We start from the raw sequence: 72089 nt of genomic DNA on the forward strand, positions 1-72089 counted from the left end.
GGGTGGGTTACGCAAGCCGGGGATCGGTCAGGTCCCCCTCTGCGTGCTACCGATCCTACTGCCGTAACCTTCAATTCGGTCCAACCTTAGATTGGGAATGAACTCCGTATTCCTAAGCCAACCGACGAAACGATCGGGCGGGCGGGCACTACTTCGGCCAGAGAGACGGGATGCGCAAGCCGTGGGTCGATAGGGTGAAAGGTGGGTTTAGGCACATCTTCATATTTTTGCTTGCCAATGCCATTTTTATGGCTTGTAAATTCATACAATGGTCCCTTAAGCCTTCACATGAAGTTTGATGGCAAGATGACCCGTTTTCTATTTTTCAAGATTTTCAAAACTTTTTGAGGTTCAGGATTTTTTAAAATTTTTTTGGAAGGAGTTTTGGCCCCAAACGTAGTGGACATGATCCTTGTATGTTTGTTGGCATGCAAAAAAAAAATTCAGCTAAAAAATTGAAGTGTACAAGATTTTGTGACTATTTGAAAAAAGTGTCCGCATTTTAGACACTTTAATGGCTACTGGCAGCAAACCTGTAAAATCTCAAATGCTCTTTAAGGGGGTGTGAGTTCTCAAGGTTTGATGAGGGATAGGGGGCCAATATAAGGGCCAAGTACTAGCACCCAATGCACATCATGCGCACACAACCCCCCCGGCCCCCCCGATCGTCGGAACCCCAATACCGACGGTCAGGTTCTTCGACGATGCTCCGACGATGGTACCTCGACGAAGAAAAATGTGACACCAGCACATGCTCGAGCCCAGCATGTGCTGCCACAACCCTCGGTCTGGTTTGATCTTAGACTGGGAATGAACTCCATATGATTAGACTGGGAATGATCTCCGTATGCCTAAGTCGACCCAGAAAACGAGCGTACGGGCGCTCTGTCGGTCAGAGGGGCGAGATACGCACGCCGGGGATCGGTCGGGTCCCCCTCTGCGTGCTGTCGATCCTGCTACTGCAACCCTCGGTCCAATCCAATGTTAGACTAGGAATCAACTCCGTACGCCTAAGCCAACCGACGAAACGAGCAGGTGGGCGGACGGGCGGGCACTACGTCGGCCAGAGAGACGGGATAAGCAAGCCGGGGATCGATAGGGTGGTAGGTGGGTTTAGGGACATCTTCATATTTTTGCATGCCAATGCCATTTTTATGACTTGTAAATTCATATAATGGTCCCTTAAGCCTTCACGTGAAGTTTCATGGCAAGACGACTCATTTTCTATTATTCACGATCTTCAAAACTTTTTACGGTTTTAGATTTTTTAAAATTTTTTTGGAACGAGTTTTGGCCCCAAACTTGGTAGATGTGATCCTTGTATTTTTTTTGGCTTGCACAAAAAAATTTAGCTAAAAACTCGATGTGTACAAGATTTTGTGGCCATTTGAAAAAAGTGTCCCCATTTCAGACATTTTAATGGCTACTGGCAGCAAACCTGTAAAATCTCAAATGCTCTTTAAGGGGGTATGAGTTCTCAAGGTTTGATGAGGGATAGGGGCCAATATAAGGGCCAAGTACTAGTACCCATCGCACATCATGTGCGCACACCCCCCCGGCCCCCCCGATCGTTCTCTGGCGATGCCCTGGCGATGGTGCCCCGACGAAGAAAATGGGGCACCAGTACATGCCCGAGCCCAGCATGTGCTGCTGCATTCTGCGGTTTGGTCTAATCTTAGACTGGGATTGAACTCCATATGCTTAGACTGGGAATGAACCCCGTATGCCTAAGTCAACCCACGAAACGAGCATGCGGGCACTCGACCGGCCAGAGGGGCGGAATGCGATAGCCGGGAATCGGCCAGGTCCCCCTCCGCATGCTGTCGATCCTGTTGCCACAACCCTCAGTTTGATCTAATCTTAGACTAGGAATGAACTCCGTAAGCCTAAGCCAACCGACGAAATAGCGGGCAGGCGGGCATTACGTCAGCCAGAGAGACGAGATGTGCAAGCCATGGATCGATAGGGTGGTAGGTGGGTTTAGGCACATCTTCATATTTCTGCATGCCAATGCCATTTTTATGGCTTGTAAATTCATATAATGGTCCCTTAAGCCTTCACGTGAAGTTTCAAGGCAAGACGATTCGTTTTCTATTTTTCACGATTTTCCAAACTTTTTACGGTTCGGGATTTTTTGAAATTTTTTTGGAAGGAGTTTTGATCCCAACCTTGGTAGACGTGATCCTTTTATTTTTTTGGGCATGCACAAAAAAATTCAGCCAAAAACTCGAAGTGTACAAGATTTTGTGACCTTTTGAAAAAAGTGTCCCCATTTTAGACACTTTAATGGCTACTGGCAGCAAACATGTAAAATCTCAAATGCTCTTTAAGGGGGTGTGAGTTCTCGAGGTTTGATGAGGGATAGGGGGCCAATATAAGGGCCAAGTACCAGCACCCATCGCACATCATGTGCACACACCCCTCCTGCAGCCCCCTCGATCTCCAGAACCCTAATGCTGTCTGTCAGGTTCTCCGGCGATGCTCCGACGATGGTGCCCCGACAAAGAAAAATGTGACACCAGCACATGCCCGAGCCCAGCATGTGCTGTCGCAACCCTCGGTCTGGTCCGATCTTAGACTGGGAATGAACTCTGTATGCTTAGACTGGGAATGAACTCCATATGCCTAAGTTAACCCACGAAATGAGCGTGCGGGCGCTCAGCCGGCCAGAGGGGCGGGATGCGCAAGCTGGGGATCGGTCGGGTCCCCCTCTACGTGCTACCAATCCTGCTACCACAACCCTCGGTCCTGTCTGATCTTAGACTGGGAATGAACTTCGTATGCCTAAGCCTACCGACGAAACGAGCGGGCGGACGGGCACTACTCCGACCAGAGAGACGAGATGCGCAAGTCGTGGATCGATAGGGTGGTAGGTGGGTTTAGGCACATCTTCATATTTCTGTGTGCCAATGCCATTTTTATGGCTTGTAAATTCATAAAATGGTCCCTTAAGCCTTCACGTGAAGTTTCATGGCAAGACGACTCGTTTTTTATTTTCCACAATTTTTGAAACTTTTTATGTTTCAAAATTTTTTAAAATTTTTTCAGAAGAATTTTTGGCCCCAAATTGGTAGAGGTGATCCTTGTATTTTTGTTGGCACGCACAAAAAAATTCAGCTAAAAACTCGAAGTGTACAAGATTTTGTGACCATTTGAAAAAAGTGTCCCCATTTTAGACACTTTAATGGCTATTGGTAGCAAACATGTAAAATCTCAAATGCTCTTTAAGGGGGTGTGAGTTCTAGAGGTTTGATGAGGGATAGGGGGCCAATATAAGGGCCAAGTACCAGCACCCATCACACATCATGTGCGCACACCCCCTTCCCGACCCCCTCGATCGTTAGAACCCCAATGCCGTCGGTCAGGTTCTCCGACGATGCTTTGGTGATGGTGCCCCAATGAAGAAAAATACGGCACCAGCAGATGCCGGAGCCCAGCATGTGCTACCCCAACCCTCGGTCTGGTTTGATCTTAGACTGGGAATGAACTCTGTAGGTTTAGACTGGGAATGAACTCCGTATGCCTAAGTCAACCCACGAAACAAGCGTGCGGGTGCTCAGTCGGCCAGAGGGTAGGGATATGCAAGCCAGGGATCAGTTGGGTCCCCCTCTGTGTGCTACCGATCCTGCTACCACAACCCTCGGTCTGATCCAATCTTAGACTGGGAATGAACTCCGTATGCCTAACCCAACCGATGAAACGAGCGTGCGGGCGGGCACTACGCTGACCAGAGAGACGGGATGCGTAAGCCATTGATCGATAGGGTGGTAGGTGGGTTTAGGCACATCTTCATATTTCTGCATGATAATGCCATTTTTATGGCTTGTAAATTCATACAATGGTCCCTTAAGCCTTCACGTGAAGTTTCATGGCCAGACGTCTCGCTTTCTGTTTTTCACAAATTTCGAAACTTTTTAAGGTTCGAGATTTTTAAAAATTTTTTTGGAAGGAGTTTTGGCCCCAAACTTTGTAGACATGATCCTTGTATTTTTCTTGGCATGTACAAAAAAATCAGCTGAAAACTCGAAGTGTACAATATTTTGTGACCATTTGAAAAAAGGGTCCCCATTTCAGACACTTTAATGGCTACTGGCAGCAAACCTGTAAAATCTCAAATGCTCTTTAAGGGGGTGTCAGTTCTTGAGGTTTGATGAGAAATAGGGGGCCAATATAAGGGCCAAGTACCAGCACCCATCACACATTATGTGCGCACACCGCCCGGCCGCCCCGATCGTCGGAACCCCAATGCCGTCGGTCAGGTTCTCCGGCGACGCTCCGACGATGGTGCCCCAGCGAAGAAAAATGTGGCACCAGCACATGCCCGAGCCCAGCATCTGCTGCTGCAACCCTCGTCTGGCTTGATCTTAGACTGAGAATGACCTCCGTATGCTTAGACTGGGAATGAACTCTGTATGCCTAAGTCAACCCACGAAACAAGAGTGCGGGCGCTCAGCCGGCCAGAGAGGCAAGATGCACAAGCCGGGGATCGGTCAAGTCCCCCTTTGCGTGCTGCTGATCTTGCTGTCGCAACCCTTGGTCTGATCTGATCTTAGACTGGGAATGAACTCCATATGCTTAGACTGGGAATGAACTCCGTATGCCTAAGTGAACCCACAAAACGAGCGTGCGGGCGCTCAGCCGGCCAGAGGGGCGAGATGCGCAAGCCGGGGATTGGTTGGGTCCCCCTCTGCGTGCTACGGATCCTGCTGCCGCAACCCTTGGTCCGGTCTGATCTTAGACTGGAATGAACTCCGTATGCCTAAGCCAATCAACGAAATGAGCGGGCGGGCAGGCAAGCGGGCACTACGTCGACCAGAGAGACGGGATGCGCAAGCCGTGGATCGATAGGGTGGTAGGTGGGTTTAGGCACATCTTCATATTTCTGCATGCCAATGCCATTTTTATGGCTTATAAATTCATACAATGGTCCCTTAAGCCTTCACGTGAAGTTTCATGGCAAGATGACTCGTTTTCTATTTTTCATGCTTTTTGAAACTTTTTGCTGTTTGGGATTTTTTAAAATTTTTTCGAAAGGTGTTTTGGCCCCAAACTTGGTGACGTGATCCTTGTATTTTTTTTGGCATGCAAAAAAAAAATTCAGATAAAAACTCGAAGTGTACAAGATTTTGTGACCATTTGAAAAAAGTGTCCCCATTTCAGGCACTTTAATGGGTACTGGTAGCAAACCTGTAAAATCTCAAATGATCTTTGAGGGGGTGTGAGCTCTCGAGGTTTGATGAGGGATAGGGGGCCAATATAAGGGCCAAGTACCAGCACCCATCGCACATCATGTGCGCACAACCCCCCCGGCACCCCCGATCGTCGGAACCCTAATACCGTCCGTCAGGTTCTCCGGCGATGCTCCGACAATGGTGCCCCAGCAAAGAAAAATGCTGTAGCAACACATACCCGAGCCCAGCATGTGCTGCCGCAACCCTCGGTCCGGTCCGATCTTAGAGTAGGAATGAACTCCGAATGCCTAAGCCAACCGACGAAACGGACGAGCGGGCGAACGGGCGGGCACTACGTCGACCAAAGAGATGGGATGCACAAGCCGTGGATCGATAGGGTGGTAGGTGGGTTTAGGCACATCTTCATATTTCTGCGTGCCAATTCCATTTTTATGGCTTATAAATTCATACAATGGTCCCTTAAGCCTTCACGTGAAGTTTCATGGCAAGACGACTCGTTTTCTATTTTTCATGATTTTTGAAACTTTTTGCGGTTTGGGATTTTTTAAAATTTTTTCGGAAGGAGTTTTGGCCCCAAACTTGGTAGACATGATCCTTGTATTTTTTTTGGCATGCACAAAAAAATTCAGCTAAAAACTCGAAGTGTACAAGATTTTGTGACCATTTCAAAATAGTGTCCCCATTTCAGGCACTTTAATGGCTACTGGCAGCAAACCTGTAAAATCTCAAATGATCTTTGAGGGGGTGTGAGTTCTCGAGGTTTGATGAGGGATAGGGGGCCAATATAAGGGCCAAGTACCAGCACCCATCGTACATCATGTGCGCACACCCCCCGGCTCCCCCGATCATCGGAACCCCAATGCTGCCGGTCAAGTTCTCCGACGATGCTCCGGTGATGGTACCCCGGCAAAGAAAAATGCTGCAGCAGCACATGCCCGAGCCTAGCATGTGCTGCCGTAACCCTCGGTCTGGTCTGATCTTAGACTAGGAATGAACTCTGAATGCCTAAGCCAACCGACGAAACGAGCGGGCGGGAGAGCGGGCGGGCACTACGCCGGCCAAAGAGATGGGATGCACAAGCCGTGGATCGATAGGGTGGTAGGTGGGTTTAGGCACATCTTCATATTTATGTGTGCCGATGCCTTTTTTTTGGCGTCTAAATTCATACAATGGCCCCTTAAGCCTTCACGTGAAGTTTCATGGCAAGACGACTCATTTTCTATTTTTCACGATTTTTGAAACATTTTGCGGTTCGGGATTTTTTAAAATTTTTTCGAAAGGAGTTTTGGCCCCAAACATGGAGATGTGATCCTTGTATTTTTGTTGGCATGCACAAAAAAGGTCAGCTAAAAACTTGAAGTGTACAAGATTTTGTAACCATTTGAAAAAAGTGTCCGCATTTCAGACACTTTAATGGCTACTGGCAGCAAACCTGTAAAATCTCAAATGCTCTTTAAGGGGGTGTGAGTTCTTGAGGTTTGATGAGGGATAGGGGCCATTATAAGGGCCAAGTGGTAGAACCCATCGCACATCATATGCGTACACCCCCCCGGCCCTCCCGATCGCCGAAACCCCAATGCCGCCGATCAGGTTCTTCAACGATGCTCCGGCGATGGTGCCCCTACGAAGAAAAATGCAGCACCAACACAAGCCCGAGCTCAGCATGTGCTGCTGCAACCCTCGGTCCTATCCGATCTTAGACTGGGAATGAACTCCGTATGCCTATGTCAACCCACGAAACGAACGTGCGGGCGCTCAACCGGCTAAAGGGGCGGGATGCACAAGCCGAGGAGCGGTCGGGTCCCCCTTTGCGAGTTACCGATCCTGCTGCTGCAACCCTCAGTCCGATCCAATCTTAGACTGGGAATGAACTCCGTATGCCTAAGCCAACCGACGAAACGAGCGGGCAGGCAGGCGAGCGGGCACTACGCCGGCCAGAGAGACGGGATACGCAAGCCATGGATCGACAGGGTGGTAGGTGGGTTTAGGCACATCTTCATATTTTTGTGTGCCAATGCCATTTTTATGGCTTGTAAATTCATACAATGGTCCCTTAAGCCTTCATGTGAAGTTTCATGGCAAGATGACTCATTTTCTATTTTTCAGGATTTTCGTAACCTTTTATGGTTCAGGATTTTTTAAAAGTTTTTCGGAAGGAGTTTTGGCCCAAAACTTGGTAGACATGATCCTTGTATTTTTTTTGGCATGCATAAAAAAATTCAGCAAAACACTCGAAGTGTACAAGATTTTGGGACCATTTGAAAAAAGTGTCTCCATTTCAGACACTTTAATGGCTACTGGCAGCAAACCTGTAAAATCTCAAATGCTCTTTAAGGGGGTGTGAGTTCTCGAGGTGTGACGATGGATAAGGGGCCAATATAAGGGCCAAGTACCAGCACCCATCGCACATCATGTGCACACACCCCCCCCGATCGTCGAAACCCCAATGCCGTCGGTCAGGTTCTCTGGCAATGCTCCGGCGATGGTGCCCCGACAATGAAAAATGCGACACCAGCACATGCCCCAAACCAGCATGTGCTGCTGTAACCCTTTGTCTAGTCTGATCTTAGACTGGGAATGAACGTCGTATGCTTAGACTGGGAATGAACTCCGTATGCATAAGTGAACCTACGAAACAAACGTGCGGGCACTCAGTCGGCCAGAGGGGCGCGATGCGAAAGCCGGGGATCGATCGGGTCCCCCACTATATGCTATCGATCCTGCTGTCACAACCCTTGGTCCGGTCTGATCTTAGACTGGGAATGAACTCCGTATGCCTAAGCCAACCGACGAAACGAGCGGGCAAGTCGACGGGCGGGCACTACGCCGGGCCAGAGAGACGGGATGCGAAAGCCGTGGATCGATAGGGTGGTAGGTGGGTTTAGGAACATTTTCATATTTCTATGTGCCAATTCCATTTTTATGGCTTGTAAATTCATACAATGGTCCCTTAAGCCTTCACGTGAAGTTTCATGGCAAGACGACTCGTTTTCTATTTTTCACGATTTTCAAAACTTTTTGCAGTTTGGGATTTTTTAAAATATTTTCGGAAGGAGTTTTGGTCACAAACTTTGTAGATGTGATCCTTGTATTTTTGTTAGCATGTACAAAAAAATTCAGCTAAAAACTCGAAGTGTACAAGATTTTGTGACCATTTGAAAAAAGTGTCCCCATTTTAGACACTTTAATGGCTACTGGCAGCAAACTTGTTAAATCTCAAAGCTCTTTAAAGGGGTGTGAGTTCTCGAGGTTTGATGAGGGATAGGGGACCAATATAAGGGCCAAGTTCCAGCACCCATCACACATCATGTGCACACATCCCCCGGCCCCCCCGATCGCCGAAACCCTAATACCGTCAGTTAGGTTCTCCGGCAACGGTGCTCCAGTGAAGAAAAATGCGGCACCAGCACATGCCCGAGGCCAGAATGTGCTGCTACAACCCTTGGTCCAGTCCGATCTTAGACTGGGAATGAACTCCGTATGCTTAGACTGGGAACGAACTCTGTATGCCTAAGTCGACCCACGAAACGAGAATGAGGGCGCTCAATCGGCCAGAGGGGCGAGAAGCGCAAGCTAGGGATCGATCGGGTCCCCCTCTGCGTGCTGCTGATCCTGCTACCGCGACCCTCAGTCTGTCAGATCTTAGACTGGGAATAAACTCCATATGCCTAAGCCAACCGACGAAATGAGCGGGCGGACGAGCAAGCGGGCACTACGCCGGCCAGAGAGACGGGATACGCAAGCCGTGGATCGATAGGGTGGTAGGTGGGTTTAGGCACATCTTTATATTTCTGCATGCCAATGCCATTTTTATGGCTTGTAAATTCATACAATGGTCCCTTAAGCCTTCACGTGAAGTTTCATGGCAAGACGACTTCTTTTCTATTTTTCACGATTTTTTTAAATTTTTGCTGTTCGAGATTTCTTAAAATTTTTTCGAAAGGAGTTTCAACCCCAAACTTGGTGGTCGTGATCTTTTTATTTTTGTTGGCAGGCACAAAAAAATTCAGCTAAAAACTCAAAGTGTACAAGATTTTGTGACCATTTGAAAAAAGTGTCCCCATTTCAGACACTTTAATGGCTACTAGCTGCAAACCTGTAAAATCTCAAATGCTCTTTAAGGGGGTGTGAGTTCTCGAGGTTTGATGAGGGATAGGGTGCCAATATAAGGGCCATGTGCCAGCACCCATCGCACATCATGTGCGCACACCCCCCCGGCCCCCTCGATCGTCGGAACCCCAATGCCGCCGGTCAGTTTCTCCGGTGATGCTTCGACGATGGTGCCCCGACGAAAAGAAATGTGGCACCAGCACATGCCCAAGAACAACATGTGCTGCTGTAACCCTCGGTCCGGTCTAATATTAGATTGGGAATGGACTCCGTATGCCTAAGCCATCCGACGAAGCGGGCGGGCGGGCGGGCACTACGCCGGCCAGAGAGACGGGATGCGCAAGCTGTGGATCGATAGGGTGGTAGGTGGGTTTAGGCACATCTTCATATTTCTCCATGCAAATGCCATTTTAATGGCTTCAAAATTCATACAATGGTCCCTTAAGCCTTCACGTGAAGTTTCATGGCAAGACGACTCGTTTTCTATTTTTCATGATTTTCGAAACTTTTTGCGGTTCGGGATTTTTTAAAATTTTTTTCGAAGGAGTTTTGGCCACAAACTTGGTAGACGTGATACTTGTATTTTTGTTAGCATGCACAAAAAAATTCAGCTAAAAACTCGAAGTGTAAGATTTTGTGACCATTCAAAAAAAGTGCCCCGACGATGGTGCCTCGACGATGAAAAATGCGGCACCAGCACATGCCCCAAACCAGCATGTGCTATCGCAACCCTCGGTCTGGTCTGATCTTAGACTGGGAATGAACTCCTATGCTTAGACTGGGAATGAACTCCGTATGCCTAAGCAAACCCACGAAACGAGCGTGCGGGCGCTCAACCGACCAGAGGGGCGGGATGCGCAAGCCGGGGATCGACCGGGTCCCCCTCTGCGTGCTACAGATCCTGCTGCCGCAACCCTCGGTCCGGTCTGATCTTAGACTAGGAATGAACTCCGTATGCCTAAGTCAACCCATGAAACGAACATGCAGCCGCTCAGCCGGCCAGAGGGGTGGGATGCGCAAGCTAGGGGTCGCCCGGGTCCCCCTCTACGTGCTGTCGATCATCCTGCCGCAACCTTCGGTCCAATCCAACCTTAGACTGGGAATGAATTCCGTATGCCTAAGCCAACCGACGAAACGAGCAGGCAGGTGGGCATTACGCCGGCCAGAGAGACGGGATGTGCAAGTCGTGGATCGATAGGGTGGTAGATGGGTTTAGGCACATCTTCATATTTTTGCATGCCAATGCCATTTTTATGGCTTGTAAATTCATACAATGGTCCCTTAAGCCTTCACGTGAAGTTTCATGCCAAGACGACTCGTTTTCTATTTTTCACGATTTTTGAAAATTTTTGCAGTTCAAGATTTTTTAAAATTTTTTCAGAAGGATTTTTAGCCCCAAACTGGGTAGACGGGATCCTTGAATTTTTTTTGGCATGCACAAAAAAAATCAGCTAAAAACTCGAAGTGTACAAGATTTTGTGACCATTTGAAAAAAGTGTCCCTATTTCAAATACTTTAATGACTACTGGCAGCAAACCTGTAAAATCTCAAATGCTCTTTAAGGGGGTGTGAGTTCTCGAGGTTTGATGAGGGATAGGGGGCCAATATAAGGGCCCAGTACCACCATTCATCGCACATCATGTGCACACACCCCCTGGCCTCCCCGATCGTTGGAACCCCAATGCCGCCGATGGTGCCCCGGTGAAGAACAATGCGGCACCAGCACATGCCCGAGCCCAGCATTTGCTGCCGCAACCCTCGGTCTGGTCCAATCTTAGATTGGGAATGAACTCCGTATACCTAAGTCAACCCACAAAACGAGCTAAAAATTCAGCTAAAAACTCGAAGTGTACAAGATTTTGTGACCCTTTAAAAAAAGTGTCCCCATTTCAGACACTTTAATGGCTACTGGCAGCAAACCTGTAAAATCTCAAATTCTCTTTAAGGGGGTGTGAGTTCTCAAGATTTGATGAGGGATAGGGGGCCAATATAAGGGCCAAGTACCCGCACCCATCGCACATCGTGTGCGCACACCCTCGACCCCCCGATTGACAGAACCCCAATGTCGTCGGTCAGGTTCTTCGACAATGCTCCAACGATGGTGCCTTGGCGAAGAAAAAAGTGGCACCAGCACATGCCCGAGCCCAGCATGTGCTACCGTAACCCTCGATCGAGTCCGATCTGAGACTGAGAATGAACTCTGTATGCTTAGACTGGGAATGAACTCCATATGCCTAAGTCAACCCACGAAACGAGCGTATGGGCGCTCAGTCAGCCAGAGGGGTGGGATACGCAAGCCGGGGATCGACCGGGTCCTTTTCTGTGTACTATCAATCCTGCTAACACAACCCTTGGTCCAGTTCGATCTTAGACTGGGAATGAACTCCGTATGCCTAAGCCAACCGACGAAATGAGCGAGCGGGCGGGCAGGGAGGCACTACGCCGACCAGAGGGACGGGATGCGCAAGCCGTGGATCCATAGGGTAGTTGGTGGGTTTAGGAACATCTTCATATTTCTGTGTGCCAATGCCATTTTTATGGCTTGTAAATTCATACAATGGTCCCTTAAGCCTTCACGTGAAGTGTCATGCCATGACGACTCGTTTTCTATTTTTCATAATTTTTTAAACTTTTTGCGGTTCGGGATTTTTTAAAATTTTTTCAGAAGGATTTTTGGACCCAAACTTGGTGGACGTGATCCTTGTATTTTTGTTGGCATGCACAAAAAAATTCAGCTAAAAAATCAAAGTGTACAATATTTTGTGACCTTTTGAAAAAAGTGTCCCCATTTAAGACATTTTAATGGCCACTGACAGCAAACCTGTAAAATCTCAAATGCTCTTTAAGGGGGTGTGAGTTCTGGAGGTTTGATGAGGGATAGGGGGCAATATAAGGGCCAAGTACCAGCACCCATCGAACATCATGTGCTTCCACCCCTCCCGATCGCCAGAACCCCAATGTCGCTGGTCAGGTTCTACGATGATGCCCTGGCGATGGTGCCCCGACGAAGAAAAATATGGCACCAGGACATGCCCGAGCCCACTTGTGCTGCCGAAACCCTCGGTCCGGTCCGATCTTAGACTGGGAATGAACTCCGTATGCCTAAGCCAACCGACGAAACAAGCGGGCGGGCGGGCGGGCGAGCACTATGTCGGCGGGATGCGAGTGTACAAGATTTTGTGGCCATTTGAAAAAAGTGTCCCTATTTCAAATACTTTAATGACTACTGGCAGCAAACCTGTAAAATCTCAAATGCTCTTTAAGGGGGTGTGAGTTCTCGAGGTTTGATGAGGGATAGGGGGCCAATATAAGGGCCCAGTACCGCCATTCATCACACATCATGTGCACACACCCCCTGGCCTCCCCGATCGTCGGAACCCCAATGCCGTCGGTCAGGTTCTCTGGCGATGCTCCGGCGATGGTGCCTCGGTGAAGAACAATGTGGCACCAGCACATGCCCGAGCCCAGCATTTCTGCCGCAACCCTCGGTCTGGTCCAATCTTAGACTGGGAATGAACTCCGTATACCTAAGTCAACCCATGAAACGAGCTAAAAATTCAGCTAAAAACTCGAAGTGTACAAGATTTTGTGACCCTTTAAAAAAAGTGTTCCCATTTCAGACACTTTAATGGCTACTGGCAGCAAACCTGTAAAATCTCAAATGCTCTTTAAGGGGGTGTGAGTTCTCGAGGTTTGTTGAGGGATAAGGGGCCAATATAAGGGCCAAGTACCCGCACCCATCGCACATCGTGTGCGCACATCCCCGACCCCCCCGATTGATAGAACCCCAATGTCGTCGGTCAGGTTCTCCGATGATGCTCCGACGATGGTGCCTTGGCGAAGAAAAAAGTGGCACCAGCACATGCCCGAGCCCAGCATGTGCTACCATAACCCTCGATCGAGTCCGATCTTAGACTGAGAATGAACTCTGTATGCTTAGACTAGGAATGAACTCCATATGCCTCAGTCAACCCACAGAACGAGCGTATGGGCGCTCAGTCGGCCAGAGGGGTGGGATGCGCAAGCCAGGGATCGATCGGGTCCCTCTCTGTGTACTATCAATCTTGCTACCGCAACCCTTGGTCCAGTTCGATCTTAGACTGGGAATGAACTCCGTATGCCTAAGCCAACCGACAAAACGAGCGGGCAGGCAGGCGGGCAAGCGGCCACTACACCGGCCAGAGAGACGGGATGCGCAAGCCATGGATCGATAGGGTGGTAGGAGGGTTTACGCACATCTTCATATTTTTATAAGCCAATGCCATTTTTATGGCTTGTAAATTCATACAATGGTCCCTTAAGCTTTCACGTGAAGTTTCATGGCAAGACGACTCGTTTTCTATTTTTCATGATTTTTGAAACCTTTTGCGGTTCGGGATTTTTTAAAATTTTTTCAGAAGGATTTTTGGCCCCAAACTTGGTAGACGTCATCCTTGTATTTTTGTTTGCATGCACAAAAAAAATCAGCTAAAAACTCGTAGTGTACAAGATTTTGTGACCATTTGAAAAAAGTGTCCCCATTTCAGACACTTTAATGGCTACTGACAGCAAACCTGTAAAATCTCAAATGCTCTTTAAGGGGGTGCGAGTTCTCGAGATTTGATGAGGGATAGGGGGCCAATATAAGGTCCAGCTACCAGCACCCATCGCACATCATGTGCGCACACCCCCCGGCCCCTCTCATCGCAGGAACCCCAACGTCGCCGATCAGGTTCTCCGGCGATGCTTCGGTGATCGTGGCCTAACGAAGAAAAATGTGGCACCAGCACATGCCCTAGCACAGTATGTGCTGTCGTAAGCCTAGGTCCGGTTCGATCTTAGGCTGGGAATGAACTCCGTATGCCTAAGCCAACCGACGAAACAAGCGGGCAGGCGGGTGGGCGAGCACTACGCCGATCGGATGCGCAAGCCGTGGATCGATAGGGTGGTAGGTGGGTTTAGGCACATCTTCATATTTCTGCATGCCAATGCCATTTTTATGGCTTGTAAATTCATACAATGGTCCTTTAAGCCTTCACATGAAGTTTCATGCCAAGACGACTCGTTTTCTATTTTTCACGATTTTTAAAACTTTTTGTGGTTCGAGATTTTTTAAAATTTTTTCGGAAGGATTTTTGGCCCCAAACTGGGTAGAGGTGATCCTTGAATTTTTTTTGGTATGCACAAAAAAAATCAGCTAAAACCACGAAGTGTACAAGATTTTGTGACCATTTGAAAAAAGTGTCCCCATTTCAGTCATTTTAATGGCTACTGGCAGCAAACCTGTAAAATCTCAAATGCTCTTTAAGGGGGTGGGAGTTCTTGAGGTTTGATGAGGGATAGGGGGCCAATATAAGGGCCAACTACCAGCACCCATCGCACATCATGTGAGCACACCACCCGGCCCCCCCGATCACCGGAACCCCAATGCCGCCGGTCAGGTTCTCCGACGATGCTCCAGCGATGGTGCCCCGACGAAGAAAAATGCGGCACCAGCACATGCTCGAGCCCAGCATGTGCTGCCACAACCCTCAATTTGGTCCGATCTTAGACTGGGAATGAACTCCGTATGCCTAAGCCAATCGACAAAACGAGCGGGCGAGCGGGCACTACGCCGGCCAGAGAGACGGGATGCGCAAGTCGTGGATCGATAGGGTGGTAGGTGGGTTTAGGCACATCTTCATATTTCTGCATGCCAATGCCATTTTTATGGCTTGTAACTTCATACAACGGTCCCTTAAGCCTTCACGTGAAGTTTCATGGCAAGACGACTCGTTTTTTATTTTTCATGATTTTCAAAACTTTTTACGGTTCAGGAGTTTTTTAAAATTTTTTTGGAAGGATTTTTGGCCCCAAACCTGGTAGATGTGATCCTTGCATTTTTGTTGCGATGCACAAAAAAATTCAGCTAAAAACTCGAAGTGTACAAGATTTTATGACCATTTGAAAAAAGTGTCCTTAATTCAGACACATTAATTGCTACTGGTAGCAAACCTGTAAAATCTCAAATGGTCCTTAAGGGGGTGTGAGTTCTTAAGGTTTGATGAGGGATAGGGAGGCAATATAAGGGCCAAGTACCAGCACCCATCGCACATCATGTGCGCACACCCCCCCGGCCCCCCCGATCGCTGGAACCCTAATGCCGCCGGTCAGGTTCTCCGACGATGCTCTGGGGATGGTGCCCCGACGAAGAAAAATACGGCACCAGCACATGCCCGAGCCCAGCATGTGCTGTCGTAACCCTCGGTCCAGTCTGATCTTAGACTTGGAATGAACTCCGTATGCCTAAGCCAACCGACGAAACGAGCGGGCGGGCGGGCGGGCGGTCATGGCACTGGTCAGAGAGACGGGATGCGCAAGCCGTGGATCGATAGGGTGGTAGGTGGGTTTAGGACATCTTCATATTTCTACGTGCCAATGCCATTTTTATGGCTTGTAAATTCATACAATGGTCCCTTAAGCCTTCACGTGAAGTTTCATGGCAAGACGACTCGTTTTCTAATTTTCACAATTTTCAAAACTTTTTGCAGTTCGAGATTTTTTTAAATTTTTTTTGAAGGTGTTTTGGCCCCAAACTTGGTAGACGTGATCCTTGTATTTTTATTGGCATGCACAAAAAAATTCAAATAAAAACTTGAAGTGTACAACATTTTGTGACCTTTTGAAAAAAGTGTCCCCATTTCAAACACTTTAATTGCTACTGGCAGCAAACCTGTAAAATCTGAAATGCTCTTTCAGGGGGTGTGAGTTCTCGAGGTTTGTTGAGGGATAGGAGGCCAATATAAGGGCCAAGTACCAGCACCCATCGCACATCATGTGCGCACACCTTCCCGGCCCCCCCGATCGTCGGAATTGCAAAGCCACCAGTCAGGTTCTCCGACGATGCTCTGGGGATGGTGCCCCGACGAAGAAAAATATGGCACCGGCACATGCCCGAGCCCAGCATGTGCTACTGAAATCCTCGGTCCGGTCTGATCTTAGACTGGGAATGGACTCCGTATGACTAAGCCAATCAACGAAACGAGCGGGCGGGCGGGCGGGCACTACGCCGGCCAGAGAGACGAGATGCGCAAGCCATGGATCGATAGGGTGGTAGGTGGGTTTAGCCACATCTTCATATTTCTACAAGCCAATGCCATTTTTATGGCTTTTAAATTCATACAATGGTCCCTTAAGCCTTCACGTGAAGTTGCATGGCAAGATGACTCATTTTTTATTTTTCATGATTTTCGAAACTTTTTATGGTTCGGGATTTTTTAAAATTTTTTCGGAAGGCATATTGGCCCCAAACTTGGTAGACGTGATCCTTGTATTTTTCTTGGCATGCACAAAAAAATCAGCTAAAAACTCAAAGTATACAAGATTTTGTGACCATTTAAAAAAAGTGTCCCCATTTCAGACACTTTAATGACTACTGGTAGCAAACCCGTAAAATCTCATCTGCTCTGTAAGGGGGTGTGAGTTCTCATGGTTTGATGATGGATAGGGGCCAATATACGGGCCAAGTACCAGCACCCATCACACATCATGTGCGCACACCCCGCCTGGCCCCCCCGACCACCGAAACCCCAGTGTCGCCGGTCAGGTTCTCCGGTGATGCTCCGGCAATGGTGCCCCGGTAAAGAAAAATGCGACACCAGCAACCCTCGGTCCGGTCCAATCTTAGACTGGGAATGAACTCCATATGCCTAAGCCAACCGACAAAACGAACGGGCAGGCGAGCACTACGCCGGCCAGAGAGACGGGATGCGCAAGTCGTGGATCGATAAGGTGGTAGGTGGGTTTAGGCACATCTTCATATTTTTGCATGCCAATGCCATTTTTAAGGCTTGTAAATTCATACAATGGCCCCTTAAGCCTTCTCGTGAGGTTTCATGCCAAGACGACTCGTTTTCTATTTTTCACGATTTTTAAATCTTTTTCCGGTTCGGGATTTTTTAAAATTTTTTTGGAAGGAGTTTTGGCCCCAAACTTGGTAGACGTGATCCTTGTATTTTCGTTGGCATGCACAAAAAAATTCAGCTAAAAACTCGAAGTGTAAAAGATTTTGTGACCATTTGAAAAAAAGTGTCCCCATTTTAGACACTTTAATGGCTACTGACAGCAAACCTGTAAAATCTCAAATGCTCTTTAAGGGGGTGTGAGTTCTCAAGATTTGATGAGGGAGAGGGGGCCAATATAAGGGCCAAGTACCAGCACCCATCGCACATCATGTGCGCACACCCCCCAGCCCCCTCGATCGTCGGAACCCCAATGCTGCTGGTCAGGTTCTCCGGTGATGCTCCGGCGATGGTGCCCCGACGAAGAAAAATACGGCACCAGCACATGCCCGAGCCCAGCATGTGCTGCCATAACCCTCGGTCTAGTCCGATCTTAGACTTGGAATGAACTCCGTATGCCTAAGCCAACCAATAAAATAAGCGGGCGGGCGTGCAGGCGACCACTACGCCGACGGGATGCGCAAGCCGTGTATCGATAGGGTGGTAGGTGGGTTTAGGCACATCCTCATATTTCTGTGTGCCAATGCCATTTTTATGGCTTGTAAATTCATACAATGGTCCCTTAAGCCTTCACGTGAAGTTTCATGGCAAGGTGATTCGTTTTCTATTTTTTATGACTTACGAAACTTTTTAAGGTTCGGGATTTTTTCAGATGGAGTTTTGGCCCCAAACTTGGTAGATGTGATCCTTGTATTTTTGTTGGCATGCACAAAAAAATTCAGCTAAAAACTCAAAGTGTACAAGATTTGGTGACCATTTGAAAAAATTGTCCCAATTTCAGACACTTTAATGGCTACTAGCATTAAACCTGTAAAATCTCAAATGCTCTTTAAAAGGGTGTGAGTTCTTGAGGTTTAAAGAGGGATAGGGCACCAATATAAGGGCCAAGTACCAGCACCCATCGCACATCATCTGTGCACACCCCCCGTTCCCCTCGATCGTCGGAACCCCAATGCCGCTGGTCAGGTTCTCCGACGATGCTCCAGCGATGGCGCCCCAACGAAGAAAAATGCGGCACCAGCACATGCCCGACCCTAACATGTGCTGCCAAAATCCTTGGTCCAGTCTGATCTTAGACTAGGAATGAACTCCGTATGCTTAGACTGGGAATGAACTCCGTATGCTTAGACTGGGAATGAACTATGTATGCCTAAGTCAACCCACGAAACGAGCGTGCGGGAGTTCAGCCGGCCAGAGGAGTGGGATGCACAAGCCGGGGATCGGTCGGGTCCCCCTCTACGTGCTGCCGATCTACTGTTGCAACTCTCAATCTGGTCCGATCTTAGAATGGGAATGAACTCCGTATACCTAAGCCCACTGACGAAACGAGCGGGCGGGCGGGCGGGCAGGCATTCCGTCAGCCAGAGAGACGGGATGCGCAAGCCGTGGATCGATAGGGTGGTAGGTGGGTTTATCCATGTCTTCGTATTTCTACATGCCAATGCCATTTTTATGGCTTATAAATTCATACAATGGTCCCTTAAGGCTTCACGTGAAGTTTCATGGCAAGACGACTTTTTTTCTATTTTTCATATTTCTGAAACTTTTTACGGTTTGGGATTTTTTAAAATTTTTTCGGAAAGATTTTTTGCCCCAAACAAATTAGACGTGATCCTTGTATTTTTGTTGGCATGCACAAAAAATTTCAGCTAAAAACTCGAAGTGTACAAGATTTTGTGACCATTTGAAAAAAGTGTCCCCATTCCAGACACTTTAATGGCTACTGGTAGAAAACCTATAAAATCTCAAATGCTCTTTAAGGGGGTGGGAGTTCTCGAGGTTCGATGAGGGATAGGGGGCCAATATAAGGGCCATGTACTAACACCCATTGCACATCATGTGCGCACACCCCTTCGGCCCCCCCGATCATCGGAACCGCAATGCCGTCGGTCAGGTTCTCTGATGATGCTCAGGCGATGGTGCACCGGGGAAGAAAAATACGGCACCAGCACATGTTTGTGCCCAGAATGTGCTGTCACAACCCTCGGTCTGGTCCGATCTTAGACTGGGAATGAACTCTGTATGCTTAGACTGGGAATGAACTCCATATGCCTAAGTCAACCCATGAAACGAGCATGCGGGCTCTCAGTCAGCCAGAGGGGCGGGATGCGTAAGCCAGGGATCGATTGGGTCCCCCTCTGCGTGCTGCCGATCCTCCTCCCGTAACCCTCAGTCTGATCCAATCTTAGACTGGGAATGAACTCCGTATGCTTAGACTGGGAATGAACGCCGTATGCCTAAGTCAACCCACGAAACGAGCGTGCGGGCGCTCAGCCGGCCAGAGGGATAGGGGGCCAATATAAGGGCCAAGTACCAGCACCCATCGTACATCATGTGCGCACACCCCCCGATTGCCGGAACCCCGATGCCGTCGGTCAGGTTCTCCGGCGATGCTCCTGCGATGGTGCCTCGGCGAAGAAAAATACGGCACCAGCGCATGCCTGAGTCAAGCATGTGCTGCCACAACCCACGGTTTGGTCTAATCTTAGACTGGGAATGAACTCCGTATGCCTAAGTCAACCCACGAAACGAGTGAGCGGGCGCTTAGCCAGCCAGAGGGGCAGTATGCGCAAGCCGAGAATCGGTCGGGTCCCCCTCTGTGTGCTGCCGATCTTGCTACCTTAACCCTCGGTCTGGTCTGATCTTAGACTGGGAATGAACTCCGTATGCCTAAGCCAACCGATGCAACGAACGGGCTGGCGGGCGGGCGGGCACTACGCCGGCCTAAAAGACGGGATGCGCAAGCCGTGGATCGATAGGGTGCTAGGTGGGTTTAGGCACATCTTCATATTTCTGCACGCCAATGCCATTTTTATGGCTTGTAAATTCATACAACGGTCCCTTAAGCCTTCACGTAAAGTTTCATGGCAAGACAACTCATTTTTTGTTTTTCACGATTTCGAAACTTTTTACGGTTCGTGATTTTTGAAAATTTTTTCAAAAAGAATTTTGGCCCCAAACTTGGTAGACATGATCCTTGCATTTTTGTTGACATGCACAAAACAATTCAGCTAAAAACTCAAACTGTACAAGATTTTGTGACCAATTGAAAAAAGTGTCCCCATTTCAGACACTTTAATGGCTACTGGCAGCAAACCTGTAAAATCTCAAATGCTCTTTAAGGGGTGTGAGTTCTTGAGGTTTGATGAGGGATAGGGGGCCAATATAAGGGCCAAGTACCAGCACCCATCGCACATCATGTGCGCACACCCCCCGACCCCCCCGATCGTCGAAACCCTAATGCCACCGATCAAGTCCTCCGACGATGCTCCGACAATGGTGCCCCGACAAAAAAAAATGCGACACCAGCACATGCTTGAACCTAGCATGTGCTATCACAACCCTCGGTCCGGTCCGATCTTCGATTGGGAATGCACTCCATATGCTTACACTGGGAATGAACTCCGTATGCCTAAGTCAACCCACAAAATGAGCGTCCGGGCGCCCAGCCGGCCAGAGGGGTGGGATGCGCATGCCGGGGATTGATCGGGTAACCCTCTGCATGCTGCCGCAACCCTCCCTCCAGTCTGATCTTAGACTGGGAATGAACTCCGTATCCCTAGGCCAACCGACGAAACGAGCTGGCGGGCGGGCGGGCGGGCGGGCGGGCACTACGCCGGCCAGAGAGACAGGATGCGCAAGCCGTGGATCGATAGGGTGGTAGGTGGGTTTAGGCACATCTTCATATTTCTGCATGCCAATGCCATTTTTATGGCTTGTAAATTCATACAATGGTCCCTTAAGCCTTCACGTAAAGTTTCATGGCAAGACAACTCATTTTTTGTTTTTCACGATTTCGAAACTTTTTACGGTTCGTGATTTTTGAAAATTTTTTCAAAAAGAATTTTGGCCCCAAACTTGGTAGACGTGATCCTTGTATTTTTTTTGGCATGCACAAAAAAATTCAGCTAAAAACTCGAAGTGTACAAGATTTTGTGACCATTTGAAAAAAATGTCCCCATTTCAGACACTTTAATGGCTACTGGCAGCAAACCTGTAAAACTCAAATGCTCTTTAAGGGGGTGTGAGTTCTCAAGGTTTGATGAGGGATAGGGGGCGAATATAAGGGCCAAGTACAAGCACCCATCGTACATCATATGCGCACACCCCCCTCGACCCCCCCGATTGTCGGAACCCCAATACATTCAGTCAGGTTGTCTGGCGATGCTCCGGCGATGGTGCCCCGGCGAAGAAAAATGCAGCACCAGCACATGCCTGAGCGCAGCATGTGCTGCCGCAACCCTCGCTCTGGTTTGATCTTAGACTGAGAATGAACTCCGTATGCTTAGCATAGGAATGAACTCCGTATGCCTAAGTCAACCCACGGAACGAGCGTGCGGGCGCTCAGCTTGCTAGAAGGGTGGGATGCGCAAGCCAGGGATCAACCGGGTCCCCCTTTGCGTGCTGCCAATCCTGCTGCCACAACCATTGGCCTGGTCCGATCTTAGACTGGGAATGAACTCCGTATGCCTAAGCCAACCAATGAAACGAACGGGCGGGCAGGCGGGCGCTTAGTCGGCCAGAGGGGCGGGATGCGTAAGCCGGGGATCAACCGGGTCCCCCTCTGCATGCTGCCGATCCTGTTGTCGTAACCCTTGATTCGGTCCAATCTTAGACTGGGAATGAACTCCGTATGCCTAAGCCAACCGATGAAACGAGCGGGCGGGCGGGCATTACGTCGGCCAGAGAGACGGGATGTGCAAGCCGTCGATCGATAGGGCGGTAGGTGGGTTTAGGCACATCTTCATATTTGTGCATGCCAATGCCATTTTTATGCCTTATAAATTCATACAATGGTCTCTTAAGCGTTCACGTGAAGTTTCATGGCAAGAGGACTCGTTTTCTATTTTTCACATTTTTTGAAGCTTTTTGCAGTTTGAAATTTTTTACAATTTTTTTGGAAGGAGTTTTGGCCCCAAAATTGGTAGACGTGATCCTTGTATTTTTGTTGGCATGCACAAAAACATTTAGCTAAAAACTTGAAGTGTACAAGTTTTTGTGACCATTTGAAAAAAGTGTCTCCATTTCAGACATTTTAATGGCTACTGGTAGCAAACCTGTAAAATCTTAAATGCTTTTCAAGGGGGTGTGAGTTCTCGAGGTTTGATGAGGGATATGCGGCCAATATAAGGGCCAAATACCAGCACCCATTGCACATCATGTGCTCACACCTCTCCCGGTCCCCCCGATCATCGGAACCCCAATGCTGTCGATCAGGTTCTCCGGCGATGCTCCGGCGATGGTGCCCCGGCGAAGAAAAATGCGACATCACCACATGCCCGACCCCAGCATGTGCTGTCGTAACCCTCAGTCTGGTCCAATCTTAGACTGGGAATGAACTCCATATGCTTAGACGAGGAATGAACTCCGTATGCCTAAGTCAACCCATGAAACGAGCGTGTGGGCGCTTAGCCTGCCAGAGGGGCGGGATGCGCAGGTCGGGGATCGGTCGGGTCCCCCTCTACATGCTGCCGATCCTGCTACTTCAGCCCTCTATCTATTCTGATCTTAGACTGGGAATGAACTCTGTATGCCTAAGCCAACCGACGAAACGAGCGGGCGGGCGGGCACTACGTCGGCCAGAGAGACGGGATACACAAGCCGTGGATCGATAGGATGGTAGGTGGGTTTAGGCACATCTTCATATTTTTGCATGCCAATGCCATTTTTATGGCTTGTAAATTCATACAATTGTCCCTTAAGCCTTCACGTGAAGTTGCATGGCAAGACGACTCATTTTCTCTTTTTTACGATTTTCAAAACTTTTTAGGATTTGGAATTTCTTAAAATTATTTTATAAGGAGTCTTGGCCCCAAACTTGGTAGACTTGATCCTTGTATTTTTGTTGGCATGCACAAAAAAATTCAGCTAAAAACTCGAAGTGTACAAGATTTTGTGACCACTTGAAAAAAGTGTCCCCATTTCAGACACATTAATGGCTACTGGCAGCAAACCTGTAAAATCTCAAATGCTCCTTAAGGGTGAGTGAGTTCTCATGGTTTAATGAGGGATAAGGGGCCAATATAAGGGCCAAGTACCAGCACCCATCACACATCATGTGCACAGACCCCCCCGGCCCCCCGATCACCGGAACCCTAATGCCGTCGGTCATGTTCTCCGACGATGCTCCGATGATGGTGCCCCAACGAAGAAAAATGCAGCGCCAGCACATGCCCGAGCCCAGCATGTGCTGTCGTAACCCTCGGTCTGGTCCGATCTTAGACTGGGAATGAACTCGGTATGCCTAAGTCAAACCACGAAACGAGCGTGCGGGCACTCAACCGACCAAAGGGGCAGGATGGGCATGCCGGGGGTCGGTCGGGTCACCCTCTGCATGCTGCCGATCCTGCTGCCGCAACCCTCGGTCTAGTGTAATCTTAGACTGGGAATGAACTCCATATGCCTAAGCCAACTGATGAAATAAGCGGGCGGGTGGGCACTACGCCAGACAGAGAGACGGGATGCGTAAGCTGTGGATCGATTGGGTGGTAGGTGGGTTTAGGCACATCTTCATATTTCTACATGCTAATGCCATTTTTATGGCTTGTAAATTCATACAATGGTCCTTTAAGCCTTCACGTGAAGTTTCAAGGCAAGACAACTCGTTTTATTTTTTCACGATTTTCAAAACCTTTTGCAGTTCGGGATTTTTTAAAATTTTTTCGGAAAGAGTTTTAGCCCCAAACTTGGTAGCGTGATCCTTGTATTTTTTTTGGCATGCACAAAAAAATTCAGTTAAAAACTCGAAGTGTACAAGATTTTGTGACCATTTGAAAAAAGTGTCCCCACTTCAAACACTTTAATGCCTACTGGCAGCAAACCTATAAAATCTCAAATCCTCTTTAAGGGGGTGTGAGTTCTCGGGGTTTGATGAGGGATAGGGGGCCAATATAAGGGCCAAGTACCAGCACCCATCGCACATCATGTGCGCACACCCCCCGGGCCCCCCGATCGTCGGAACCACAATGCCGTCGGTCAGGTTCTCTGGTGATGCTCCGGCGATGGTGCCTCGACGAAGAAAAATGCAGCACCAACATATGCTCGAGCCCAGCATGTGCTGCCATAACCCTTGGTCTGGTCTGATCTTAGACTGGGAATGAACTCCGTATGCCTATGTCGACCCACGAAACGAGCGTGCAAGCGCTCAGCTGACCATAGGGGCAGGATGCACAACCCGAGGATCGAGCGGGTCCCCCTCTGCGTGTTGTCGATCTTACTGCTGTAACCCTTGATCCACTCTGATCTTACACTAGGAATGAACTCCGTATGCCTAAGCCAAAGGATGAAATGAGCGGACGGGCGGGCGGCCAGGAACTGTGTCGGCCAGAGAGACGGGATGCGCAAGCCGTGGATCGATAGGGTGGTGGTGGGTTTAGGCACATCTTCATATTTCCACATGCCAATGCCATTTTTATGGCTTATAAATTCATACAATGGTCACGTAAGCCTTCACGTGAAGTTTCATGTCAAGACGACTCGTTTTCTATTTTTCACGATTTTTGAAACTTTTTACGGTTTGGGATTTTTTAAAATTTTTTTGGAAGGAGTTTTGGCCACAAACTTGGTAGACGTGATCCTTGTATTTTTTTTGGCATGCACAAAAAAATTCAGCTAAAAACTCAAAGTGTACAAGATTCTGTGACCATTTGAAAAAAGTGTCCCCATTTCAGACATTTTAATGGCCCCTGATAGCAAACCTGTAAAATCTCAAATGCTCATTAAGGGGGTGTGAGTTCTTGAGGTTTTATGAGGGATATGGGGCCAATATAAGGGCCAAGTACCAGCACCCATCGCACATCCTGTGCGCACACCCCCCCGGCCCCCCCGATCGTTGAAACCCCAATGCCACCGGTCAGGTTCTCTGGCAATACTCCAGTGATGGTGCCCCGGTGAAGAAAAATGCGGCACCAGCATATGCCCAAGCCCAACATGTGCTGTCACAACCCTCGATCCGGTCTGATCTTAGACTGGGAATGAACTTCGTATGCTTAGACTGAGAATGAACTCCGTATGCCTAAGCCAACCAACGAAACGACTGGGCGGGCGGGCACTACGCCGGCCAGAGAGACGGGATGCGCAAGCAGTGAATCGATAGGGTGGTAGGTGGGTTTTGGCAAATCTTCATATTTTTGTGTGCCAATGCCATTTTTATGGGTTGTAAATTCATACAATGGTCCCTTAAGCCTTCACGTGAAGTTTCATCGCAAGATGACTCGTTTTCTATTTGTCACGATTTTCGAAACTGTTTACGGTTTGGGATTTTTTAAAATTTTTTCGGAAGGATTTTTGGCCACAAACTTGGTAGACGTGATGCATGTATTTTTGTTGGCATGCACAAAAAAATTCAGATAAAAACTCGAAGTGTATAAGATTTTGTGACCATTTGAAAAAAGTGTCCCCATTTCAGACACTTTAATGGCTACTGGCAGCAAACCTATAAAATCTCAAATGCTCTTTAAGGGGGTGTGAGTTCTCCAGGTTTGATGAGGGATAGGGGGCCAATATAAGGGCCAAGTACCAGCACCCATTGCACATCATATGCGCACAACCCCCTCGGCCCCCTCGATCGTCGGAACCCCAATGCCGTCGGTCAGGTTCTACGGTGATGCTCCGACGATGGTGCCCCGACGAAGAAAAATGTGGCACCAGCATATGCTCGAGCCCAGCATGTGCTGCCATAACCCTCGGTCTGGTCTGATCTTAGACTGGGAATGAACTCCGTATGCTTAGACTGGGAATGAACTCCGTATGCCTAAGTCAACCCATGAAACGAGCGTGCGGGCGCTCAGCCGACCATAGGGGCAGGATGCGCAACCCGAGGATCGAACAGGTCCCCCTCTGCATGCTGTCGATCTTGCTGCCATAACCCTCGATCCAGTCGGATCTTACACTAGGAATGAACTCCGTATGCCTAGGCCAACCGATGAAACGAACGGGCGGCCGGGCGGCCGGGCACTGTGCCGGCCAGAGAGACGGGATGTGCAAGCCGTGGATCGATAGGGGGGAAGGTGGGTTTAGGCACATCTTCATATTTCTGCATGCCAATGCCATTTTTATGGCTTACAAATTCATACAATGGTCCCTTAAGCCTTCATGTTCAGTTTCTTGGCAAGACGACTCGTTTTCTATTTTTCACGATTTTCAAAACTTTTTACGGTTCGGGATTTTTTAAAATTTTTTCGGAAGGAGTTTTGGCCCGAAACTTGGTAGTCGTGATCCTTGTGTTTTTGTTGGCATGCACAAAAAAATTAAGCTAAAAACTCGAAGTGTACAAGATTTTGTGACGATTTGAAAAAAGTGTCTCCATTTCGGACACTTTAATGGCTACTGGCAGCAAACCTGTAAAATCTCAAATGCTCTTTAAGGGGGTGTGAGTTCTTGAGGTTTGATGAGAGATAGGGGGCCAATATAAGGGCCAAGTACCAGCACCCATCGCACATCATGTGCGCACACCCCCCACCCCCTCGATCACCGGAACCCCAATACCGCCGGTCAGTATCTCCGACGATGCTTCGGCGATGGTGCCCCGGCAAAGAAAAATACGACACCAGCACATGCTCGAGCCCAGCATGTGCTGCCACAACCATTGGTCTGGTCCGATCTTAGACTGGGAATGAACTTCGTATGCTTAGACTGGGAATGAACTCCGTATGCCTAAGTCAACCCACGAAACGAGCGTGTGGGCGCTCAGTCGGCCAGAGGGGCGGGATGCACAAGCCGAGGATTGGTCAGGTCCCCCTCTGTGTGCTGCCAATCTTGCTGCCACAACCTTCGGTCCGGTCTGATCTTAGACTAGGAATGAACTCCGTATGCCTAAGCCAACTGACAAAATGAGCAAGCAGACGGGCGGGCGGGCATTACGCCGACGAGAGAGACGAGATGCACAAGCCGTGGATAGATAGGGTGGTAGGCAGGTTTAGGCAAATCTTCATATTTCTACGTGCCAATGCCTTTTTTATGGCTTGTAAATTCATACAATGGTCCCTTAAGGCTTCACGCGAAGTTTCACGGCAAGACGACTCGTTTTTTATTTTTCATGATTTTTGAAACCTTTTGAGGTTCGAGATTTTTTAAAATTTTTTCGGAAGGAGTTTTGGCCCCAAACTTGGTAGATGTGATCCTTTTATTTTTGTTGGCTTCAGCTAAAAACTCGAAGTGTACAAGATTTTGTGACCATTTGAAAAAAGTGTCCCCATTTCAGACACTTTAATGGCTATTGGCAGCAAACTTGTAAAATCTCAAATGCTCTTTAAGGGGGTGTGAGTTCTCGAGGTTTGATGAGGGATAAGGGGCCAATATAAGGGCCAAGTACCAGCGCCCATCGCACATCATGTCCGCACACCGCCTCGGGCCCCCCGATCGTCGGAACCCCAATACCGCCGACCAGGTTCTCTTGCGATGCTTCGACGATGGTGCCCCGGTGAAGAAAAATACGGCACCAGCACATGCCCGAGCCTAGCATGTGGTGCTGTAACCCTCGGTCTGGTTCGATCTTAGGCTGGGAATTAACTCCGTATGCTTAGACTGGGAATGAACTCTGCATGCTTAGGTCAACCCATGAAACGAGCGTGCGGGCGCTCAGCCGGCCAAAGAGGTGGGATGCGCAAGCCGGGGATCGGCCGGGTCCCCCTCTACGTGCTGCCAATCCTGCTGCCATAACCCTCTTTTCGATCTGATCTTAGACTGGGAATGAACAACGTATGCCTAACCCAACAGACGAAACGAGCAGGCGGGCACCACGCCGGCCAGAGAGACGGGATGCGCAAGCCGTGGATCGATAGGGTGGTAGATGGGTTTAGGCTCATCTTCATATTTCTGCATGCCAATGCCATTTTTATGGCTTTTAAATTCATGCAATGGTCCCTTAAGCCTTCACATGAAGTTTCATGGCCTGACGACTCGTTTTCTATTTTTCACGATTTTTGAAACTTTTTACGGTTCGGGATTTTTAAAAATTTTTTCAGAAGGAGTTTTGGTTCAAACTTGGTAGATGGGATCCTTGTATTTTTGTTGGCATGCACAAAAAAATTCAGCTAAAAACTCGAAGTGTACAAGATTTTGTGACCATTTGAAAAAAGTGTCCCCATTTCAGACACTTTAATGGCTACTGGCAGCAAACCTGTAAAATCTCAAATGCTCTTTAAGGGGGTGTGAGTTCTCGAGGTTTGATGAGGGACAGGGGGCCAATATAAGGGCCAAGTACCAGCACCCACGCACATCATGTGCGCACACCCCCTGGCCCCCCCGATCGCCGGAACCCCAATGCCGTCGGTCAGGTTATTCGACGATGGTGCCCCAGTGAAAAAAAATGCGGCACCAGCACATTCCCGAGCCCAACATGTGTTGTCGCAACCCTCGTTTCGGTTCGATCTTAGACTGGGAATGAACTCTGTATGCTTAGACTGGGAATGAACTCCGTATGCTTAAGTCGACCCACGAAATTAGCGTACGGGCGTTCAACCGGCTAGAAGGGTGGGATGCGTAATCCGGGGATCGATCGGGTCCCCCTCTACCTGCTGTTGATCCTGCTACTGTAACCCTCGGTCCAGTCCAATCTTAGACTAGGAATGAACTCCGTATGCCTAAGCCAACCGATGAAATGAGCGGGCGGGCGGGCGGGCGGGCACTACGTCGACCAGAGAGACGGGATGCGCAAGCCGTGGATCGAATGGGTGGTAGGTGGGTTTAGGCACATCTTCATATTTCTACCTGCCAATGCCATTTTTATGGCTTGTAAATTCATATAATGGTCCCTTAAGCCTTCACGTGAAGTTTCATGGCAAGATGACTCATTTTTTATTTTTCACGATTTTTGAAACTTTTTACGGTTCGGGATTTTTTAAAATTTTTTCGGAAGGAGTTTTGGCCCTAAACTTGGTAGACGTGATCCTTGTATTTTTGTTGGCTTCAGCTAAAAACTCGAAGTGTACAAGATTTTGTGACCATTTGAAAAAAGTGTCCGCATTTCAGACACATTAATGGCTACTGGCAGCAAACTTGTAAAATCTCAAATGCTCTTTAAAGGGGTGTGAGTTCTCGAGGTTTGATGAGGGATAGGGGGCCAATATAAGGGCCAAGTACCAGTACCCATCGCACATCATGTGTGCACACCCCCCCGGCCCCCCCGATCACCGAAACCCCAATACCGCCAGTTAGGTTCTCCTGCGATGCTCCGACGATGGTGCCCCAGTGAAGAAAAATATGGCACCACCACATGCCCGAGCCTAGCATGTGCTGCCATAACCCTCGGTCCGGTCCGATCTTAGACTGGGAATGAACTCCGTATGCTTAGACTGGGAATGAACTCTGCATGCTTAAGTCAACCCATGAAACGAGCATGCGGGCGCTCAGCTGACCAAAGGGGCGGGATGCGTAAGTCGGGGATCGACTGGGTCCCCCTCTGCGTGCTGCCAATCTTGCTGTCGTAACCCTCAGTCCGATCCAATATTAGACTAGGAATGAACTCCGTATACCTAAGACAACCGACGAAACGAGCGGGTGGGCAAGCGGGCGGGCACTATGCCGGCCAGATAGACGGGATGCGCACGCCGTGGATCGATAGGGTGGTAGGTGGGTTTAGGCACATCTTCATATTTCTACATGCCAATGCCATTTTATGGCTTGTAAAGTCATACAATTGTCCCTTAAGCCTTTACGTGAAGTTTCATAGCAAGACGACTCGTTTTTTATTTTTCACGATTTTTGAAAATTTTTACGGTTGAAGATTTTTTATAATATTTTTCGAAAGGATTTTTGGCCCCAAACTTGGTAGACATGATCCTTGTATTTTTGTTGGCATGTACAAAAAAATTCAGCTAAAAACTTGAACTGTACAAGATTTTGTGACCATTTGAAAAAAGTGTCCCCATTTCAGACACTTTAATTGCTACTGGTAGCAAACCTGTAAAATCTCAAATGCTCTTTAAGGGGATGTGAGTTCTCGAGGTTTGATGAGGGATAGGGGGCCAATATAAGGGCCAAGTACCAGCAGCCATCGCACATCATGTGTGCACACCCCCCCGGCCCCTCCGATCACCGGAAGCCCAATGCCGTCGGTCAGGATCTCCGGCAATGCTCCGGTGATGGTGCCCCGACGAAGAAAAATGTCGCACCAGCACATGCACGAACCCAGCATGTGCTGCCGCAACCCTCGGTCCAGTCCGATCTTAGATTGGGAATGAACTCCATATGCTTAGACTGGTAATGAACTCCATATGCTTAAGTCAACCCACGAAACGAGCATGCAGGCGTTTAGTCGGCCAGAGGGGCGGGATGCGCAAGCCGGGTGTCACGGACTAAGCTTTCTCTAAACAAGCACTAGCCCGTGTGGCACTTGAATGGATGCTTCCACCCAAGTCAGCCTTCAATATATCAATATCTGAACAAATAACCATAAACCATGGTTAGTCTCAGGCATTCACAATAAGCACAATATATCAAGGTCAATCTCAAGCATACACAAACAACAAGGCAGATTCACATCGAGAAAGAAAGAAACGCATCGAGGCAACAATCGGGCATTCAATCGGGGTGAATTTTATTATAAACGGGAATCATACATCAGGACCTCCCACCATCACCAGGGCCAGGGGGCAGCCCTTGGTGGGTGGCCTAAGCTCGCATAGCACCCGGTGAGACAGCCCAACACTACGCTGTCGGCTCACCCCCTAAAGAGCTTTAGAACTTTTAGAGCTATGCTACCAGTAACTGTTACAATGTTTGAAATGGGGACACTTTTCCTAGCACAAGGGATCTACCCGGCCATGGCCCTATACATGGGTGGCTCATGACATCCTCCCCCACCTATTCTATCGATGTCCTCATTGACTTGCTGGCTTAAAATTCTTCAATCTTCCTTTGAAATCTCTGGAGGTCGTGTTCTCTCTCCCAGCTGGTTTCTTCTAGTCCTAAGCCCTCCCACTTCACTAAGTATTCTCGAACTAGTCTTCGAGATATCTTGGTTTCCCTATCGGCTAAGATCTCTTCTACTCGATGCTCTGAGGGTGGCTTCATGGTGATGGTGGCTCTGGTTGGCTCTCTTCGACTAATATCTATAAGATCTGCATGGAAAGGCTTCAGGTTGCTTACATGAAATACTGGGTGCACCTTCATCCACTTTGGTGGGTCAATTTTGTAAGAAGCGTTCCCCACCTTGGAAATGACCCTTATTGGACCTTTATATTTGCGCACCAATCTACGATCTCTCTTTCTTAAGAACCTGGTTTGTTCTGAAACTAGTCGAACCAGAACCAAATCACCAACTTGGAATTGCTGAGCTCTGCGATTCTTGTCTGCCCATTTCTTCATCCGTTTTGATGCCTTCTCCAGGTAAGCTTGTGCAATCTATGTGTTTTGTTTCCACTCCTTGCTGAAGTTGAAAGCTCTCGAATTCTTTCCTCCATATTGTTCCAAGGAAGTGTAGGGTAGCCTTGGTAGTTGTCCGGTGACCACCTCAAATGGGCTCTTGTTAGTGGAAGAGCTCTTGTTGGAATTAAAGCAGAGTTGAGCAACGTTCAACAATGAAAGTCAGTCCTTTTGGTTGGCTTGGACAAAGTGCCTCAAATATTCCTCTAACAATCCATTGAAACGTTCCGTTTGGCCATCTGTCTGAGGATGGTAGCTCGAAGAGATGTTGAGTTGGGACCCCAAAATCTTGAAAAGTTCCCTCCAAAAAGACCCCGTGAATCTCGGATCTCTATCACTGACGATGTTTTGAGAGAGGCCCCAATATTTGACCACATGTTTGAACAATAGTCGAGCTGTGTCTTCTGCTGTACAATACTTGTGAGTGGGGATGAATGTGGCATACTTGGAGAACCGGTCAATTACCACCAAGATAGTTCCAAGATCCCCAACCTTAGGTAGGCTCGAAATGAAATCGAGGGAGATGCTTTCCCACGGTTTGGTGGGTACCGGTAATGGTTCCAGCATGCCCGTAGGTTTCCTCTTTTTGACTTTGTCTTGTTGGTAAATGAGGCAAGTCTTCGTGTAGTCCATCACATCTTGTCGCATGTGGGGCCAATAGTATCCTTGTTTCAGTAACGCTAAAGTGCGTTGCCAACCTGAGTGTCTCACCCATGGGGTGTCATGGCATTCCCTCATCAGCATCTATCTCAGCCTTCCTGCTCTTGGCACAAACACTCGAGGCCCCTTGGTCCACAAGACACCATTTTCTTGCCAGAAGTATTTGGACTCCCTTCTTCCACTACCTTCAAGATGGCATAGGCTTGCGGGTCCTTCCCTAGATGATCTCTAATCAACTTATGAATGTCCATAGTGGCTCTACTAGTTGCCATTGGGGCCATTCTTCTGAGGGCCACCAACTCTGGTCACCTACTCAATGCATCTGCCACTTGATTGGTTTTTCCAGTGGTATGCTCAAGGTGAAAATCGAACTTCACTAAAAATTCCTGCCACCTAGCTTGTTTCGCCTTAAGCCTTGGTTGGGTGAGAAAGTGGCTAACGACTGCATTGTCTGTCTTTACGACAAAGTGTGAACCCAACAAGTAATGTCACCAAGCCCTCAAGCAATGAACCACCGCCAGGAGCTCTTTTTCCTGGGCCATATATTTCCTCTCCGCTTCGCTTAGCTTCCTACTTTCAAATGCTATCGAGTGATGTTGTTGTAAAAGCACACCTCCAATAGCAAAATCTGATGCATCCGTCTGAACTTCAAAAGGCTTTTCAATATCGGGGAGAGCTAAGATGGGATCTTTTATAATAGCATCTTTCAATCTCTCAAAGGGCTCTTGGCACTCGTTGGTCTAACACCATTTATGTTCTTTCTTCAATAACTCCGTGAGGGCCGTGGTCTTGTGAGAGTACCCTGCCACAAACCTTTTATAATAGTTGGCTAGTCCCAAAAATGAGTGGAGTTCACTAACATTCTTTGGTGTTGTCCACTCCTTGATGGCCCTAACCTTTTTCATGTCCATTCGAATGTGGCCATGTTCGACAATGTGACCGAGGAAGTGGATTTGGGTCTGAGCAAACACATATTTCTCCCTTTTTACATATAACAGATGGTCCTGTAGCCTTTTAAATACCCGACGTAGGTGTTCTTGATGTTCTTCCAAGGTGGAGCTGTACACCACTATATCGTCTAAATAAATGACTACAAATTTGTCAAGTAGTCATGGAACACCTGATTCATCAATGTACAAAATGTGGCAGGAGCATTGGTTAGTCCAAAGGGCATAACAAGAAATTCAAATACGCCATACCGTGTTACACAAGTGGTCTTTGGCTCATCTCCCTTAACGATTCTGACCTGATGGTATCCAGATCTTAGGTCCAGTTTGGAGAAGTACTTGGCCCGGCTCAATTGATCAAATAAGTCTGCTATAAGTGGGATAGGATATTTGTTTCTTACGATGACTTTGTTTAGGGCCCTGTAGTCAACACATAAGCGCAAACTCCCATCATGCTTCTTCTAAAATAGCACTGGCACTCTGAAAAGAGCCTTTGATGGTCGGATGAACCCGGCTTGTAGAAGCTCATCTAACTGTTTTCTCAGCTCGACCAACTCTGGTGGGGCCATACGATAGGGAGCTCTAGCAGGGGGTTTTACTCCTAGGACGAGCTCAATTTTGTGGTCCACTGTTCATCAAGGGGGTAGAACCTTGGGCAACATCTCTGGCATCACCTCTCTGAATTCTTCCAACACTTTTTTCACGCCATCGGGTATTGGTTCTACTTCTAACCCTTCTTTGTAGATCGGCATGGCCATAAAAGAGGGTTCCCCTCTTTTTACCCCTTTCTTGAATTGCAAAGCCGAAATCATTTTCTTCCCACTCTTTGGCAAGATATTGGCTGGCACCACACATGGGTGTTCCCCTAAAAACAACAAGCAGCTAGCAGCGGGGATAGGGATCACCTGAGCCAACGTCATGAAGTCCAATCCGAGAACGACATCAAAGTCATCCATAGGGGAGACTGTGAAGTCTACCTTCCCTTCCCATGGCCCCAATCGGGTTGTCACACTTTTGGAGCTTCCACTAATTGCAAAGGCTGGCGAATTGACCGCCTTTATTCATCCGTAGTCTTTACTAATCTGAAGACCACACCTTTTTACTTCTTCCGATGTGATCAAAGTATCGATTGCACCCGTATCCACCATGGCCTTGGTGGCTTTCCCATTGATTGTCAAGTTCACATACATCAAGCCTCTACTTTGCTCTTTCTTTATAGTGTTCAATTGGGTGCGGAGGGCACTGAGGAACCTTATTGAGCCCATCCTGGCTGGCTCCTCTTCAACTTTTTCAACGCTCTCTGGCGCTTTTATGGACTCTTGAGATGAGGTCCTTAAGGCATTAAGGGCTCCTCGGTGCGGGCATTCAGCCACTCGATACGACCCCTTGCAAAGAAAGCAAGCTAGCGGTTGCCTAGGCTTGAAAATCCCTGCGTTGTCTATCTTGGGCTGGGTGCTATCTAGACCCAAGGACCTCCTATCTGATCCCCCACCGAAGGGTCGGTCCAACCTAGTCATCTTTCCCCCACTCCCAAAGTTAAAGCTACTGCCCGTTGATGGAAGATTTTTCCATTTTAAGGAGCCATCATTGTAATCATGAAGACGTTCCGCTGCAGCCATGGCCGTGGCCACATCTTGCACTTTTTGCCTTTGTAGTTCTGTCCTCGCCCAAGGCTTGAGGCCCTCAAGAAAATAGAACATCTTGTCCTTTTCAGACATGTCCCAAATATCCAGCATCAGGGTAGAAAAGTTCCTTACAAACTCTCCCACTGTTCTGGTTTGCACCAACTCTCAAAGTCTCCTTCGAGCCATATACTCCACATTCTCTGAAAAGAATTGGTTTTTCAGTTTTCACTTCAGATCCGTCCAAGTCTTAATCAGGCACTCGTCATCAACAAACTTGGAGCGCCACCACAGCTTGGCATCCCCTACGAGGTACATCGACGCCATTGTCACCTTGTCTTCCTCTGAACTTGTGTGTACAGCTCGAAAGTATTGTTCCATGTCAAACAAGAAATTTTCAAGTTCCTTAGCATCCCTTGCCCCCTCATAATATCGAGGCTCCAGCACCTTGGGCCTTTGTCCCCTGTCCATCAACCTCGAACCTGATCTGGCCACAGCCATTTGTAGGATGCTCACCTAGGCCCTGAGCTCCTCAAACTCCTTTTGGAGAATGTTCAAGGCATCTCTAGCCTCTTCGCTCACATTGTGGAGAGTATCGGACAACTCTCGCTGGGTTGTCTCGATCTCCCTCACTCGATCTTTCGTCACCATATGAGTTTTCATTGCGGCCACTGCGACCTCAAGTTCCTCAATTCTTTGTTGATGATCCGGTCCACCACTTGTGGCCATCTCATCCATTTTTCTAGCACTTCTCAATCGTGCTCTAATACCACGTGTCATGGACTAAGCTTTCTCTCAACAAGCACTAGCCCGTGTGGCACTTGAATGGATGCTTCCACCCAAGTCAGCCTTCAATAGATCGATATTTGAACAAATAACCATAAACCATGGTTAGTCTTAAGCATTCACAATAAGGCACAATATATCGAGGTCAATCTCAAGCATACATAAACAACAAGGCACATTCACAGCGAGAAAGAAAGAAACGCATCGAGGCAACAATCAGGCATTCAATTGGGGTGAATTTTATTATAAACGGGAATCATACATCGGGACCTCCCACCATCACCAGGGCCAGGGGGCAGCCCTTGGTGGGTGGCCTAAGCTCGCATAGCACCCGGTGAGACAGCCCAACATTACGCTGCCGGCTCACCCCCCTAAAGAGCTTTAGAAATTTTAGAGCTATGCTACTAGTAACTATTACAATGTTTGAAATGGGGACACTTTTCCTAGCACAAGGGATCTACCCAGCCATGGCCCTATACATGGGTGGCTCATGGCAACCTAAGTCCCAGTCATGGCCCTATACAAGGGTGGCTCATGACACCGGGGATCGATCGGGTCCCCTTCTGCGTGCTGTCGATACTGCTGTCACAACCCTCAATCCAATCTGATCTTAAACTAGGAATGAACTCCGTATGCCTAAGCCAACCGACCAAACGAGTGGAAGGACGGGCGGGCGGGCACTACGCCGACCAGAGAGACGGGATGCGCAAGCCGTGGATCGATAGGGTGGTAGGTGGGTTTAGGCACATCATCATATTTCTACATGCCAATGCCATTTTTATGGCTTCTAAATTCATACAATGGTCTCTTAAGCCTTCACGTGAAGTTTCATGGCAAGACGACTCATTTTCTCTTTTCCATGATTTTTGAAACTTTTTACGGTTCGAGATTTTTTAAAATTTTTTCGGAAGGAGTTTTGGCCTCATACTTGGTTGACGTGATCCTTGTATTTTTGTTGGCATGCACAAAAAAATTCAGCTAAAAACTCACGGTGTACAAGATTTTGTGACCATTTGAAAAAAGTGTCCCCATTTCAGACACTTTAATGGCTAGTGGCAGTAAACCTGTAAAATCTGAAATGCTCTTTAAGGGGGTGTGAGTTCTCAAGGTTTGATGACAGATAGGGGGCCAATATAAGGGCCAAGTACCAGCACCCATCGTACATCATGTGTGCACACCCCCACGACACCCCCGATCGCCGGAAGCCCAGTGCCGTCGGTCAGGTTCTCCAACGATGGTGTCCCGACGAAGAAAAATGCGGCACTAGCACAAGTCCGAGCCCAGCATGTGCTGCCGCAACCCTCGGTCCAGTCCGAAGTTAGACTGGGAATGAACTCCATATGCTTAGACTGGGAATGAACTCCGTGTGCCTAAGTCAACCCACAAAACGAGCGTGCGGGCGCTCAGCCGGCCAGAGGGGCGGGATACGCAAGTCGGGGATCGACCGGGTCCCCCTCTGCGTGCTACCGATCCTGCTGCTGCAACCCTCGGTCCGGTGTGATCTTATACTGGGAATGAACTTCGTATGCCGAAGCCAACCGACGAAATGAGCGGGCGGGCAGGCAGGCGGGCACTACGCCGGCTAGAGAGACGGGATGCGCAAGCCGTGGATCAATAGGGTGGTAGGTGGGTTTAAGCACATCTTCATAATTCTACGTGCAATGCCATTTTTATAGCTTGTAAATTCAAACAATGGTCCCTTAAGCCTTCACGTGAAGTTTCATGGCAAGACAACTCGTTTTCTATTTTTCATGATTTTCAAAACTTTTTATGGTTCAGGATTTTTTTAAATTTTTTCGAAAGGAGTTTTGGCCCTAAACTTGGTAAATGGGATCCTTGTATTTTTGTTGGCATGCACAAAAACATTTAACTAAAAATTCAAAGTGTACAGGATTTTGTGACCATTTGAAAAAAGTGTCCCTATTTCAGACACTTTAATGGCAACTGGCAGCAAACCTGTAAAATCTCAAATGCTCTTTAAGGGGGTGTGAGTTTTCAAGGTTTGATGAGGGATAGGGGGCCAATATAAGGGCCAAGTACCAGCACCCATCGCACATCATGTGCGCACACCCCCTGATCACCGGAACGCCAATGCCACTGGTTAGGTTCTCTGACGATGGTGCCCCGATGAAGAAAAATGTAGCACCAGCACATGCCCGAGCCCAGTATGTGCTGCCGCAACCCTCGATCTGGTCCGATCTTATATTGGGAATGAACTCTGTATGCTTAGACTGGGAATTAACTCCATATGCCTAAGTCAACAAACGAAACAAGCGTGCAGGCGCTCAGCCGGTTAGAGGGGTGGGATGCACAAGCCAGGTATCGGCCGAGACCCCTCTACGTGCTGTCGATCCTGCTGCCGTAACCCTCAGTCCGGTCTGATCTTAGACTGGGAATGAACTCCGTATACCTAAGCCAACCGATGAAATGAGCGGGCGGGCGGTTGGGCACGGCGTCGGCCAGAGAGACGGCATGCGCAAGCCGTGGATCAATAGAGTGGTAGGTGGGTTTAGGCACATCTTCATATTTCTGAGTGACAATGCAATTTTTCTACCTTGTAAATTCATACAATGGTCCTTTAAGGCTTCACGTGATGTTTCATGGCAAGACAACTCGTTTTCTATTTTTCACAATTTTTGAAACTTTTTGTGGTTCAGGATTTTTAAAAGTTTTTAGGAAGTAGTTTTGGCCCCAAACTTGGTAGACGTGATCCTTGTATTTTATTTGGCATGGACAAAAAAATTCAGCTAAAAACTCCGAGTGTACAAGATTTTCTGACCATTTGAAAAAAGTGTCCCCATTTCAAAAACTTTAATGGCTACTGGAAGCAAACTTGTAAAATCTCAAATGCTCTTTAAGGGGGTGTGAGTTCTTGATTTTTGATGAGGGATAGGGGACTAATATAATGGCCAACTACCAGTACCCATCGCACATCATGTGCGCACACACCCCCTCGGCCCCCCCGATCACCGGAACCTCAATGTCGCCGGTCAGGATCTCCGACGATGCTCCGGTGATGGTGCCCCGACGAAGAAAAATGCGGCACCAGCACATGCCCAAGCCCAGCATGTGCTGCCGTAACCCTTGGTCCGGTCTGATCTTAGACTGGGAATGAACTCTGTAAGCTTAGACTGGGAATGAACTCCGTATGCCTAAGTCAACCCACGAAACGAGTGTGCGGGCGCTCAGTCGACCAGAGGGGCGGGAAATGCAAGCCGGGGATCGATCGGGTCCCCTTCTGTGTGCTGTCGATCCTACCACCACAACCCTTGGTCTGGTTTGATCTTAGACTGGGAATGAACTCCAAATGCATAAGCCAACCGACGAAACAAGCGTGCGAGCGGGCGGGTACTACATCGGCCAGAGAGACGGGATGCGCAAGCCGTGGATCGATAGGGTGGTAGGTGGGTTTAGGCATATCTTAATTATTTCTACGTGCTAATGCCATTTTTATGGCTTGTAAATTCATACAATGGTCCCTTAAGCCTTCACGTGAAGTTTCATGGCAAGACGACTCAATTTCTATTTTTCATTATTTTTGAAACATTTTGCGGTTTGAGATTTTTTTAAATTTTTTCAGAAGGAGTTTTGGCCCCAAACTTGGTAGACGTGATCCTCGTATTCTTTTTGGTGCGGACAAAAAAATTCAGCGAAAAACTCAGAGTGTACAAGATTTTGTGACCATTTGAAAAAAGTGTCCCCATTTCAAAAACTTTAATGGCTACAAGAAGCAAACCTGTAAAATCTCAAATGCTCTTTAAGGGGGTGTGAGTTCTCGATTTTTGATGAGGGATAGGGGGCCAATATAATGGCCAAGTACCAGTACCCATCGCACATCATGTGCGCACACCCCCCCTCGGCCCCCCCGATCGCCGGAACCTCAATGTCGTTTGTCAGGATCTCCGACGATGCTTCGGTGATGGTGCCCCAACGAAGAAAAATGTGGCACCAGCACATGCCCGAGCCCAGCATGTGCTGCTGCAACCCTCGGTCCGGTCTGATCTTAGACTGGGAATGAACTCCATATGCTTAGACTGGGAATCAACTCCATGTACCTAAGTCAACCCACGAAACGAGTGTGCGGGCGCTCAGTCGGCCGAGGGGTGGGATGCGCAAGCCGAGGATCGGTCGGGTCCCCTTCTACGTGCTGTCGATCCTGCCGCAGCAACCCTTTGTCCGATCTGATCTTAGACTGGGAATAAACTCCGCATGCGTAAGCCAACCGACGAAACAAGCGGGCAGGCGGGCGGGCACTACGTCGGCCAGAGAGACGGGATGTACAAGCCGTGGATCGATAGGGTGGTAGGTGGGTTTAGGCACATCTTCATATTTCTGAGTGACAATGTGATTTTTATGCCTTGTAAATTCATACAATCGTCCTTTAAGCCTTCACGTGATGTTTCATGAAAAGATGACTCAAACTTGGTAGACGTGATCCTTGTATTTTTTTTGGCATGGACAAAAAAATTTCGCTAAAAACTCAGAGTGTACAAGATTTTCTGACCATTTGAAAAAAGTGTCCCCATTTTAAAAACTTTAATGGCTACTGGAAGTAAACCTGTAAAATCTCAAATGCTCTTTAAGGGGGTGTGAGTTCTCGATTTTTGATGAGGGATAGGGGGCCAATATAATGGCCAAGTACCAGTACCCATCGCACATCATGTGCGCACACCCCCCTCGGCCCCCCCGATTGCCAGAACCCCAGTGTCGTCGGTCAGGTTCTCCGGCGATGCTCCGCTGATGGTGCCCCGATGAAGAAAAATGCCAGCACATGCCCGAGCTCAGCATGTGTTGCCGTAACCCTTGGTCCGATCTAATCTTAGACTTGGAATGAACTCTGTATGCTTAGACTGGGAATGAACTCCATATGCCTAAGTCAACCCACGAAACGAGTGTGCGAGCGCTCAGTCAGCCAGAGGGGTGGGATGCGCAAGCTGGGGATCGACCGGGTCCCCTTCTGTGTGCTGTCGATCCTGCCGCCGTAACCCTTGGTCCGATCTATTCTTAGACTGGGAATGAACTCTGTATGCCTAAGCCAACCGACGAAACGAGCGGGTGGGCGGGCACTACGTCGGCCAGAGAGACGGGATGCGCTTGCCATGGATCGATAGGGTGGTTGGTGGGTTTAGGCACATCTTCATATTTCTGCGTGCTAATGCCATTTTTATGGCTTGAAAATTCATACAATGGTCCCTTAAGCCTTCACGTGAAGTTTCGTGGCAAGACGACTCAATTTCTATTTTTCATGATTTTTGACACTTTTTGCGGTTTGGGATTTTTTTAAAATATTTTTGAAAGGAGTTTGGGCCCCAAACTTGGTAGACGTGATCCGTGTATTTTTTTTGGCATGCACAAAAAAATTCAGCTAAAAACTCGAAGTGTACAAGATTTTGTGACCATTTGAAAAAAGTGTCCCCATTTCAGACACTTTAATGGCTACTGGCAGCAAACCTGTAAAATCTCAAATGCTCTTTAAGGGAATGTGGGTTCTCAAGGTTTGATGAGGGATAGGGGGCCAATATAAGGGCCAAGTACCAGCACCCATCCCACATCTTGTGCGCACACCCCTCCGGCCCCCCGATCACCGGAACCCCAATGCCGTCGTTCAGGTTCTCCGGTGAGGCTCTGGCGATGGTGCCCCGGTGAAGAAAAATTCATCACCAGCACATGCCCGAGACTGGGAATGAACTCTGTATGCCTAAGTCAACCCACGAAACGAGTGTGCGAGCGCTCAGTCAGCCAGAGGGGTGGGATGCGCAAGCCGGGGATCGACCGGGTCCCCTTCTGCGTGCTGTCGATCCTGTCGCAGCAACCCTTAGTGCGATCTATTCTTATACTGGGATTGAACTCTGTATGCCTAAGCCAACCGACGAAACGAGCGGGTGGGCAGGCGGGCGGGTACTACGTCGGCCAGAGAGACGGGATGCGCAAGCCGTGGATCGATAGGGTGGTAGGTGGGTTTAGGCACATCTTTATATTTCTGGGTGCTAATGCCATTTTTATGGCTTGTAAATTCATACAATGGTCCCTTAAGCCTTCACGTGAAGTTTCATGGCAAGATGACTCGTTTTCTATTTTTCATGATTTTCAAAACTTTATGCGGTTCGGGATTTTTTAAAATTTTTTTGGAAGGATTTTTGGCCCCAAACTTGGTAGACAGGATCCTTGTATTTTTGTTGGCATGCACAAAAAAATTCAGCTAAAAACTCGAAGTGTACAAGATTTTGTGACCATTTGAAAAAAGTGTCCCCATTTCAGACACTTTAATGGCTACTAGCAGCAAACCTGTAAAATCTCAAATGCTCTTTAAGGGGGTGTGAGTTCTCGAGGTTTGATGAGGGATAGGGGGCCAATATAAGGGCCAAGTACCAGCACCCATCGCACATCATGTGCGCACACCCCCCCGACACCCCCGATCGTCGGAACCCCAATGCCGCTGGTCAGGTTCTCTGGCGATGGTGCCCCGGTGAAGAAAAATGTGGCACCAGCACATGCCCAAGCCCAACATGTGCTGTCGCAACCCTCGGTTCGATTCGATCTTAGACTGGGAATGAACTCCATATGCTTAGACTAGGATTGAACTCCGTATGCCTAAGTCAACCCACAAAACCAGTGTGCGGGTGCTCAGCCGACCAAAGGGGTCGGATGCATAAGCCGAGGATTGGCTGGTCCCACTTTGCATGCTGCTGATTTTGCTGCCACAACCCTCGGTCTGGTCTGATCTTAGACTGGGAATGAACTCCGTATGCCTAAGCCAACCGATGAAACGAGCGGGTGGACGGGTGGGCGGGCACTACGCTGGCCAGAGAGACGGGATGCGCAAGCCGTGGATCAATAGGGCGGTAGGTGAGTTTAGGCACATCTTCATATTTCTGCATGCCAATGCCATTTTTATGGCTTGTAAATTCAAACAATGGTCCCTTAAGCCTTCACGTGAAGTTTCATGGCAAGACGGCTCGTTTTCTATTTTTCATAATTTTCAAAACTTTTTGCGGTTCGAGATTTTTTAAAATTTTTTTGGAAGTATTTTTGGCCCCAAACTTGGTAGACGTGATCCTTGTATTTTTGTTGGCATGGACAAAAAATTTCAGCTGAAAAATCAAAGTGTACAAGATTTTGTGACCATTTGAAAAAAGTGTCCCCATTTCAGACACTTTAATGGCTACTGGCAGCAAACCTGTAAAATCTCAAATGCTCTTTAAGGGGGTGTGAGTTCTTGAGGTTTGATGACGGATAGGGGGCCAATATAAGGGCCAAGTACCAGCACCCATCGCACATCATGTGCGCACACCCCCTGGCACCCCCGATCGCCAGAACTCGAGTGCCGCGGGTCAGGTTCACCGGTGATGGTGCCCCGACGAAGAAAAATGAGGCACCAGCACTTGCCCGAGCTCAGCATGTGCTGCCTCAACCCTTGGTCCAGTCCGATCTTAGAATGGGAATGAACTCCGTATGCCTAACTCAACCCACAAAATGAGCATGCGGGTGCTCAACCGGCCAGAGGGGCGGGATGCATAAGCCGGGGATCAATCGGGTACCCCTTTGTGTGCTATCGATCCTGCTACTGTAACCCTCAGTTCGGTGTGATCTTAGACTGGGAATGAACTTCGTATGCCTAAGCCAACCAACGAAACGAGCGAGCGGACGGGCACTGCACCGGCCAGAGAGACGGGACGCGCAAGCCGTGGATCAATAGGGTGGTAGGTGGGTTTAAGCACATCTTCAAATTTCTATGTGCCAATGCCATTTTTATGGCTTGTAAATTCATACAATGGTCCCTTAAGCCTTCACGTGAAGTTTTATGGCAAGACGACTTGTTTTCTATTTTTCACGATTTTTAAAACTTTTTACGGTTCAGGATTTTTTAAAATTTTTTCGGAAGGTGTTTTGCTCCCAAACTTGGCAGATGAGATCCTTGTATTTTTTTTTTGCATGCAAAAAAAACTTCAGCTAAAAACTCAAAGTGTAGAAGATTTTGTGACCATTTGAAAAAAGTGTCCCCATTTCAGAAACTTTAATGGCTACTGGTAGCAAACCTGTAAAATCTCAAATGCTCTTTAAGGGGGTGTGAGTTCTCGATTTTTGACGAGGGATAGGGGGCCAATATAATTGGCATGTACCAGTACCCATCGTACATCATGTGCGCACACCCCCCCTCGGCCCCCCGATCGCCAGAACCCCAATGTCGTCGGTCAGGTTCTCCGACGATGCTCCGGTGATGGTGCCCCGACGAAGAAAAATGCCGGCACATGCCCGAGCCTAGCATGTGCTACCGTAACCCTCGGTCCGATCTGATCTTAGACTGGGAATGAACTCTGTATGCTTAGACTGGGAATGAACTCCGTATGCCTAAGTCAACCCATGAAACGAGTGTGCGGGCGCTCAGTCGGCCAAAGGGGTGGGATGCGCAAGCCGGGATCGACCGGGTCCCCTTCTCCGTGCTGTCGATCCTACCGCCGCAACCCTTGGTCCGATCCGATCTTAGATTGGGAATGAACTCCGTATGCCTAAGCCAACCGACGAAACGAGCGGGCGAGCGGACGGGCGGCCACTAAGTCGGCCAGAGAGCCGGGATGCGCAAGCCGTGGATCGATAGGGTGGTAGGTGGGTTTAGGCACATCTTCATATTTCTGCGTGCTAATGCCATTTTTATGGCTTGTAAATTCATACAATGGTCCCTTAAGCCTTCACGTGAAGTTTCATGGCAAGACGACCCATTTTTATTTTTTAAGATTTTTGACACTTTTTGCGGTTCGGGATTTTTTAAAATATTTTCAGAAGGACTTTTTACCCCAAACTTGGTAGACGTGATCCGCGTATTTTTGTTGGCATGCACAAAAAAATTTACCTAAAAACTCGAAGTGTACAAGATTTTGTTACCATTTGAAGAAAGTGTCCCTATTTCGGACACTTTAATGGCTACTGGCAGCAAACCTGTAAAATCTCAAATGCTCTTTAAGGGGGTGTGACTTCTCAAGGTTTGATAAGGGATAGGGGGCCAATATAAGGGGCAAGTACCAGCACCCATTGCACATCATGTGCGCACACCCCCCCGGCCCTCTCGATCGCTGGAACCCTAACGCCTCCGGTCAGGTTCTCTGGCGATGCTCCGAAGATGGTGCCCCGATGAAGAAAAATGCAGCACCAGCCCATGCCGGAGCCCAGCATCTGCTGTCGCAACCCTCGGTCCAGTCTGATCTTAGACTGGGAATGAACTCCGTATGCCTAAGCCAACCGATGTAATGAGCGATCGGACGGACGGGTACTACACCAGCCAGAGAGACGGGATGCGCAAGCCGTGGTTCGATGGGTGGTAGGTGGGTTTAGGTACATCTTCATATTTCTGCATGCCATTGCCACTTTTATGGCTCGTAAATTCATACAATGATACCTTAAGCCTTCACGTGAAGTTTTATGGCGAGACGACTCATTTTCTATTTTTCATGATTTTCCAAATGTTTTGCGGTTCGGGATTTTTTAAAATTTTTTTGGAAGGAGTTTTGGCCCCAACTTGGTAGACGTGATCGTTGTATTTTTGTTGGCAATCACAAAAAAAACCAGCTAAAAACTTAAAGTGTACGAGATTTTGTGACCATTTGAATAAAGTGTCCCCATTTCAAACACTTTAATGCCTACTGGCAGCAAACCTGTAAAATCTCAAATGCTCTTTAAGAGGGTGTGAGTTCTCACGGTTTTATGAGGGATAGGGGGCCAATATAAGGGCCAAGTACCAGCACCCATCGGACATCATGTGCGCACACCCCCCGGCTCCCCGATCGTCGGAACCCCAATGCTGCCGGTCAGGTTCTCTGGCGATGCTCCGACGATGGTGCCCCGATGAAAAAAAATGGGGCACCAGCACATGCCTGAACCTAGCATGTGCTGCCGTAACCCTGGGTCCGATCCGATCTTAGACTGGGAATGAACTCCTCATGCCTAAGCCAACCGACGAAACGAGCGGGCCAGAGAGACGGGATGCGCAAGCCGTGGATCGATAGCGTGGTAGGTAGGTTTAGGCACATCCTCATATTTCTATGTGCCAATGCCATTTTTCTGGCTTGTAAATTTATACAATGGTCCTTAAGCCTTCACGTGAAGTTTCATGGCAAGACGACTCGTTTTCTATTTTTCATAATTTTTCAAACTTTTTGCGGTTCGAAATTTTTTAAAATTTTTTCAGAAGGTTTTTTGGCCCCAAACCTGATAGATGTGGTCCTTGTATTTTTGTTGGCACGCAAAAAAAAATCAGTTAAAAACTCGAAGTGTACAACATTTTGTGACCATTTGAAAAAAGTGTCCCCATTTCAGACACTTTAATGGCTACAGGCAGCAAACCTGTAAAATCTCAAATGCTCTTTAAGGGGGTGTGAGTTCTCGAGGTTTGATGAGGGATAGGGGGCCAATATAAGGGCCAAGTACCAGCAACCATCGCACATCATGTGTGCACAACCCCCTCGGCCCCCCGATCGACAGAACCCCAATGCTGTCGGTCAGGTTCTTAGGCGATGGTGCCCCGACGAAGAAAAATGCGGCACTAGCACATGCCCGAGCCCAGCATGTGCTGCCGCAACTGTCGGTCCGGTCTGATCTTAGACTGGGAATGAACTTTGTATGCTTAGACTGGGAATGAACTCTATATGCCTAAGTCAACCCATGAAACGAGCGTGCGTGCGTTCAGCCAGCCAGAGGGGTGGGATGCACAAGCCGGGGATCGGTAGGGTCCCCCTCTACGTGCTGTCGATCTTGCTGCCGCATCACTCAGTCCAGTCTGATCTTAGACAGGGAATGAACTCTGTATGCCTAAACCAACCGATGAAACGAGCGGGCGGGCGGGCACTATGCCGACCAGAGAGACGGGATGCGTAAACCGTGGATCGATAGGGTGGTAGGTGGGTTTAGGCACATCTTCATATTTCTACGTGCCAATGCCATCTTTATGGCTTGTAAATTCATACAATGGTCCCTTAAGCCCCAAACTTGGTAGACATGATCCTTGTATTTTTGTTGGCATGCACAAAAACATTCAGCTAAAAACTCAAAGTGTACAAGATTTTGTGACCATTTGAAAAAAGTGTCCCCATTTCAGACATTTTAATGGCTACTGGCAGCAAACCTGTAAAATCTCAAATGCTTTTTAAGGGGGTGTGAGTTCTCGAGGTTTGATGAGTGATTGGGGGCCAATATAAGGGCCAAGTACCTGCACCCATTGCACATCATGTGTGTACACCCCCTCCGGCCCCCCCGATCGTCGGAACCCCAATGTCGCCGGTCAGGTTCTCCAACGATGCTTCGACGATGGTGCCTTGGCGAAGAAAAATGCAGCACCAGCACATGCCCGAGCCCAACATGTGCTACCACAACCCTCGGTCCAGTCCAATCTTAGACTGGCAATGAACTCTGTATGCTTAGACTGGGAATGAACTCCATATGCCTAAGTCAACCAACGAAACGAGCGTGCGGGCGCTCAGCCAGCCAGAGGGGCGGGATGCGCAAGCCAGGGATCGGCCGAGTCCCCCTCTGCATGCTACCGATCCTATTGCCGTAACCCTTGGTCTGGTCTGATCTTAGACTGGGAATGAACTAAGTATGTGTAAGCCAACTGATGAAACGAGCGGGGGGGGCGGGCGGGCGGGCACTACGCCGACCAAAGAGACTAGATGCGCAAGCCGTGGATCGATAGGGTGGTAGGTGGGTTTAGGCACATCTTCATATTTCTACGTGCCAATGCCATTTTTATCTCTTGTAAATTCATACAATGGTCACTTAAGCCTTCATGTGAAGTTTCATGGCAAGACGACTAGTTTTCTATTTTTCAAGATTTTTGAAACTTTTTACGGTTTGGGATTTTTTAAACTTTTTTCGGAAGGAGTTTTGGCCCCAAACTTGGTAGACGTGATCCTTGTATTTTTGTTGGCATGCACAAAAATGTTCAGCTAAAAACTAGAAGTGTACAAGATTCTGTGACCATTTGAATAAAGTGTCCCCATTTCAGACACTTTAATGGCTACTGGTAGCAAACCTGTAAAATCTCAAATGCTCTTTAAGGGGGTGTGAGTTCTTGTGGTTTGATGAGGGATAGGGGGCCAATATAAGGGCCAAGTACCAGCACCAATCACACATCATGTGCGTACACCCCCTCGGCCCCCCTGATCGTCGGATCCTCAATGCTGTCAGTCAGGTTCTTCGACGATGCTCCGACGATGGTGTCCCAGCGAAGAAAAATGCGGCGCCAGCACATGTTCGAGCCCAGCATGTTCTGCCATAACCCTCGGTCCAGTCCGATCTTAGACTTGGAATGAACTCCGTGTGCCTAAGTCAACCCACGAAACAAGCGTGCATCCCGGGGATCGGTCGGGTCCCCCTCTGCGTGCTACCGATCCTGCTGCCACAACCCTCAATCTGATCTGATCTTAGACTAGGAATGAACTCTGTATGCCTAAGCCAACCGACAAAATGAGCAGGCGGGCGGGCTGACAAGCACTACGTCGGCCAGAGAGACAGGATGTGTAAGCCGTGGATCAATAGGGTGGTAGGTGGGTTTAGGCACATCTTCTTATTTCTGGGTGCCAATGCCATTTTTATGGCTTCTAAATTCATACAATGGTCCCTTAAGCCTTCACGTGAAGTTTCATGGCAAGACGACTCATTTTTTATTTTTCACGATTTTCAAAACTTTTTGCGGTCTGGGATTTTTTAAAATTTTTTCGGAAGGCGTTTTGGCCCCAAACTTGGTAGACATGATGTTTGTATTTTTGTTGGCATGCACAAAAAAATTCAGCTAAAAAATCAAAGTGTACAAGATTTGTGACCATTTGAAAAAAGTGTCCCTACTTCAGACACTTTAATGGCTACTGGTAGCAAACCTCTAAAATCTCAAATGCTCTTTAAGGGGGGTGTGAGTTCTAGAGGTTTGATGTGGGATAGTGGGCCAATATAAGGCCCAAGAACCAGCACCCATCGCACATCATGAGCGCACACCCCCTCGGCCCCCCCAATCGCTAGAACCCCAATACCGCTGGTCAGGTTCTCCGGCGATACTCCGACGATGGTGCCCCTGCAAAGAAAAATACGGCACCAGCACACGCCCGAGCCCAGCATGTGCTACCGCAACCCTCGGTCCGGTCTGATCTTAGACTGGGAATGAACTCTGTATGCCTCAGTCAACCCACGAAATGAGCGTGCGGGTGCTCAGCCGATCAGAGGGGTTGGATGCGCAAGCCGGGGATCGATCGGGTCCCCCTCTGCGTGCTATCGATCCTGCTATCGTAACCCTCATTTTGGTCTGATCCTAGACTGGGAATGAACTCTGTATGCCTAAGAGAACCGTTGAAACGAGCGGGCGAGGGGGCGGGAGGCCACTACGTCGACCAGAGAGACAGGATGCGCAAGCCGTGGATCGATAGGGTGGTAGGTGGGTTTAGGCAAATCTTCATATTTTTGCATGCCAATGCCATTTTTATGGCTTGTAAATTCATACAATGGTCCCTTAAGCCTTCACATGAAGTTTCATGGCAAGACGACTCGTTTTCTATTTTTCATGATTTTTAAAACTTTTTGGGGTTCAGGATTTTTTAAAAAAATTTTCGGAAGGAGTTTTGGCCCCAAACTTGGTAGACATGATCCTTGTATTTTTGTTGGCATGCACAAAAACATTCAGCTAAAAACTTGAAAGTGTGCAAGATTTTGTCACCATTTGAAAAAAGTGTCCCCATTTTAGACACTATAATAGCTACTGGCAGCAAACCTGTAAAATCTCAAATGCTCTTTAAGGGGGTGTGAGTTCTCGTGGTTTGACGAGGGATAGGGGGCCAATATAAGGGCCAAGTACCAGCACCCATCGCACATCATGTGCGCACACCCCCACGGCCCCCTCGATCGTCAGAACCCCAATGTCGCCGGTCAGGTTCTTCGGCGATGCTCTGACGATGGTGCCTGGTGAAGAAAAATGTGGCACCAGAACATGTCCGAGCCCAGCATGTGCTGCCACAACCCTTGGTCCGGTCCGATCTTAGACTGGGAATGAACTCCGTATGCCTAAGTCCCCCTCTGTGTGCTATCGATCCTGCTGCCGCAACCCTCAGTCCGATCTGATCTTAGACTGGGAATGAACTCTGTATGCCTAAGCCAACCGACAAAACGAGCGGGCGTGCGGGCTGGTGAGCACTACGCCGGCTAGAGAGACGGGATGCGCAAGCCGTGGATCCATAGAGTGGTAGGTGGGTTAGGCACATCTTCTTATTTCTGTGTGCCAATGCCATTTTTATGGCTTGTAAATTCATACAATGGTCCCTTAAGCCTTTAAGTGAAGTTTCATAGCAAGACGACTCATTTTCTATTTTTCACGATTTTCAAAACTTTTTGTGCTTTAAGATTTTTTAAAATTTTTTCGGAAGGAGTTTTGGCCCCAAACTTGGTAGACGTGATCCATGTATTTTTGTTGGCATGCATAAAAAATTCCACTTAATGGCTACTGGCAGCAAACCTGTAAAATCTTAAATGCTCTTTAAGGGGGTGTGAGTTCTCGAGGTTTGATTAGGGAAAGGGGCCCAATATAAGGGCCAAGTACCAGCACCCATCGCACATCATGTGCGCACACACCCCCGGCCCCCTCGATTGTCGAAACCCCAATGCCACCGGTCAGGTTCTCCGACGATGCTCCGGTGATGGTGCCCCGACGAAGAAAAATGTGGCACCAGCACATGCCCGAGCCCAGCATGTGCTACCACAACCCTCGGTCCGGTCTGATCTTAGACTGGGAATGAACTCCGTATGCCTAAGTCAACCCATGAAACGAGCGTGCGGGCGCTCAGCCGACCAGAGGGTCGGGATGCGCAAGCCGGGGATCGGTCAGGTCCCCCTCTGCATGCTACCGATCCTGCTATCGCAACCCTTGGTACAGTTTGATCTTAGATTGGGAATGAACTCCGTATGCCTAAGCCAACCGACGAAACGAGTGGACGGGCGAGCACTAGGCCGGCCAGAGAGACGGGATTTGCAAGCCGTGGATCGATAGGGTGGTAGGTGTGTTTAGGCACATCTTCATATTTCTATGTGCCAATGCCATTTTTATGTCTTCTAAATTCAAACAATGGTCCCTTAAGCCTTCTTATGAAGTTTCAGGGCAGGACGATTTGTTTTCTATTTTTCACGATTTTTGAAACTTTTTACGGTTCGAGATTTTTTAAAATTTTTTCGGAAGGAGTTTTGGCCCCAACCTTTTTTAGACGTGATCCTTATATTTTTTTTGGCATGCACAAAACAATTCAGCGAAAAACTCGAAGTGTACAAGATTTTGTGACCATTTGAAAAAAGTGTCCCCATTTTAGACATTTTAAAGGCTACTGGCAGCAAACTTCTAAAATCTCAAATGCTTTTTAAGGAGGTGTGAGTTCTCGAGGTTTGATGAGGGATAGGGGGCCAATATATGGGCCAAGTATCGGCACCCATCGCACATCATGTGTGCACACCCCCCCGGCCCCCCCGATCACCGGAACCCCAATGCCGTCGGTTAGGATGTCCGACGATGCTCTGACAATGGTGCCTCGACGAAGAAAAATATGGCACCAGCACATGCCCGAGCCCAGCATGTGCTACCGTAACCCTCGGTCCGATCCAATCTTAGACTGGGAATGAACTCCATATGCTTAGATTGGGAATGAACTCTGTACGCCTAAGTCAACCCATGAAACGAGCGTACGGGCGCTCAGCCGGCCAGAGCGGCGGGATGCACAAGCCGGGGATCGGTCGGGTCCCCCTCTGCGTGCTGCCGATCCTGCTACCGTAACCCTCGGCCCAGTCCAATGTTGGACTGGGAATGAACTCCGTATGCTTAAGCCAACCGACGAAACGAGCTGGTGGACGGGTGGGCGGGCACTACGTATGCCTGGTTGTGACTAAGTCAACCCACGAAACGAGCGTGCGGGTGCTCAACCGGCCAGGGGGGCAGGATGCGCAAGTCGGGGATCGGTCAGGTCCCCCTCTGCGTGCTGTTGATCCTGCTACCGCAACCCTCGGTCTAGTCTAATCTTAGACTGGGAATGAACTGTGTATGCCTAAGCCAATCGACGAAACGAGCGGACGGGCGGGCACTACGCCGGCCAGAGAGACGGGATGCTCAAACCGTGGATCGATAAGGTGGTAGGTGGGTTTAGGGACATCTTCATATTTCTGCGTGCCAACACCATTTTTATGGCTTGTAAATTCAAACAATGGTCCCTTAAGCCTTCACGTGAAGTTTCATGGCAAGACGACTCGTTTTCTATTTTTCATGAGTTTTTAAACTTTTTGCGGTTCGGGATTTTTTAACATTTTTTTGGAAGGAGTTTTGGCCCCAAACTTGGTAGATGTGATCTTTGTATTTTTGTTGGCATGCACAAAAAAATTCTGCTAAAAACTCAAAGTGTACAAGATTTTCTGACCATTTGAAAAAAATGTCCCCATTTCAGATACTTTAATGGCTACTGGAAGCAAACCTGTAAAATCTGAAACGCTCTTTAAGGGGGTGTGAGTTCTCAAGGTTTGATGAGGGATAGGGGGCCAATATAAGGGCCAAGTACTAGCACCCACCGCACATCATGTGCGCACACCCCTTCCTGGCCCCCCCAATCGCCAGAACCCTAATGCCGCCGGTCAGGTTCTTCGACGATGCTCCTGCGATGGTACCCCGATGAAGAAAAATACGGCACCAGCACATGCCCAACCCCAACATGTGCTACCACAACCCTCGGTCTGGTCTGATCTTAGACTGGGAATGAACCCCGTATGCTTAGACTGGGAATGAACTCCGTATGCCTAAGTCAACCCACGAAACGAGCTTGTGGGCACTTAGCAGGCCAGAGGGACGCGATGCGTAAGCCGGGGATCGATCGGGTCCCACTCTGTGTGCTGCCGATCCTCCTGCTGCAACCCTCGATCCGGTCCAATCTTAGACTGGGAATAAACTCCATATGCCTAAGCCAACCGATGAAACGAGCGGGCGGGAGGGCGAGCGGGCACTACGTCGGCCAGAGAGACCGGATGCGCAAGCCGTGTATCGATAGGGTGGTAGGTGGGTTTAGGTACATCTTCATATTTCTACATGCCAATGCCATTTTTATGGCTTGTAAATTCATACAATGGTCCCTTAAGCCTTCATGTGAAGTTTCATGGCAAGACGACTCGTTTTCTATTTTTAACGATTTTTGAAACTTTTTGCTGTTCGAGATTTTTTAAAATTCTTTTGGAAGGAGTTTTGGCCCCAAACTTGGTAGACATGATCCTTGTATTTTTGTTGGCATGCATAAAAAAATTCAGCTAAAACCTCGAAGTGTACAAGATTTTGTACCCATTTAAAAAAAGTGTCCCCATTTTCAGACACTTTAATGGCTACTGGCAGCAAACCTGTAAAATCTCAAATGCTCTTTAAGGGGGTGTGAGTTCTCGAGGTTTGATGAGGGATAGGGGGCCAATATAAGGGCCAATTACCAGCACCCATCGCACATCATGTGCGCACACCCCCCTAGGCCCCCCGATCGTCGGAACCCCAATGCCGTTGTTCAGGTTCTCCGGCGATGTTCCGACGATGGTGCCCCGGTGAAGAAAAATGCGACACCAACACAAGCTCGAGCCCAGCATATGCTGCCATAACCCTAGGCCCCCCGATCGTCGGAACCCCAATGCCGTTGTTCAGGTTCTCCGGCGATGGTCCGACGATGGTGCCCCGGTGAAGAAAAATGCGACACCAACACAAGCTCGAGCCCAGCATATGCTGCCATAACCCTCGGTCCGATCCAATCTTAGACTGGGAATGAACTCCGTATGCCTAAGCCAACCGATGAAATGAGCAGGCGGGCTGGTGGGAGGGCACTACGCCGGCCAGAGAGACAGGATGCACAAGCCGTGGATCGATAGGGTGGTAGGTAGGTCTAGGCACATCTTCATTTTTCTGCATGCCAATGCCATTTTTACAGCTTGTAAATTCATAAAATGGTCCCTTAAGCCTTCACGTGAAGTTTCATGGCAGGATGACTCGTTTTCTATTTTTCATAATTTTTGAAACTTTTTTAAGGTTTGGGATTTTTTCAAATTTTTTTTGAAGCATTTTTGGCCCCAAACTTGGTAGACATGATCCTTGTATTTTTGTTGGCATGCACAAAAAAAATCAGCTAAAAACTCGAAGTGTACAAGATTTTGTGACCATCTGAATAAAGTGTCCCCATTTCAGACACTTTAATGGCTACTGGCAGCAAACATGTAAAATCTCAAATGCTCTTTAAGGGGGTGTGAGCTCTCAAGGTTTGATGGGGGATAGGGGGCCAATATAAGGGCCAAGTACCAGCACCCATCGCACATCATGTGCGCATGCCCCCCGGCCCCCCCGATCGTCGGAACCCCAATGCCGTCGGTCAGGTTCTTTGACGATGGTGCCCCGGCGAAGAAAAATGCGGCACCAGCACATGCCCGAGCCCAACATGTGCGGTCGTAACCCTCGATCTGATCCAATCTTAGACTGGAAATGAACTCTATATGCTTAGACGGGGAATGAACTCCATATGCCTAAGGCAACCCACGAAACAAGCGTGTGGGTGCTCAGCTGACCAGAGGAGCAGGATGCACAAGCCGGGGATCGACTGGGTCCTCCTCTGCATGCTACCAATCCTGCTACTGCAACCCTCAGTCTGGTCTGATCTTAGACTGGGAATGAACTCCGTATGCCTAAGCCAACCGACGAAATGAGCGGGCGGGCGGGCAGGCGAGCACTACGCCAGCCAGAGAGACGAGATGCTCAAGCCATGGATTGATAGGGTGGTAGGTGGGTTTAGAGACATCTTCATATTTCTACATGCCAATGCCATTTTTATGGCTTGTAAATTCAAACAATGGTCCCCTCAGCCTTCACGTGAAGTTTCATGGCAAGACGACTCGTTTTCTATTTTTCATGATTTTTGAAACTTTTTACGGTTCGGGATTTTTTGAAATTTTTTCGGAAGGAGTTTTGGCCCCAAACTTGGTAGAAGTGATCCTTGTATTTTTGTTGGAAAGCATAAAAAAATCAGCTAAAAACTCAAAGTGTACAAGATTTTGTGACCTTTTGAAAAAAGTGTCCCCATTTCAAACACTTTAATGGCTACTGGCAGCAAACCTCTAAAATCTCAAATGCTCTTTAAGGGGGTGTGAGTTCTCGAGATTTGATGAGAGATAGGGGGCCAATATAAGGGCCAAGTATCGGCACCCATTGTACATCATGCGCGCACACCCCCTGGCTCCCCGATCATCGGAAGCCCAATGCCGTTGGTCAGGTTCTCCGACGATGCTCCGGTGATGGTGCACCGGTGAAGAAAAATACGGCACCAGCACATGCCCGAGCCAAACATGTGCTGCCACAACCCTCGGTTCGGTCCAATTTTAGACTGGGAATGAACTCCGTATACCTAAGTCAACCCACGAAACGAGCTTGTGGGCACTTAGCCGGCCAGAGGGTCGCGATGCGCGAGCCGGGGATCGGGCGGGTCCCCCTCAGCGTGCTATTGAACCTGCTATTGTAACCCTCAATCTGGTCCGATCTTAGACTGGGAATGAACTCCGTATGCCTAAGCCAACCGACGAAACGAGCGGGCGGGTGGGCGGGCGGGCACTACGTCGACCAGAGAGACCGGATGCGCAAGCTGTGGATCGATAGGGTGGTAGGTGGGTTTAGGAACATCTTCATATTTCTACATGCCAATGCCATTTTTATGGCTTGTAAATTCATACAATGGTCCCTTAACCCTTCACGTGAAGTTTCATGGCAAGATGACTCGTTTTCTATTTTTCACGATTTTTGAAACTTTTTACGGTTTGGGATTTTTTAAAATTTTTCGGAAGGAGTTTTGCCCCAAACTTGGTAGACGTGATCCTTGTATTTTTGTTGGCATGCACAAAAAAATTCAGCTAAAAACTCAAAGTGTACAAGATTTTGTACCTATTTAAAAAAAGTGTCCCCATTTCAGACACTTTAATTGCTACTGGCAGCAAACCTATAAAATCTCAAATGCTCTTTAAGAGGGTGTGAGTTCTCGAGGTTTGATGAGGGATAGGGGGCCAATATAGGGGACCGGATGCGCAAGCCAGGGATCGGTCGGGTCCCCCTCTACGTGCTGTCGATCCTGCTGCCACAACCCTCGATCCGGTCTGATCTTATACTGGGAATGAACTCCGTATGCCTAAGCCAACCGATGAAACAAGCGGGCGGGTGGGCGGGAGGGCACTACGCCGGCCAGAGAGACGGGATGCGCAAGCCGTGGATCGATAGGGTGGTAGGTGGGTTTAGGCACATCTTCATATTTCTGCATGCCAATGCCATTTTTATGGCTTGTAAATTCATACAATGGTCCCTTAAGCCTTCACGTGAAGTTTCATGGCAAGACGACTCATTTTCAATTTTTCACGATTTTCGATAACTTTTGCAGTTCAAGATTTTTTAAAATTTTTTTGGAAGTAGTTTTGGCCCTAAACTTGGTAGACGTGATCCTTATATTTTTGTTGGCATGCACAAAAAAATTCAGCTAAAAAATCGAAGTGTACAAGATTTTGTGACCATTTGAAAAAGTGTCCCCATTTCAGACACTTTAATGGCTACTGGCAGCAAACCTGTAAAATCTCAAATGCTCTTTAAGAGAGTGTGAGTTCTTTAGTTTTGATGAGGGATAGGGGGCCAATATAAGGGCCAAGTACCAGCAGCCATCACACATCATGTGCGCACACCCCCCGGCCCCGCTGATCGTCGAAACTCTAATGCCGCCAGTCAGGTTCTCCAGCGATGCTCCGACGATGGTGCCCCGACGAAGAAAAATACGGCACCAGCACATGCTCGAGCCCAGCATGTGCTGCCGCAACCCTCGGTCTGTTCCGATCTTAGACTGGGAATGAACTCAGTATGCTTAGACTGGGAATGAACTCCGTATGCCTATGTCAATCCATGAAACGAGCATGCGGGCGCTCAGTCGGCTAGAGGGGCGGGATGCACAAGCCAGGGATCGGTCGGGTCCCCCTCTGCATGCTGTTGATCCTGCTCTCATAACCCTCGGTCTAGTCTAATCTTAGACTAGGAATGAACTCCGTATACCTAAGCCAACCGATGAAACGAGCGGGCGGGCGGGCGGGCGAGCACTACGCCGGCCAGAGCGATGGGATGCGCAAGCCGTGGATCGATAGGGTGGTAGGTGGGTTTAGGCACATCTTCATATTTCTGCATGCCAATGCCATTTTTATGGCTTGTAAATTCATACAATGGTCCCTTAAGCCTTCACGTGAAGTTTCATGGCAAGACGACTCATTTTCTATTTTTCACGATTTTCAAAACTTTTTGTGGTTCAGGATTTTTTAAAATTTTTTTGGAAGAAGTTTTGGCCCGAAACTTGATAGAAGTGACCCTTGTATTTTTGTTGGCATGCATAAAAAAATTCATTTAAAAAGTCGAAGTGCACAAGATTTGTGACCATTTGAAAAAAGTGTCCCCATTTCAGACACTTTAATCGCTAATGGCAGCAAACCTGTAAAATCTCAAATGCTCTTTAAGGGAGTGTGAGTTCTTGAGGTTTGATGAGGGATAGGGGGCCAATATAAGTGCAAGTACCAGCACCCATCGTACATCATGTGCACACACCCCCCGAGCCCCCCGATCGTCGGAACCCCAATGCCATCGGTCAGGTTCTCCGATGATGCTCCGACGATGGTGCCCCGTCGAAGAAAAATGCGGCACCAGCACATGCCCGAGCCCAGCATGTGCTACCGCAACCCTCGGTCCGGTCCGATCTTAACCAGGAATGAACTCTATATGCTTAGACTGGGAATGACTCCGTATGCCTAAGTCAACCCATGAAACGAGCGTGCGGGCGGTCAGTCGGCCAGAGGGGCGGGATGTGTAAGCCGATGATCGGCCGGGTCCCACTCTGCTTGCTACCGATCCTGCTGTCGTAACCCTTGACTGGTCCTATCTTAGAGTAGGAATGAACTCCATAAGCCTAAGCCAACCGAAGAAACTAGCGGACGGGCGGGCACTACGCCGGTCAAAGAGACAGGATGCGCAAGCCATGGATCGATAGGGTGGTAGGTGGGTTTAGACACATCTTCATATTTCTATGTGCCAATGCCATTTTTATGGCTTGTAAATTCATACAATGGTCCCTTAAGCCTTCACATGAAGTTTCATGCCAAGACGACTCGTTTTCTATTTTTCACAATTTTTGAAACTTTTTACGGTTCGAGATTTTTTAAAATTTTTTCTTAAGGAGTTTTGGCCCTAAACGTGGTAGACATGATCCTTGTATTTTTGTTGGCATGCACAAAAATATTCAGCTAAAAACTCGTAGTGTACAAGATTTTGTGATCATTTGAAAAAAGTGTCCCCATTTCAGACACTTTAATGGCTACTAGCAGCAAACCTGTAAAATCTCAAATGCTCTTTAAGGGGGTGTGAGTTCTCAAGGTTTGATGAGAGATAGGGGGCCAATATAAGGGCCAAGTACTAGCACCCATAGCGCATCATGTGCACACACCCCCCCGGCCCCCCCGAACGCCGGAACCCCAACGTCGCCGGTCAAGTTCTCCGACAATGGTGCCCCGGTGAAGAAAAATGCGGCACCAGCACATGCCCGAACCCAGCATGTGCTGCCGTAACCCTCAGTCCGGTCTGATCTTAGAATGGGAATGAAGTCTGTATGCCTAAGTCAACCCACAAAACGAGCGTGCGGGCGCTCAACCGGCCAGAGGGGCTGGACGCGCAAGTCGGGGATCAGTCGGGTCCCCCTCTGCATGCTGTTGATCCTGTTGCCGCAACCCTCTGTTTGGTATGATCTTAGACTAGGAATGAACTTTGTATGCCTAAGCCAACCGATGAAACGAGCAGGCGGGCGGGCACTACACCGACCAAAGAGATGGGATGCGCAAGCCGTTGATCGCTACGGTGGCAGGTGGGTTTAGGCACATCTTCATATTTTTGCATGCCAATGATATTTTTATGGCTTGTAAATTCATACAATGGTCCCTTAAGCCTTCACGTGAAGTTTCATGGCGAGACGACCCATTTTCTATTTTTCGCAATTTTTGAAACTTTTTACTGGGCGGGATTTTTTAAAATTTTTTCGGATGGAGTTTTGGCCCCAAACTTGATAGACATGATCCTTGTATTTTTGTTGGCATGCATAAAAAAATTCAGCTACAACTAGAAGTGTACAAGATTTTGTGACCATTTGAAAAAAGTGTCCCCATTTCAGACACTTTAATTGCTACTGGCACCAAACCTGTAAAATCTCGAATGCTCTTTAAGGGAGTGTGAGTTCTCGAGGTTTGATGAGGGATAGGGGGCCAATATAAGGGCGAAGCACCAGCACCCATCATAAATCATGTGCGCACACCCCCTCGGCCCCCTTGATCGCCGGAACCCCAATACCGCCGGTCAGGTTCTCTGGTGATGCTTCGGCGATGGTACCTCGGCGAAGAAAAATACGGCACCAGCACATGCCCGAGCCCAGCATGTGCTGCCGTAACCCTCAGTCTGATCTGATCTTAGACTGGGAATGAACTCTGTATGCTTAGACTGGTAATGAACTCCGTATGCCTAAGTCAACCCACGAAACGAACGTGCGGGCCCTCCGCCGGACAGAGGGGCGGGATGCACAAGCCGGGGATCGGTAGGGTCCCCCTCTGCGTGCTGCCGATCTTGCTACCGTGGCCCTCAGTCCGATCTAATCTTAGATTGGGAATGAACTCCGCATGCCTAAGCCAACCGACAAAACGAGCAGGCGGGCGGGTGGGTGGGCACTACGCCAGCCAGAAAGACGGGATGCGCAAGCAGTGGATCGATAGGGTGGTAGGTGGGTTTAGGCACATCTTCATATTTCTGCACGCCAATGCCATTTTTATGGCTTGAAAATTTGTACAATGGTCCCTTAAGCCTTCACGTGAAGTTTAATGGCAAGACGACTCGTTTTCTATTTTTCACGATTTTTGAAACTTTTTATGGTTCTAGATTTTTTAAAATTTTTTTGGAAGGAGTTTTGGCCGCAAACTTGGTAGACGTGATCCTTGTATTTTTCTTGGTATACATAAAAAAATTCAGCTAAAAAGTCGAAGTGTACAAGATTTTGTTACCATTTGAAAAAAGTGTCCCCATTTTAGACACTTTAATGGCTACTGGCAGCAAACCTATAAAATTAGAAATGCTCTTTAAGGGGTGTGAGTTCCCGAGGTTTGATGAGGGATAGGGGGCCAATATAAGGGCCAAGTACCAGCACCCATCGCACATCACGTGTGCACACCCCCCGGCCACCCGATCGCCAGAACCCCAATGCCGTCGGTCAGGTTCTCCGGTGATGCTCCGACGATGGTGTCCCAGCGAAGAAAAATACGGCACCAGCACATGCCCAACCCCAGCATGTGCTACCGCAACCCTCGGTCCGATCTGATCTTTGACTGGGAATGAACTCCGTATGCCTAAGTCAACCCACGAAACGAGCGTGTGGGCGCTCAACCGGCCAGAGGGGCTAGATGCGTAAGCCGGGGATCAATCGGGTCCCCCTCTGCGTGCTGTCGATCCTGTTGCCACAACCCTCAGTCTGGTCTGATCTTAGATTAGGAATGAACTTCGTATGCCTAAGCCAACCGATGAAACGAGGTGGTAGGTGGGTTTAGGCACATCTTCATATTTTTGCTTGCCAATTCCATTTTTATTGCTTGTAAATTCATACAATGGTCCCTTATGCCTTCACGTGAAGTTTCATGGCAAGACCACTCGTTTTCTATTTTTCACGATTATTGAAACTTTTTACGGTTCGAGATTTTTTAAAATTTTTTTCGGAAGAAATTGTGGGCCCAAACTTGGTAGACGTGATCCTTGTATTTTTGTTGGCATGCATAAAAAAATTCAGCTAAAAACACGAAGTGTACAAGATTTTGTGAGCATTTGAAACAAGTGTCCCCATTTCAGACACTTTAATGGCTACTGGCAGCAAACCTATAACATCTCAAATCCTCTTTAAGGGGGTGTGAGTTCTTGAGGTTTGATGAGGGATAGGGGGGGATAGGGGGCCAATATAAGGGCTATGTACCAGCACCCATCACACATCGTGTGTGCACACCCCCCGGCCCCCGATCACTGGAACCGTAATGTCGTCAGTCAGGTTCTCCGGTGATGCTCCAGCGATGGTGGCCCGGCGAAGAAAAATGGGGCACCAGCACATGCTCGAGCCCAGCATGTGCTACCGCAACCCTCGGCCCAGCCCGATCTTAGACTGGGAATGAACTCCGTATGCCTAAGTCAACCCACGAAACAAGTGTGCGGGCGCTCAGCCGGCCAGAGGGGCGGGATGGGCAAACCGAGGATTGATCGGGTCCCCCTCTACGTGCTAGCAATCCTACTGCCACAACCCTTGGTCCAGTCTGATCTTAGACTGGGAATGAACTCCGTTTGCCTAAGCCAACCAACGAAACGACCAGGCAGGCGTGCGGGCACTACGCGGGCCAGAGAGACGGGATGTGCAAGCCGTGGATCGATAGGGTGGTAGGTGGGTTTAGGCACATCTTCATATTTCTGCATGCCAATGCCATTTTTATGGCTTGTAAATTCATCCAATGGTCTCTTAAGCCTTCACGTGAAGTTTCATGGCAAGATGACTCATGTTCTATTTTTCATGATTTTTGAAACATTTTGCGGTTCGGGAGTTTTTTAAATTTTTTCGAAAGGAGTTTTGGCCCCATACTTGGTACACGTGATCCTTGTATTTTTGTTGGCATGTACAAAAAACTTCAGCTAAAAACTCGAAGCGTACAAGATTTTGTGACCATTTGAAAGAAGTGTCCCCATTTCAGACACTTTAATCGCTACTGGCAGCAAACCTGTAAAATCTAAAATGCTCTTTAAGGGGGTGTGAGTTCTTAAGGTTTGATGAGAGATAGGGGGCAATATAAGGGCCAAATACCAGCACCCATCGCGCATCATTTGCGCACACCTCCCGGCCCCCCCGATCGTCGAAACCTCAATGTCGTCGGTCAGGTTCTCTGGCGATGCTCCGATGATGGTGCCCTGGCGAAGACAAATGCAGCACCAGCACATGTCCAAGCCCAGCATGTGCTACCGTAACCCTCGGTCTGGTCTAATCTTAGACTGGGAATGAACTCCGTATGCTTAGACTGAGAATGAACTCCGTATGCCTAAGTCAACCCATAAACGAGTGTGTGGGCGCTCAACCGGTAGAGCGGCGGGATGCGCAAGCCGGGGATCGACTGGGTCCCCCTCTGTGTGCTACCGATCTTGCTGCCACAACCCTCGGTCCGATCTAATCTTATACTGGGAATGAACTCCGTATGCCTAAGCCAACCGACGAAATGAGCGTACGGGCGGGCGGGCGGGCACTACGCAGGCCAGAGAGACGGGATGCGCAAGCCGTGGATCGATAGGGTGGTAGGTGGGTTTTGGCACATCTTCATATTTCTGCATGCCAATGCCATTTTTATGGCTTGTAAATTCATACAATGGTCCCTTAAGCATTCACGTGAAGTTTCATGGCAAGACGACTCGTTTTCTATTTTTCACGATTTTAGAAAATTTTTATGGTTCAGAATTTTTTAAAATTTTTTTCGAAGGTGTTTTGGCCCCAAACTTGATAGACGTGTTCCTTGTACTTTTATTGGCTTGCATAAAAAAATTCAGCTAAAAACTCAAACTGTACAAGATTTTGTGACCATTTGAAAAAAGTATCCCCATTTCAGACACTTTAATGGCTACTGGCAGCAAACCTGTAAAATCTCAAATGCTCTTTAAGGGGGAGTGAGTTCTCGAGGTTTGATGAGGGATAGGGGGCCAATATAAGGGCCAAGTACCAGCACCCATCGCACATCATGTACGCACACCCCCCGGGCCCCCCGATTGTCGAAACCCCAATTCCGTCGGTCAGGTTTTCCGGCGATACTCTTGCGATGGTGCCCCGACGATGAAAAATACAGCACCAGCACATGCCTGAGCCACGCATGTGCTGCCGCAAACCTCAGTTCGATCTGATTTTAGATTAGGAACGAACTCCGTTTGCTTAGACTAGGAATGAACTTCGTATGCCTAAGTCCACCCACAAAATGAGCATGCGGGCGCTTAGCCGGCAAGAGGGGCGGGATGTGCAAGCCGGGGATCGGTCGGGTCCCCTATGCGTGTTGTCGATCCTGTTGCCACAACCCTCAATCCGGTCCGATCTTAGACTAGGAATGAAGTCCGTATGCCTAAGCCAACTGATGAAATGAGCGAGCGGGAGGGCGGGCAGGCACTACGCCGACCAAAGAGACGGGATGCGCAAGCCGTGGATCGATAGGGTGGTAGGTGGGTTTAGGCACATCTTCATATTTCTACGTGCCAATGCCATTTTTATGGCTTGTAAATTCATACAATGGTCCCTTAAGCCTTCATGTGAAGTTTCATGGCAAGATGATTCGTTTTCTATCTTTCATGATTTTCAAAACTTTTTACGGTTTGAGATTTTTTAAAATTTTTTCGGAAGGATTTTTGGCCCAAAACATTGTAGACGTGATCCTTGTATTTTTTTTGGCATGCATAAAAAAATTCAGCTAAAAACTCGAAGTGTACAAGATTTTGGGACCATTTGAAGAAAGTGTCCCCATTTCAGACACTTTAATGGCTACTGGCAACAAACCTGTAAAATCTCAAATGCTCTTTAAGGGGGTGTGAGTTCTCGAGGTTTGATGAGGGATAGGGGGCCAATATAAGGGCCAAGTACCAGCACCCATTGCACATCATGTGCGCACACTCCCCCCGGCCCCCCGATCATCGAAACCTTAATGCCGTCGGTCAGGTTCTCCGGTGATGGTGCCCCGGTGAAGAAAAATACGACACCAGCACATGCCCGAGCCCAGCATGTGCTGTCGCAACCCTCGATCCAGTCCGATCTTAGACTGGGAATGAACTTCGTATGCTTAGACTGGGAATGAACTCCGTATGCCTAAGTCAACCAATGAAATAAGCGTGCGGGCTTTCAGCCGGCCAGAGGGGTAGGATGCGCAAGCCGGGGATCATCTGGGTCCTCCTCTGCGTGCTGCCGATCGTGCTACCACAACCCTCAGTTCGGTCTGATCTTAGATAGGGAATGAACTCCGTATGCCTAAGCCAACCGACGAAACGAGCGGGTGGGCGGGCGGGCAGGCACTACGTCGGCCAGAGAGACGGGATGCACAAGCCGTTGATCAATAGGGTGGTAGGTGGGTTTAGGCACATCTTCATATTACTGTGTGCCAATGCCATTTTTATGGCTTGTAAATTTGTACAATGGTCCGTTAAGCCTTCACGTGAAGTTTCATGGCAAGACCACTCGTTTTCTATTTTTCATGATTTTTGAAACTTTTTACGGTTCAAGATTTTTTAAAATTTTTTCAGAAGGATTTTTGGCCCTAAACATTGTAGACGTGATCCTTGTATTTTTGTTGGCATGCACAAAAAAATTCAGCTAAAAACTCGAAGTGTACAAGATTTTGTGACAATTTGAAAAAAGTGTCCCCATTTAAGACACTTTAATGGCTACTGGCAGCAAACCTGTAAAATCTCAAATGCTCTTTAAATGGGTGTGAGTTCTCAAGGTTTGACGAAGGATAGGGGGCCAATATAAGGGCCAAGTACCAGCACCCATCGCACTTCATGTGTGCACACCCCCCGGCCCCCCCGGTTGCTAGAACCCCTATGCCGTCGGTCAGGTTCTCCGGTGATGCTCCGACGATGGCGCCCCGATGAAGAAAAATGCAGCACCAGCACATGCCCGAGTCCAGCATGTGCTGTCGCAACCCTCGGTCTGGTCCAATCTTAGACTGGCAATGAACTCCGTATGCTTAGACTGGCAATGAACTCCGTATGCCTAAGTCAACCCACGAAACGAGCGTTCAGAGGGGTGGGATGCGCAAGCCGGGGATCGACTGGGTCCCCCTCTGCGTGCTACCGATCTTGCTGCTGTAACCCTCAATCCGGTCTCATCTTAGACTAGGAATGAACTCCGTATGCCTAAGCAAACCGACGAAACGAGCGAGCGGGCGGTCGGGCAGGCACTACGTCGGCAGAGAGACGGGATGCGCAAGCTGTGGATCGATAGGGTGGTAGGTGGGTTTAGGCACATCTTCATATTGCTATGTGCCACTGCCATTTTTATGGCTTGTAAATTCATACAATGGTCCCTTAAGCCTTCACGTGAAGTTTCATGGCAAGACGACTCGTTTTTTATTTTTCATGATTTTTGAAACTTTTTACAGTTCAGTATTTTTTAAAATTTTTTTGGAAGGAGTTTCGACCCCAAACTTGGTAGACGTGATCCTTGTATTTTTTTTTGGCATGCACAAAAAAATTCAGCTAAAAACTTGAAGTGTACAAGATTTTGTGACCATTTGAAAAAAATGTCCCCATTTCAGGCACTTTAATGGCTACTGGCAGCAAACCTGTAAAATCTCAAATGCTCTTTAAGGGGGTGTGAGTTCTCGAGGTCTGATGAGGGATAGGGGGCCAATATAAGGGACAAGTACCAGCACCCATCGCACATCATGTGCGCACACCCGCCCCGGCCCCCCGATCGCCGGAACCCCAATGCCGTCGGTTAGGTTCTCCGACGATGCTCCGGCGATGGTGCCCCGGTGAAGAAAAATGTGGCACCAGCACATGCCTGAGCCCAACATGTGCTACAGAAACCCTCAGTCCGGTCTGATCTTAGACTGGGAATGAACTCCGTATGCCAAAGTCAACCCACAAAATGAGTGTGCGGGCGCTCAACCGGCCAGAGGGGCGGAATGCGCAAGCGGGGATCGACTGGGACCCCCTCTGCGTGCTGTCGATCCTGCTACTGCAACCCTCCATCTGATCTGATCTTAGACTAGGAATGAATTCCATATGCCTAAGCCAACCGACGAAACGAACGGCCGGGCTAGCGGCCGGGCACTACGTCGGCCAGGTAGACGGGATGCGCAAGCCGTGGATCGATAGGGTGGTAGGTGGGTTTAGGCACATCTTCATATTTCTGCATTCCAATGGCATTTTTATGGCTTGTAAATTCATACAATGGTCCCTTAAGCCTTCACGTGAAGTTTCATGGCAAGACGACTCGTTTTCTATTTTTCATGATTTTTAAAACTTTTTGGGGTTCAGGATTTTTTAAAATTTTTTCGGTAGGAGTTTTGGCCCCAAACTTGGTAGACGTGATCCTTGTACTTTTGTTGGCATACAAAAAAGCATTCAGCTAAAAATTCGAAGTGTACAAGATTTTGTGACCATTTGAAAAAAGTGTCCCCATTTTAGACACTTTAATGGCTACTGGCAGCAAAACTGTAAAATCTCAAATGCTTTTTAAGGGGGTGTGAGTTCTCGAGGTTTGATGAGGGATAGGGGGCCAATATACGGGCCAAGTACCAGCACCCATGGCACATCATGTGCGCACACCCCCCCTCCCGGCTTCTCCGATCGTCGAAACCCGAATGCCACCGACCATGGCAAGACAACTCGTTTTCTATTTTTTACGATTTTTAAAACTTTTTACGATTCAAGATTTTTTAAAATTTTTTTGAAAGGAGTTTTGGTCCCAAACTTGGTAGACGTGATCCTTGTATTTTTTTTGGCATGCACAAAAAAATTCAGCCAAAAACTTGAAGTGTACAAGATTTTGTGACCATTTGAAAAAAGTGTCCCCATTTCAGACACTTTTAATGGCTACTGGCAGCAAACCAATAAAATCTCAAATGCTCTTTAAGGGGGTGTGAGTTCTCGAGGTTTGATGAGGGATAGGGGGCAAATATAAGGGCGAAGTACCAGCACCCATCACACATCAAGTGTGCACACCCCCCGGCCACCCCGATCGTCGGAACCCCAATGCCATCGGTCAGGTTCTCCGACGGTGATCTGGCGACGGTACCCCGACGAAGAAAAATGTGGCGCCAGTACATGCCCGAGCCCAGCATGTACTGCCGTAACCCTCGGTCCGGTCCGATCTTAGATTGGGAATGAACTCCGTATGCTTAGACTAGGAATAAACTCCGTATGCCTAAGTCAACCCATGAAACGAGCGTACGGTGCTCAACCGGCCAGACGGGTGGGATGCGCAAGCCAGGGATCGACCAGGTCCCCCTCTACGTTCTGTCGATCCTGCTGCCATAACCCTCGATCCGGTCCAATCTGAGACTGGGAATGAACTCCGTATACCTAAGCCAACTGACGAAACGTGTGGGCGGAGGGGCGGGCTGGCACTACGTCGGCCAGAGAGACGGGATGCGCAAGCCATGGATCGATAGGGTGGTAGGTGGGTTTAGGGACATCTTCATATTTCTACGTGCCAATGCCATTTTTATGGCTTGTAAATTTATACAATGGTCCCTTAAGCCTTCACGTGAAGTTTCATGGCAAGACGACTCGTTTTCTATTTTTCACGACTTTGAAAACTTTCTGCGGTTCGGGATTTTTTTAAATTTTTTCGAAAGGAGTTTTGGCCCCAAACTTGGTAGATGCACAAAAAAATTCAGCTAAAAAATCGAAGTGTACAAGATTTTGTGACCATTTGAAAAAAGTGTCCCCATTTCAAACACTTTAATGGCTACTGGCAGCAAACCTGTAAAATCTCAAATGCTCTTTAAGGGGGTGTGAGTTCTCAAGGTTTGATGAGGGATAGGGGGCCAATATAAAGGCCAAGTACCAGCACCCACCACACATCATGTGCGCACACCCCCCTGGCACCCCCGATTGTAGGAACCCTAATGCCACCGGTTAGGTTCTCCGACGATGCTCCGACGATGGTGCCCCGAGAAAGAAAAATGCGACACCAGTACATGCCCGAGCCTAGCATGTGCTGCCGCAACCCTCGGTCCAGTCCGATCTTAGACTGGGAATGAACTCGTATGCCTAAGTCAACCCATGGAACGAGCGTGCGGGCGCTCAGCCAGCCAAAGGGGCGGGATGCGCAAGTCGGGGATCGATCGAGTCCCCCTTTGCGTGCTGATGATCCTGCTACAGCAACCCTTGGTCCGATCCGATCTTAGACTGGGAATGAACTCTAATGCCACCGGTCAGATTCTCCGACGATACTCCGATGATGGTGCCCCGACAAAGAAAAATACGACACAGCACATTCCCGAACCCAGCATGTGCCGCCGCAACCCTCGGTCCAGTCCAATCTTAGACTGGGAATGAACTCTGTATGCCTAAGCCAATCGATGAAATGAGCGGACAAGGGGACGGGCACTACGCCGGCCAAAGAAACGGGATGCGCAAGCCGTGGATCGATAGGGTGGTAGGTGGGTTTAGGCACATCTTCATATTTCCACGTGCCAATGCCATTTTTATGGCTTGTAAATTCATACAATGGTCCCATAAGCCTTCACGTGAAGTTTCATGGCAAGATGACTCGTTTTCTATTTTTCACAAATTTTGAAACTTTTTACGGTTCGAGATTTTTTAAAATTTTTTCGAAAGGAGTTTTGGCCCCAAACTTGGTAGACATGATCACTGTATTTTTCTTGGCATGCAAAAAAAAAATTCACCTAAAAACTCGAAGTGTACAAGTTTTTGTGACCATTTGAAAAAAGTGTCCCCATTTCAGACACTTTAATGGTTACTAGCAGCAAACCTGTAAAATCTCAAATGCTCTTTAAGGGGGTGTGAGTTCTCGAGGTTTGATGAGGGATAGGGGGCCAATATAAGGGCCAAGAAATAGCACCCATCGAACATCATGTGCGCACACCCCCCGGCCCCCCAGATCACCGGAACCCCAATGCCGTCGATCAGGTTCTCCGACGATGCTCCGGTGATGGTGGCCTGGTGAAGAAAAATGCAGTACCAGCACATGCTCGAGCCCAGCATGTGCTGCCGCAACCCTCGGTCCGGTCCGATCTTAGACTGGGAATGAACTCCGTATGCTTAGACTGGGAATGAACTCCGTATGCTTAGACTGGGAATGAACTCCGTATGCCTAAGTCAACCCACGGAATAAGCGTGCGGGTGCTCAGTCGGCCAAAGGGGCAGGATGCGTAAGCTGGGGATCGACTGGGTACCCCTCTACGTGCTGTCGATCCTACTGCCACAACCCTCGGTCTGATCCAATCTTAGATTGGGAATGAACTCCGTATGGCTAAGCCAATCAACGAAACGAACGGAAGGGCGGGCGGGCACTACGCCGGCCAGAGAGATGAGATGCCCAAGCAGTGGATCGCTAGGGTGGTAGGTGGGTTTAGGCACATCTTCATATTTCGACGTGCCAATGCCATTTTTATGGCTTGTAAATTCATACAATGGTCCCTTAAGCCTTCACGTGAAGTTTCATGGCAAGACGACTCGTTTTCTATTTTTCATGATTTTTGAAACTTTTTGGGGTTCGGGATTTTTTAAATTTTTTTTCGAAGGAGTTTTGGCCCCAAACTTGGCAGACGTGATCCTTGTATTTTTTTTGGCATGCACAAAAACATTCAGCTAAAAACTCGAAGTGTACAAGATTTTGTAACCATTTGAAAAAAGTGTCCCCATTTCAGACACTTTAATGGCTACTGGCAGCAAACCTGTAAAATCTCAAATGCTCTTTAAGGGGGTGTGGGTTTTCGAGGTTTGATGAGGGATAGGGGGCTGATATAAGGGTCAAGTACGGGCACCCATCGACCATCATGTGCGCACACCCCCCCGGCCCCTCCGATCGCCGGAACCCTAATGCCGTCGGTCAGGTTCTCCGGCGATGGTGCCCCGACGAAGAAAAATACGGCACCAGCACATGCCCGAGCCAAGCATGTGTTGCGGCAACCCTCGGTCCGGTCCGATCTTAGACTGGGATTGAACTCCGTATGCTTAGATTGGGAATGAACTCCGTATGCCTAAGTCAACCGGTGAAACGAGTGTACGGGCGCTCAGCAAGCCAGAGGGGCGGGATGGGCAAGCCAGGGATCGATCGGGTCCTTCTCTGCGTGCTGGCGATCTCGCTGGTGTAACCCTCGATCCGGTCCGATCTTAGACTGGGAATGAACTTCGTATGCCTAAGCCAACCGATGAAACGAGCGGACGGGTTGGCAGGCGGGCACTACGCCGGCCAGAGAGACGGGATGCGCAAGCCGTGGATCGATTGGGTGGTAGGTGGGTTTAGGAACATCTTCATATTTCTGCATGCCAATGCCATTTTTATTGCTTGTAAATTCATACAATGGTCCCTTAAGCCTTCACATGAAGTTTCATGGCAAGACGACTCGTTTTCTATTTTTCACGATTTTTGAAACTTTTTATGGTTTGAGATTTCTTAAAATTTTTTCGGAAGGAGTTTTTTCCCCAAACTTGGTAGATGTGATCCTTCTATTTTTGTTTGCATGCACAAAAAATTCAGCTAAAAACTCGAAGTGTACAAGATTTTGTGGCCATGTGAAAAAAGTATCCCTATTTCAGACACTTTAATGGCAACTGGCAGCAAACCTGTAAAATCTCAAATGCTCTTTAAGGGGGTGTCAGTTCTCGAGGATTGATGAGGGATAGGGGGCCAATATAAGGGCCAAGTACCAGGACCCATCACACATCATGCGCGCACACCCCCCGGCCCCCCCGATTGTCGAAACCCCAATGCCGTCGATCAGGTTCTCTAACGATGCTTCGGTGATGGTGCCCCGGTGAAGAAAAATATGGCACCAACACATGCCTGAGCCCAGGATGTGCAGCCGTAACCCTCGGTCTGGTCTGACCTTAGACTAGGAATGAACTCCGCATGCCTAAGTCAACCAACGAAACGAGCGTGCGGGCGTTCAGTCGGCCAGAGGGGCGGGATGCGTAACCCGAGGATCGATCGGGTCTCCCTCTGCATGCTATCGATCCTACTGCTGTAACCCTATGTCTGATCCGATCTTAGGCTGGGAATGAACTCTATATGCCTAAGTCAACCCACGAAACGAGTGTGCAGGCGCCCAGCCGGCCAGAGGGCGAGATGCACAACCGGGGATCGATCGGATCCCCCTCTGCATTAGATTGGGAATGAACTCCGTATGCCTAAGTCAACCCACGAAACGAGTGTGCGGGCACCCAACCGACCAGAGGGGCGAGATGCACAACCGAGGATCGATCGGATCCCCCTCTGCATGCTGCTGATCCTACTGTCGCAACCCTCGGTTCGGTCCGATCTTAGACTGGGAATGAACTTCGTATGCCTAAGCCAACCGACGAAACGAGCGAGCGGGCGGGCGCGCACTACGCTGGCCAACGAGACAGGATGCGCAAGCCGTGTATCGATAGGGTGGTAGGTGGGTTTAGGCACATCTTCATATTTCTGCATGCCAATGCCATTTTTATGGCTTGTAAATTCATACAGTGGTCCCTTAAGCCTTCACGTCAAGTTTCATGGCAAGACGACTCGTTTTCTATTTTTCACAATTTTTAAAACTTTTTGTGGTTCGGGATTTTTTAAAATTTTTTCAGAAGGAGTTTTGGCCCCAAACTGGTAGACATCATCCTTGTATTTTTGTTGGCATGCAAAAAAAAATTCAGCTAAAAACTCGAACTGTATAAGATTTTGTGATCATTTGGAAAAAGTGTCCCCATTTCAGACACTTTAATGGCTACTGGCAGGAAACCTGTAATATCTCAAATGCTCTTTAAGGGGGTGTGAGTTCTCGAGGTTTGATGAGGGATAGGGGGCCAATATAAGGGCCAAGTACCAGCACCCATCACACATCATGTGCGGACACCCACCCCCCGGCCCCCTGATCGCCGAAACCCCAATGCCACCAGTCAGGTTCTCCGATGATGCTCCGATGATGGTGTCCCAACGAAGAAAAATGCAGCACCAACACATGCCCGAGCCCAGCATATGCTACCTTAACCCTCGGTCTGGTCCGATCTTAGACTGGGAATGAACTCCGTATGCTTAGATTGGGAATGAACTCTGTATGCCTAAGTTAAGCCACGAAATGAGCGGCGGGCGTTTAACCGACCAGAGGGGCAGGATGCGCAAGCCGGGATTGACCGGGTCCCTTTCTACAAGCTGCCAATCCTGCTGCCATAACCCTCGGTCTGGTCTGATCTTAGACTGGGAATCAAGTCCGTATGCCTAAGCCAATCGACGAAACGAACGGGCGGGCGGGCGGGCGGGCACTACGCCGGCAAGAGAGATGGGATGCGCAAGCCGTGGATCGATAGGGTGGTAGGTGGGCTTAGGTAGATCTTCATATTTCTGCATGCCAATGCCATTTTTATGGCTTATAAATTCACAGAATGGTCCCTTAAGCCTTCACGTGAAGTGTCAAGGCAAGATGACTCATTCTCTATTTTTCACGATTTTCAAAACTTTTTACGAGTCGGGATTTTTTAAAATTGTTTCGAAAGGAGTTTTATCTCCAAACTTGGTAGACGTGATCCTTCTATTTTTGGTGGCATGCACAAAAGAATTCAGCTAAAAACTCGAAGTGTACAAGATTTTGTGACCATTTGAAAAAAGTGTCCCC

This window comes from Durio zibethinus, chromosome 1, assembly GCF_047325235.1.
Source record: "Durio zibethinus cultivar Kanyao isolate XHJ-2024 chromosome 1, ASM4732523v1, whole genome shotgun sequence".
Lineage (NCBI taxonomy): Eukaryota > Viridiplantae > Streptophyta > Magnoliopsida > Malvales > Malvaceae > Durio > Durio zibethinus.